Source organism: Zootoca vivipara, chromosome 12 (genome assembly GCF_963506605.1).
Source record: "Zootoca vivipara chromosome 12, rZooViv1.1, whole genome shotgun sequence".
NCBI classification, from domain to species: domain Eukaryota; kingdom Metazoa; phylum Chordata; class Lepidosauria; order Squamata; family Lacertidae; genus Zootoca; species Zootoca vivipara.
Window position 1 is genome coordinate 56,102,494 of NC_083287.1, and position 63,546 is coordinate 56,166,039.

The window sequence follows — 63,546 nt, forward strand, 5'->3', positions numbered from 1 at the left end:
GAAGAAGAAGAAGAAGAAGAAGAAGAAGAAGAAGAAGAAGAGGAGGAGGAGGAGGAGGAGGAGGAGGAGGAGGAGGAGGAGACCTCTCCGGGACACAAGCTTGGGCAGTGTCTATGGAGGTCCTGGGCTGCCCAAATGACAAGACCCCCTCCCCTTGATCTCACTGATGTTCTTGTCCTGGGGTATTTGTCCTCCTTTGCTCCCCACCCTGCACTCACCTGGGGCTCCTAAAAGCTGTCAGCATACGACAGCGGCCACAATCCCAGGAAACTGCTTCAACTGGCCAGCTAAACCAGGTGTGGGTGGCCGATGGGTCTCAAACTCACAGCAAGTTAGGGATTTCTCCTACATTTGAAGTCAGGCTCCGGCGAATGGAGCAGACAAGACTTAGAGTGGGTCGAACGGTCAAGAAGGCAATTTCTGCACGTGCTGTAGAGGGAGGTGAGGGGCAGATGGGGCTCGTCCACCTGGGAAGGAAGACCATCTAGGATAAGGAAAACTCTGTTCTTAAACCTCCGCTGCTTTGAGAAAGGCTTCGGGAGTGAACCCTGAGAAAAGATCTGTACCTTCTGCCTTGCAGGACATCTTGGAAAGAAGAAAAGCCTACGGTTGGCCACTGTGAGAACAGGATGCTGAGCTAGGTGGGCACCCTTTGGCCTGATCCAGCAGTCTCGCCTGACGTCCTGATGTTGATGCGTTGGGATCCTGAGCTGCATAAGGCTCCATAGGTCAGAACCAACCCCTTGAAATGGGCCGGTCATCTGGTGTTTTGCTCTGAAGAGCCTCATTCCTCTTTCCCTAACATGCTCACGTTCCCACTAGAGGGTGCTAAATTCATGAGAAAAGCATCGCAAATCCTGCTCTTCCTTTGCTCCTGTTCAACATGTGAGTGACAGATCAAGAAAGCAGCTCGTGCCTCTGCCGGCATAGAGGCTAGAGCTGCTGCAAGATTTAGTGCATTAATCAGATTCATTCATCAAGGCGCCCATCCTACACAAGCTTAACTGGCAGTAAGTCTGACTCAACTCAGATACGACTTGTTTGTTCTGAGCTGACATACATAGGATTGCAATGTTTAAGAAACAGTGTATTAAACAACAAAAAGTGTCCCCAGTTACTCAGGCAACAGGTTTGGGTCTTTAAACACACACACACACACACACACACACACACACACACACACACACACACACACATATATATATATATATATATATATATATATATATATATATATATATATATTGATCACCATCTTAAATGAGACACTACCTGTGTCATCTTCCAAGATTAGACTAGCCATGCTAGCTGGGAGGGACTGATGGAAATTTATCTGTTATTTATTTTTTATTGCATTTACATCCCACTTTTTTCTCCAAGGAGCTCAAGGTGGTGTACGTTGTTCATCTCCTGCTCCTCGTTTAATCTCCACAACAACCCTGCGAGGTAGGTTTATGCCAGGGGTTAGCAAACCTTTTCAGCAGGGGGCTGGTCCACTGTCCCTCATACCATGTCAGGGGCCGGACTATATTTTTGGGGGGAAATGAATGAATTCCTATGCCCCACAAATAACCCAGAGATGTCTTTTAAATAAAAGCACACATTCTACTCATGTAAAAACACCAGGCAGGCCCCACAAATAACCCAGAGATGCATTTTAAATAAAAGGACACATTCTACTCATGTAAAAACACACTGATTCCCGGACTGTCCATGGGCCAGATTTAGAAGGCGATTGGGCCGAATCCGGCCCCCGGGCCTTAGTTTGCCTACCCATGGTTTAGGCCAAGAGGCCGTGATTGGCCCAAGGTCACCTAGTGAGCTATGTGGCCAAGTGGGGATTTGACCCTGATCTCCCAGGCCCAAATCCAAGATGCTGACCATTGCAACTGCATTGGCCGTCCAGTGAAGTCCAAAAAGTTTGAATCTCTACTCAGCTGCGACTTGGGGGGAAAACCCCTCTCAGCCAAAGTTTACTATAATATTGCTGTCGAGTCTTTTGAAGGCTGTGAGGATAAAAATGCAATATAAAGCATTGTCTGGGCGTATCCTCATTCTGCCCCAAAGAGAATTCAGAACCAGAACAACTCAAGTATGTCAGTCCAGCTACTCCCAAGTAGACCCATTAAATTAATTGTTAAGTCAAGACATGTACCGTAAATTAATTTCAGTGGGGAGTAATCTGAGCATGTCTATACTTTGATACAATCCCAAATAATTTGGCTGTTTTTTAGATTTCACAAAATACCGTGTCCTTGGCTTTAAACAAGAAACATACAATTCTGCTGGGTTTGTGCTTTTTTTTAAAAAAAACATTTCTGGTTGAATAAAATAGAAAAAGGAGGGGGAATAGCTGGAGGGGTTGTGCAGAGGGGATCAGATTGCATCTATTTGCGGGAATATGGCCTTTGTTATTCGATGGCCAACAGAATCCCATTCACCAAGGAACATTTTTTTAACTTTATTTGCTGGAGGAAAAGGAGTAGGTAGGAAAAGGAGTAGGTCGGAAGCGTATTCCCATTCCTCTTTCAGATTTAATTCCTCTCTGTGTACTCCTGTTCCTCTCCTTAATGGGAGCGACATTTTTAGACTGAATGGCTGGACCCCTCAGAGAACGAGCACTGCCAAATCTTTTGTAGGGTTAGGCAGTCAAGAGGAAACTTTGAGAACAACACCCATTGTAGCCTTTTGTGGGCACCTCTGGAATGGTCTTATTTATTTGTGGGTGTGTTCAGCAAAAATGTCATTGAGGGTATTTCCAGGCAATCTGCTTATTGACTCCCCTTCCTGATTTGTTTGCACAAAGTCGTGGTGGCCTTGGCTATTTAGTGGACGTTCATCTCTGTTGGTCTGTGGGATTGACATTGCGTCGAAGGAAGGGCGACCCCACACATCCCAGCACGTTATCCCATCCCTTCCCTTCTTGCAAAAAGCTTGATCTTTTGGGGAAGTGGGTTTGTTGCACAAGAACCGCCAATCAATTGTAATTGTGGAAACCTGAATCAGACAGAATTCCACCTGACCTTCGCCAAAAACCTGAAGCCTTTCTCCTAGGTATTATAGGAGTAGATATACCAAGATTTGAGGACGTTATTTATTTATGTATCCAACCACGGCCGCCGGAATGTTATTAGCCCAATGCTGGAAAGGAGACAATATACCGACAAAAATGGAATGGCAGACAAAAATTATTCGAGGACGCGGAAATGGCTAGACTAACGGGGAAAGTTAGGAATTAGGATGACCAAAAATTTAACACAGAATAGGATAAATACAGACAATACCTAAAAGATCATTGTAAATATCTGAAATCTTTGGCAGGCCTTGAATGACTCCTGCAAGGTGACACAACTTATGGACATATTGGATAAATATGAACTAGATGTTATTCAAGTATGCAGTTAGTACAGAATTGTAGAGGACCCACGTTCAAGTGGAGGGAAGTCTTAATACTTTACAGTAGTACCTTGTTTTGAATCCGGGATCCTTTCTGGAGCCCCAGACATTCCACAAAAGGTATGCTCAACAAAGTGGCACCCTGCACACACACACGGAGCGGTTTGTGCTTCTGCACATGCGCGAAGAGCGATTTAGTGCTTCTGTGCATGCGCGAGCAGCAAACCCGGAAGTAACACATTCCAGTACTACCAGGTTTGCCACGGGCGTTTGCCGAGATGGACAGTCGATGGGGCAGACGTTTGCGGAGGTATTACTGTGTTACATAATTGTATTTCATTTTCAACATTTAAGTATTCTTTGCTTCTTATGTATATTTTTGACGGAGAATTATGATTGTGATGTATAACAAAAAAAATCAATAAATATTAAATGCAAAAAAGGAGAGGAATGCCCAAGAATTGGTTTCAATTAGAGTTAAGCACATCCTTTGATCTCCCCCATTGAGAACAATGGAACTCCCAAGTGGTCCAGACATTTTGGACAACACTGTTATCTGTAGCTCCCCAGGGTTTCAGATGAACACATTCTGAACCACGTCAGAAGAGGCTTCTACATGTAAACCAGACATTCTGCCACTGAGCCATGATTCTCAGGCTCCTCTTTAAACTCCTAGGGCCAGCTGGTCAGCCATGAACAGAATTAAGCCAGTTTAAGGCAAGTGCCTGATCTCCTCATCTGTCTCCTGAGAAATCTCTATGTGGGACAAGAAGCTACAGTTAGAACTGGATATGGAACAACTGATTGGTTCAAAATTGGGAAAGGAGTACGACAAGGTTGTATATTGTCTCCCTGCTTATTTAATTTATATGCAGAATTCATCATGCGAAAGGCTGGACTAGATGAATCCCAAGCCGGAATTAAGATTGCCAGAAGAAATATCAACAACCTCAGATATGCAGATGACACAACCTTGATGGCAGAAAGTGAGGAGGAATTAAAGAACCTTTTAATGAGGGTGAAAGAGGAGAGCGCAAAATATGGTCTGAAGCTCAACATTAAAAAAACCAAGATCATGGCCACTGGTCCCATCACCTCCTGGCAAATAGAAGGGGAAGAAATGGAGGCAGTGAGAGATTTTACTTTCTTGGGCTCCTTGATCACTGCAGATGGTGACAGCAGTCACGAAATTAAAAGACGCCTGCTTCTTGGGAGAAAAGCAATGACAAACCTAGACAGCATCTTAAAAAGCAGAGACATCACCTTGCCTACAAAGGTCCGTATAGTTAAAGCTATGGTTTTCCCAGTCGTGATGTATGGAAGTGAGAGCTGGACCATAAAGAAGGCTGATCGCCGAAGAATGGATGCTTTTGAATTATGGTGCTGGAGGAGACTCTTGAGAGTCCCATGGACTGCAAGAAGATCAAACCTATCCATTCTTAAGGAAATCAGCCCTGAGTGCTCACTGGAAGGACAGATCCTGAAGCTGAGGCTCCAATACTTTGGCCACCTCATGAGAAGAGAAGACTTCCTGGAAAAGACCCTGATGTTGGGAAAGATTGAGGGCACAAGGAGAAGGGGACGACAGAGGACGAGATGGTTGGACAGTGTTCTCGAAGCTACGAACATGAGTTTGACCAAACTGCGGGAGGCAGTGCAAGACAGGAGTGCCTGGCGTGCTATGGTCCATGGGGTCACGAAGAGTCGGACACGACTAAACGACTAAACAACAACAACAAAGGCAAATGACTACTGCAGATTACCCACAGGCAGGTTTTGCAAAAAAACCACAGCAGTTCTGTGAATCGCAACCACTGACTGTCTGCAAAATGGATGTGAAGAGAAGAAAAAAAGAAAGAGGGTCATATTTTCATTCCAAGGGACAAAACAGGTACAAAAAGGATTGAAATTGCTACATCCATCTTCCTGTTTTCTTCCAAGCAAAAGCTTTGATTGTCCTTATTATTCAGCTTCTCATCCTGGGAGGAAGATGATATCAGATTTGTCTAAGGCCTGCAGGATGTTTGCAAGATGCCATTTTCCACCCTCCCCTACGTTGGAGCCACTGAGGAAACCCACTCTTAATATTTTAAGTAGCCAAGAGTCTTTGACACCTCACTGACTGCAGTCTTGAATAAATGTGTGGCTAAAGAAAGGCCAAAGGTGCTGGATTTTCCTTGGCGGACCTCTACTTTAAATTCTGGGATAACTTCTGAGTTTTTGTCTGTGTTACTAATCTCTTGATGCTACAGTCCCTCGCTAATCAATACTCTCGCTTGGCCATATCACAGGTGTGTGTGTGTGTAACTGTAAATAGTGAGATCGTAAGGAAAGGAAACTCAGCATTATTGTTAATTTTGCAATACTAATTTTGTTAATTTTGCATTATTAACAGAGGACATTAGCAAAACCGCAGCAGCTGACAACGCACACATCCTGAAATCAAGTGGCAAGCCAATTAACACACGCAGTGCGATAAAAATCTGTTATGCTGCTTGTGCAGTCCCAAAAGCAACAGTACTGAACCTTTTGGCTGTAATGCAATTGTTTTCACTTTGGAACCGTTCAAGAAGTGCAGGGCTTTGACTTCTGGATTGAATCAACACCATGGACCTTTAACATGCTACGTGGCTAGAGAGCCAGTGTGGTGTAGTGGTTAAGAGCGGTAGACTCGTAATCTGGGGAACCGGGTTCGTGTCTCCGATCCTCCACATGCGGCTGCTGGGTGACCTTGGTCTAGTCACACTTCTCTGAAGTCTCTCAGCCCCACCCACCTCACAGGGTGTCTGTCGTGGGGGAGGAAGGGAAAGAATAATGTGATCCGCTTTGAGACTCCTTCGGGTAGTGATAAAGCGGGATATCAAATCCAAACTCTTCTTCTTCTAGTGGTAATAACGGAACTATCACCATCTGTACATTTCTACACTTTCTGCATCTTAGAAACAAAATTTAAAAAATCCTTCCAGCAGCACCTTAGAGACCAACTAAGTTTGTTATTGGTATGAGCTTGCGTGCACACTTCTTCAGATACCTGAGATTATCTATGGCTCGCCTTTCAGCATGGTTTAGATTTTGTTGTAAGCGATGGTGTTTTCTGGTCACATCCGTATGGATTCTGTGGCGGAAGCAATCGATGTACAGCTCTAGTGTGGTATTGCGTCTATCAGGAGGGGTCCACGTGGAGTCCCTTTTTGTGTAACATTTTTTCGGTGGTAGTTGGTGGTCAATGTTCTGTTCATTACTGTGTTGGGAGGGTGGTGGTTGTTCCCCAGTAGGTTGAGAGGTGTTGTGTTGTGAAGATGTTGTTTGTTCTCCTTTGTCTTGTTCTTGTGTGTGTGTTGAAAGTACTCCTTCAGGTGTAAACGGCAGAAGTGTGCATCTGAAGAAGTGTGTATACACACGTAAGCTCATACCAGTAACAAATGAAAGCTCATACCAATAACAAACTTAGATAAAGGGACCCCTGACCATTAGGTCCAGTCGTGGACAACTCTGGGACTGCAGCGCTCATCTCACTTTATTGGCCGAGGAAGCCAGCATACAGCTTCCAGGTCATGTGGCCAGCATGACTAAGCTGCTTCTGGCAAACCAGAGCAGCGCACGGAAACACCGTTTACCTTCCCGCTGGAGTGGTACCTATTTATCTACTTGCACTTTGACGTGCTTTCAAACTGCTAGGTTGGCAGGAGCTGGGACAGAGCAACGGGAGCTCACCCCGTCGTGGGGATTCGAGCCGCCGACCTTCTGATCAGCAAGCCCTAGGCTCTGTGGTTTAACCCACAGCACCACCCGCGTCCCAATAACAAACTTAGTTGGTCTCTAAGGTGCTACCGGAAGTAATTTTTTTTATTTTGTTTCGACTATGGCAGACCAACACAGCTACCTACCCATAACTGCATCTTAGAAGGAAGAAGTATGCCGATTTGAACCGTAGGGGTGTGTTTGTTTGTGTACATAATAGTTTTGAATGCTCCCCATACCCTCTGATCGATCCTCTTCCTCCAGTATATAATGAACTAACTACATATCAGAGGAAAACATTCAGCATAGCCCCACCCCTTGATAATTTATTACATAGGGGTGTGTGCCCCCCACCCCTTAACACGGGGGTTATGTCCCAGGACCCAGCACACATAAGTGAAAATGTGTAAAGTGGGGAGCACACTGTAAACACTCTTTACTCTGCCGCTCTTTACCTAAAATACTTATATCTAAAATTACCTAAAATACTTATGAAGAAGTGTGCATGCACACGAAAGCTCATATCAAAATAAAAACTTAGTTGGTCTTTAAGGTGCTACTGAAGGAATTTTTTTATTATACTTATATCCAGAAATACCCCCAGCTGGAATTGAAGCTCTGGGGCCAGAAGGATGAGCACTCTTAACAAAGTCCTGGTGAATCTCAGGTCTCTTCAGTGCTTCCCCCACCCTTACTGATGCCATAGAATAGAATAGAATCATAGAGTTGGAAGAGACCACAAGGGCCATCCAGTCCAACCCCCTGCCGAGCAGGAAACACCCATCAAAGCATTCTTGACATATGCCTGTCAAGCCTCTGCTTAAAGACCTCCAAAGAAGGAGACTCCACCACACTCCTTGGTAGCAAATTCCACTGCCGAACAGCTCTTGCTGTCAGGAAGTTCTTCCTAATGTTTAGGTGGAATCTTCTTTCTTGTAGTTTGAATCCATTGCTCCGTGTCCGCTTCTCTGAAGCAGCAGAAAACAACCTTTCTCCCTCCTCTATAATATGACACCCAAAGAGTCCTCTTTGGCCTCTGGGCAGGGTCTCCTTGCAAGCCACAAGGACTCTCCAGCTCTCTCCCACCATTTCCAGGTTTGAATTCAATTATTTATCTCCTGGCGCTATTCATATACACAGTTAGGCATACATTGGGGGACACCTGAAGAAGTGTGCAAAAGCTCATACCAATGACAAACTTAGTTGGTCTCTAAGGTGCTACTGGAAGGATTTTTATTTTATTTTGGGGGACATCTGTACAGGATCTCTTTATATGTGGGAGCCGGGATGTCGCAATAAATTAAGAGTAGGACCTCATCATGACAGCATCTGTACTGAACTCCAACCCTCAATCAGAGTACTAAAAAAGAAAATGTAGGGAGCCGTGTTGGTCCATTATATCGGCCTTCAACAACCTGGCACCCTCCAGATATTTTGGACAACAACTCCCACGTGCCTGAGCATCATGCTAGCTGGGGCTGATGGGATCTGCAGCACAGAACATCCAGAGGGTACAAGGTTGGGCTGTGAGTCCTGGATGACCTGCTCCCTGCCTCGCCTCCTTTTCCCACCTGGCCTGGGAGGGCGGGGCCTGGACTGACTCCAGCTACAAAATGGTTCTCCGAAATGTGGAGGGGAGGGGAAAAAAGGAAAACATTGTGGGATCAAATAATAAACTGGGGTGGCTTATGTAATTCCGGAACTGTCGCTGGGAAATGGGGACGCTTGGAGAGTATGCTACAAGAGGTAACATTTACATTTGTTGATTTCCCCACCTATTTTGGCCTCAGGCCCTGCCCAACAATGGAATGTGGCCCCCCTGAAGGTTTTCAGAAGGGAATGTGGCCCTCAGACTCAGTGCCGGATTTACGTATAAGCTAAACCAGTGTTTCTCAACCTTTTTTGGGCCACGGCACACTTGTTCCAGGAAAAAAGTCACGAGGCACACCACCATTAAAAAAGTTAAAAAAATTAACTCTGTGCCGCCCTATATTGACTATATAATTATGACAGTAAGAAACACTTGCCAATTGCTGTGTTGGTTGCAATCTCCTGTAATAAGGCTTCACAAGCCGCTGATTTCTCTGCCAGCACAATCCTTTGCTCAGCAAGTTTCAGGTTGAGCTCATCCAGCCAGCTTCTTTAAGTTTGTCTAAAACCACCCTCCAGTCGTTTGCACTGAGCTTTGGGAAAGAGGAGGAGAAATATTGCTTTCCGGTGGGTCAGTGTTGCTCATTGGCGGCTGGCAGGCACGTGACAATGCAAATCGCCCTTCTCGTCGCCGCACGTCGCGGCACACCAGCCAGCGTCTCGCGGCACACTAGTGTGCCGCGGAACAGCGGTTGAGAATCGCTGAGCTAAACAAGCTATAGAAAATTTAAAAGGGAAAAACTGGATGCATATTTCCAAAATATAAGATAAAAAACAAATAAAATAAAACCTACATACAGTAACCGTGTTTTGTGTTGTTTAGGCTCCTAGGGTGTAAGTCATGGGCCCTCAATCATTTTACTTTAGAGCTTAATAATGATTTCACTATTAAGATACTTCTTCTTAATTGTACTTCACTATTAATATACTTCTTCTTAATTGTATTTCAGTTCAACAATTACTTTGATAAAATACATATTTTGCTATGTGCAAATGGCTTTAGAACAGCAACAATTGGTTGTTGACAAAGGACAGCTGGACATATAAAGGGCCCCATTACCTTCGGTAGCTTAGGGCAGGCATCCCCAAACTGCGGCCCTCCAGATGTTTTGGCCTACAACTCCCATGATCCCTAGCTAACAGGACCAGTACTCAGGGATGCTGGGAATTGTAGTCCAAAACATCTGGAGGGCCGAAGTTTGGGGATGCCTGGCTTAGGGCCTCATCAAACCTAATTCTAGCCCTGCTCAGACTGAATAAAGGCTCCTCACCCCTGTTCAACCAGCTTAATGGGAGGAGCATCTCTGCAAACTTTCTGCTTCCCTGCCACATTCGCAAATGCAGAGTGAAAGAGAAAGGATCATTTTTTTGAGCCGTGGATATTGATCGCTTTGAACTAGGTATTGACAGTGCAAGCCATGTTGCTCATGTGTTGCGGATTTGACTTTTTCTCCAACCTAAGTTACCCTATTTGCTTTCCCCGCAGGCCCCGAGACCTTTTCTGGGGTGGGGCATCACGGCAGCAAACCGCTTTAGGAATGGAAATTGTCCGGTTCCCATCACGTTCAGCTTTGCACTGAATGCCTGGGCTTTGTCAGCAATTCCAGAAAGGCAGTTTTTGCTGGGAAAGAGTCAAGACGGAACAAGTTCTTCTTTTGTTACTGCCTTTGACTAGTGCTGCATAAAAGGAAAGTCCACAAAACCCTGGCAAATGAAGAGGAGAATGCTACAGTAGGTGTGGAGAGACAGTGAAACGGGCGGGGGGGGGGGGCATTTGATGCAGTTTGCATTTAAAGGAAAACCTCTCTAGTTCACACTTTCTGGAACAAAACATGAACCTGAAATTTGCAGTGTTCTGAATTTTGCAGTGTAATTCTCCAGCCAAGTATTGGGTGCAGAAATGCACTTAATAATAATAATAATAATAATAATAATAATAATAATAATAATTTATTTATACCCCGCCCATCTGGCTGGGTTTTCCCAGCCACTCTGGGCAGCTTCCAAAAGAAAATGAAATGAAATAATCGATTAAAGGTTAAAAGCCTCCCTAAACAGGGCTGCCTTCAAATGTCTTCTAAAAATCTGGTAGCTGTTTTTCTCTTTGACATCTGATGGGAGGGCGTTCCACAGGGCGGGCGCCACCACCGAGAAGGCCCTCTGCCTGGTTCCCTGCAACTTGGCTTCTCGCAACGAGGGAACCGTCAGAAGGCCCTCGGTACTGGACCTCAGTGTCCAGGTAGAACGATGGGGGTGGAGACGCTCCTTCAGGTATACTGGACTGAGGCTGTTTAGGGCTTTAAAGGTCAGCACCAACACTTTGGGTAAAGCATTACCATGCTTATATTAGTGGGGGGGGGGAAGCACACCAAAATTGTCAGTTTGCATTTCTTAGTACAGAAAGTATTGATCCGATGTAAAGAGACCCTTCCTTTTTCTAATTAATTCAAGAGGGTTCCGGAAGCTTCTCTGTGCGAAAGAAACAAGCAGAAGGCTCATGATGTTTGGGTTATTCCTTCAGAGAAGCTGAGTAAAGCTGGCGTAAACTGGTTGTGTAATCTCTTTCAGTCAAGGTCATGCTGACTATAACAGTGAGGCCAAAAGGTTTCACTTTATCTTTCAATCTCTTTTCCTTCTGGTGTGGTGTTCTGTACACAGTATGCTTAGTGTTAAGGTTTAGACTTATTGTAAGTTAATGTAAGTTTAAGTTAAGTCTGGTGCAACTGGATTTCTTATGGACAGGGCCAATACTGAATGTATTGGATGCTGATTTGCCTTCAGTAGCCGTAAAGCTCTGCTGGATGAAATATTCATTGCCTCTGGTCTACTTTTTAGGGAATCCTGCAACGTGTTTAAGTTTTTACTCTGCTAACTATACGTTGGAATCTGCTCTGGATCAATGTTGAGTAGAATTATATGGCATTATTTTTTTGTTTATTGCTAGTCCTAGTGAAACGAGATGGTGGCTGGAGCAAATAAGGGGGAGGCGTAGAAATCGCTCCAAGGGCAACCTTCCCTTTGACTGAATCACTGGCTGCCCACCTCTGATTCCATCATTTTGACTGACTCAAGGAAGCCTGGAGACCCCAAGTCTGATGCTAAAAAGAGTTAACTTTTCCTTCGGGAATGGTTGACACGTCAGCAGAACACACTTCCCTTTCCTACCATCCCATAAATTACACATCCCTGACACTCTGGCGGTATGGGGAGGGCAGGGGGTAGCAATCGAGGGACTTCCTTTGCTCCCAGTTTGGTGTCATAGAGCACAGCTCTATGGAAAAAGCGCAAAGGTCTGTGCAACTCACACTGATAGCCACTCAAATAAGCGAGGACCAGGCACTCCTTAAGAATATGTATGCATGTTTGCTCAAAAGTAAGCCACGCAGGTGGCGCTGTGGGTTAAACCACAGAGCCTAGGGCAGGGGCTCCCCTAACTAAGGCCCGGGGGCTGGATACGGCCCAGTTGCCTTCTAAATCCGGCCCGCGGATGGTCTGGGAATCAGCATGTTTTTACCTGAGTAGAATGTGTCCTTTTATTTAAAATGCATCTCTGGGTTATTTGTGGGGCATAGGAATTTGTTCATATTTTTTTCCAAAATATAGTCCGGCCCGGCACGAGGTCGGAGGGACAGTGGACCGGCCCCCTGCTGAAAAAGTTCGCTGACCCCTGGCCTAGGGCTTACCGATCAGAAGGTTGGCGGTTCGAATCCCCTCAACGGGTTGAGCTCCCATTGCTCGGTCCCAGCTCCTGCCAACCTAGCAGTTCGAAAGCACGAAGTGCAAGTAGATAAATAGGTACCACTCCAGCGGAAAGGTAAACGGCGTTTCCATGCGTTGCTCTGGTTCGCCAGAAGTGGCTTAGTCATGCTGGCCACATGACCCGGAAGCTGTACGCCGGCTCCCTCAGCCAATAAAGCGAGATGAGCGCTGCAACCCCTGAGTTATCCGCGACTAGACCTAATGGTCAGGAGTCCCTTTACCTTTACCCTTTAAGAATCTTTTGGTACCATTGGTCCATGCTTACTCCTGACAGGTCTCTCCAGTGTCTGGCTATGATGTTTCTGGCTGCTGAGAGCAGGTGGGCTTTGTGTTGTGAGTGTTATCTTGGAAGTTGTTCAGTAAGGCCGGTTGTGGGGTGACTTCTAAGACTTGCTTAGTTATTTTGCGTATTTCTTGTATGATTGATGTCTAGAAGAGTTGGATTTTAGGACCACCAAAGAAATGCAAGTGAATAGTAGAGAGAACGCACATGAGTGACCCTGACACAAAACCCCACACATACACTAAGTAGAATAGAAGAATTGCCAGCCGACCCCACCCCACCCACTGGTCCCCCCTCCACCTCTGTCCCCCTTTTCTTCCTATGGTAACACTGGTCCTCAATGGGGCAACTGTGCCCCTGAAGGACCAGGTGCGCAGCCTGGGAGTCATTCTGGACTCACAGCTGTCCATGGAGACGCAGGTCAATTCTGTGTCCAGGGCAGCTGTCTATCAGCTCTATCTGGTATGCAGGCTGAGACCTTACCTGCCTGCGGACTGACTCGCCAGAGTGGTGCATGCTCTGGTTATCTCCCGCTTGGACTACTGCAATGTGCTCTATGTGGGGCTACCTTTGAAGGTGACCCGGAAACTCCAACTAATCCAGAATGTGGCAGCTAGACTGGTGACTGGGAGCGGCCGGCGAGACCACATAACACCGGTCTTGAAAGATCTACATTGGCTCCCAGTACATTTCCGGGCACAGTTCAAAGGGTTGGTGCTGACCTTTAAAGCCCTAAACGGCCTAGATCAAGCCAGGTGTCTCCCTCTAAATCCCCGCCTCAAGGCGATTTACACGTGAGATAGATAAAAACAGCTAACAATGCAAAAATAAACAAATACCTTTAGAAAAAGACCAAAGCCCTAACAACAGGACGTTTATAGGGATGACTCATTTATCCAACCGGAAAACAGTTATGTATTGCTTGTAGAATGAGAGAAACAGCAGCAGCAGATACCCATCGTCGTCATAGAATTGTAGAGTTGGAAGGGACCACAAGGGTCATCTAGTCCAACCCTCTGTGGCTTGAACCCATCTCATGTTCTATTGACTGAGCTACCGGTATATTCACTGGATTGATTTGCATTCCACACAAGGGACAAATAAGCCCCCACATTTGTAATGCTTCATGTGGTATTGTGTTTTTAATTTTTAATATGATTAATTTTTTTTGTTTGTTTTTATCCAACGTTGGCATTCAGAGAGACATCCACACACTCCATCCTTTCAGTTTCCTTGTTGTTTTAGAGGAGGCAGTCTCTAGGCAATTTACAACCAAATTACAGTGGTACCTTGGTTCTCAAACACCTTGGTTCTCAAACAGCTTGGAATCCAAACACTGCAAACCCAGAAGTAAGTGTTCCAGTTTGCAAACTATTTTCGGAAGCCTAACGTGCTCCGTTTTGAGTGCCACACTTCCATTTTGAGTGTTATGCTGAGATCTGTCTGTTTTTGCTATTTATTTTGCGGTTTTGGTTTTTGCTGCTCTTTTGTTTTTGTGACTGTGACTGTGTGGAACCCAGTTTAGCTACTGATTGATTGATTGATTGATTGTGTGACTGTAGTACATTGTTTATTGCTTTCATTCTATGGATCAATGGTCTCGTTAGACAGAAAAATCCATGTTAAATTGCCGTTTTAGGGGTTGTTTTTTAAAGTCCGGAACGGATTAATCCGTTTTGCATTACTTTCTATGGGAATGTGTGCCTTGGTTTTGGAACATTTTAGTTTTGGAACGGACTTCCAGAATGGATTAAGTTTGAGAACCAAGGTACCACTGTAAAAGCATTACAAAAAAAGAAAAGAAAGCACAACAGACACCAGTCACTAAACATCGTAGCACAAGAAAAACATCATTCCCCTGGGTAGCTAAACAGCTAAATTTAACTCCCACTAAGATAGATAGATAGATAGATAGATAGATAGATAGATAGATAGATAGATAGATAGATAGATAGATGTGGTAGAGGATAATTGATGAGTAAGAATATTAACTATGGGGAGACTTTTTGAAAAAGCAAGTTTACTTTGGCAGGTTTGGAAGTCACAGCACAATGGAGGGATAAGGTTGGAACAGAAACAGCATTTTTTAATGTGTGTTCCCAATTTACCCATCATTAATTACTGACAATTAAAACCGGATACTCCCATGTGTGACAACCCAAGAAGCTTTCTCTTCCACCCGCACAGCTATCTGATAAGAATGCAAGAGCTATTCTTGCTGGGGTGTTAAAAATAGTTTCCCAACGCTGAAAACATTTTTTTAAAGGAAATTTGAAATGACATCATGAATTCTTCTCTTCTTTTTTGAGCAGGTTGTCATGGAAAGTATGACTCCCGTCCGATCCCATCCCGAGTGCTGTCAAGCTTCATGGGGTCTCGAGCGAGTTTTGGCTCCTTGATGAGATGCAACTATTTGCAAAAACAGGAATCTCGTTGCATCTCAACAGGAAATTCTATTTTTGCTCGGCATTTGAATTAATACGGGAGGAGGGCACATACGAAACGTGAGCTAAAATTAAGCAATTCTCTCTCCCTCCCACCCAGATTCTCAATGAGGAATCTGTGGTCAATCAAAGCCTGTGCAACTATATAGATATATATTTACTAGAACGGTTAACCAAATAAAGATTCTAACTTTCAAAAAATTGAATATCTGCCCCCCTGGGGGGATTACCTAGGGGGACCCGAAGCGCAAGTAGATAAATAGGTGTTTCTGTGCTCTCTGGCACTCATCACGGTCTCCCGTTACGCCAGAAGTGGTTTAGTCCTGAAGGTCACATGACCCAGAAAGCTGTCTGTGGACAAACACCGGCTCCCTCAGCCTGAAAGCAAGATGAGCGCCACAACCCCATAGTCGCCTTTGACTGGACTTAATCGTCCAGGGGTCCTCTACTGGGAGCCAGCATGGTGTAGTGGTTAAGAGCAGTGGACTCATAATCTGGGGAACTGGGTTCGCTTCCCCGCTCCTCCACATGCACCTGCTGAGTGACCTTGGGCTAGTCACACTTCTCTGAAGTCTCTCAGCCCCACTCACCTCACAGAGTGTTTGTTGTGGGGGAGGAAGGGAAAGGAGAATGTTAGCCGCTTTGAGACTCCTTAAGGGGAGTGAAAGGCAGGATATCAAGTCCAAACTCTTATTCTTCTACCTTTACCTTTACATGGGCAGTTATCTTTCCACAACGGCCGACATTGATGCTGAAATCCAGCATCGCCTGAGCTCTGCAAGTGCGGCTTTCTCCCGCTTGAAGTGCAGAGTGTTTGAGGACCGGGACATTCGCAGGGAAACCGAAATGCTTGTTTACAAAGGTATTGTACGGTACTACCAACCTTACTGTATGCTTGTGAAATGTGGACCACTTACAAAGGGCATCTCTAACTCCTCAAAATATTCCATCAACGGTGTCTGCGAAAATTTTTACACATCATTTGGGAAGACAGGCGAACTAATACCAGTGTACTGGAAGAAGCAAAGATCACCAGTGTTGAAGCAATGATTCTTCAACAAATTACTTAGTTCAGTGTACGAAGAACCAGGACTGAGGTGAACTTAATCTTGGTCTGAATCTGATCCGTGTCTTTAGACTTGAACTTTGCCTGAGACTCATCAAAAGCACAATGAGCCTGCCTCAGGACAAGGGGAATCTGAGGGAGAAAGGAATTCAGCGGAGCATATTTTTCTCCTTGCCTCAGAATAGTCTGGGGGGGGGGAGTAAATTATTTTTAAAAACCTCAAAACAGGAAACGCTTATCGGCGCATCAGGAAGTTCCTATTACTTGGTGGAAGTGTTACTTTAGGGTCATTGCTCCTTTTGGGAGTTGTTTGCGAGTAATTTATGGGTCCTCAGTGGGCGTAGGGCCATCCGCAGAGAGACGCTCCCAAGCAGGAACCGATAGCGGAGGAATGAGGGAAATGGAAGAGGACGGTTATCTGACATGGGCCATTCCGTACATTTGCCCCGATAATGTTCTCATTGTTTGCTGTGGCAAATTAGTATCCTGTTATTGTTCTGCGCTCTGATCAGAAAGCAGCAAACATGCCTTCTGCTAAAAAAAGAAGAAGAGTATTTTTATTTATTTGTTTTTTAAAAAAACACCTCTTCCATTTTGTTATTCATTGAGTCCCTACCGCACAATGTAGGAATCGGGCCTTCTCTGTGTTGGCCCCTGCCTGTTGGAATTCCCTATCCTTGGATAATACACAGGCGCCATTTTTGTTGTCTTTCGGGCACCAACTGAAGACCTTCCTCTTCCATCCAGCCTCTTGAGCGGAGATCTTCCCCAGCCTGCATCTGTACTGGATGTTGCTTTTCGATGTTTTGTCGTTTGTGTGTTTGAACAAAATCCAGCTGCCAGTCTGCCTGCCTTTTGGTGGGGAGCCGCCATCTTGTGCTTCACTTCAGGCAACAAAACCATACTCTCCAAGCATCCTGATCTTTTCCAGGGACAGTGGCGGAATGACAGAAGCCGTCCCGGTTTCTGATTTGATCCTGGAATGCCCCGCTTTCCCTTTTCCCTCCACATCTCGGAGAACGATTAAAAGTGGTGCGTGTAGGTGCAAAAGTGGAGTCCTGTTTCTACTGAAAACAAAATCCCTGCACCAAGTAATGGAAACGGTGAAGCTATGATAAACCAACCAATATTATTACTCAATTGGTTAGAGTGTGGTGCTGGTAACACTAAAGTTGTAGGTTCAATCCCTGTATGAGACAGATGCATATTTAAAATCATAGATTCATAGAAATGTAAAGTTGGAAAACAAGGTTAATCTAGTCCAATTCCTTGCAAATACCTGTTTGTTTCCATCAGCTTTTCCCATTTAACTATTTTTGTCTCACTTGCTGGATGAAGGGTGGAATATTTATAGAATCACAGACTTGCAGAGTTGAAAGGGACCTAAAACGCCATCTAGTCCTACAAAGCAGAAATCATGGCTAATGTTATTGTGGTATGGGAATTCTGGATCTGTCCGTGTCTCTCTCAGTCTGTGCCATTTCTGGCTTTAGAAACCATTCGTTTTCATACTTATTTTTCTAAGCCGGTATGGACAGGAGGTTTTGCCCAGGAAAGCTGTGTGTTTTTGAGGCAAATAATTAAAATAATGTTGTTTAGTCGTTTAGTCGTGTCCGGCTCTTCATGACCCCATGGACTGGAGCACGCCAGGCACTCCTGTCTTGCACTGCCTCCCGCAGTTTGGTCATCAAACTCATGTTCGTAGCTTCGAGAACACTGTCCAACCATCTTGTCCACTTAAAATAAATACCATTAAAATAATAATTTTGTATAGAACAGCATTCCCTCATGCGAGGCCACTCCACCACAATCTGAACTGATGTACCTCTGAAACAGTTTGATCACTTCAGTGAGAACTGAGGTCTCACGATCGGAAATCTGTGACCAACCTGCAGATATAAAATCGAACTACATTTCCCATCATCCCTGCCTATTGGCCATGCTGGCTGGGGATGATGGGAACTGGGGTCCAATAACACCAGGACGACCACCACAGATTCTCCATCCCTGATTTAGAGCAGCCTTCTCCAACCTGGCCCACCAGAAACTTTGGAATACAACTCGGACACCGCCCAAATCAGTCTCGCTCATGATATGAAAGACTCATTCACAAAATATCAGAATTCCCCCTCGCTGTAGGTAATAATAATAATAATAATAATAATAATAATAATAATAATAATAATTTATTTATACCCCGCCCATCTGGCTGGGTTTCCCCAGCCACTCTGGGTGGCTTCCAACAGAAAAATAAAACACAATAATCTATTAAACATTAAAAGCCTCCCTGAACAGGGCTGCCTTCAGATGTCTTCTAAAAGTCTGGTAGTTGTTTTCCTCTTTGACATCTGTTGGGAGGGCGTTCCACAGGGCAGGCACCACCACCGAGAAGGCCCTCTGCCTAGTTCCCTGCAACTTGGCTTCTCGCAACGAGGGAACAGCCAGAAGGCCCTCGGTGCTGGACCTCAGTGTCCAGGCAGAATGATGGAGGTGGAGGTTTATTTTCTGCAAAACCAATGTAAGTAAACAGGCTTGCAGGAATTGGCTTCTCTGCGTGAATTGATTTGGGGTTTGCCAAAAGGTCTTCCCAGGCTAATGTTATCAGCCTTTCTTCTCGGTGTCTGACATTTCCCCAAGTCTTTAATATCAGCCTGCTGGGTTTCCTTAGGGTCAGCAACAGCAGGACGCCAAGTTCCAACTCTTCTCTCCCAACAATGGTGCCAAGAAGAGCAAACAGGGACAGGAAGGAATTTGACATGTTGCTTCTCTGACATCCCTTCATGCCAGATGCTCTGGTTCTTTGGACCGGAGCAATAGCGGCAAAATTATCTGGTTATCTCCCACTTGGACTACTGCATTGCACTCTATATGGGGCTACCTTTGAACAGAAACTACAACTAATCCACAATGCAGCAGCTAGAATGGCGACTGGGAGCAGCCGCCGAGACCATACGACACTGGTCCTGAAAGACCTACATTGGCTCCCAGTACGTTTCTGAGCACAGTTCAAAGGGTTGGTGCTGACCTTTCATGCCCTAAACGGCCTTGGCCCAGTATACCTGAAGGAGCGTCTCCACCCCCATCATTCAGCCCGGATACTGAGGTCCAGCTCCCAGGGCCTTCTGGCAATTCCCACCTTGTGAGAAGTGAGGTTACAGGGAATCAGGCAGAGGGCCTTCTCGGTAGTGGCACCCGCCCTGTGAAACGCCCTCCCATCAGATGTCAAGGAAACAAACAACTACAGTATCTGACTTTTAGAAGACATCTGAAGGCAGCCCTGTTTAGGGAAGCGTTTATAACTTGATGAATTACTGTATTTTAATATTTTGTTGGAAGCTGCCCAGAGTGGCTGGGGAAGCCCAGCCAGATGGGCGGGGTATAAATTGTTGTTGTTAAATAAACCCTCCCAGTATCATCACCTGAAGGTAATCCTATCCATGGTTACTAGCCATCATAGCTACATCAGGCTTGCATGAGTTTCTGCAACCTCAAATATGTGCTGGGCTCATTCATTTCTTCCATGCTACTCAATCCGCGGTTAGCTCTAGACCTGGCTCTAGGTTGGGTGAATCATCGAATCGTAGAGTTGGAAGGGACTACAAGGGTCATCTAGTCCAACCCCCTGCAATGGAGGAATATTTTGCCCAAGTTGGGGCTCAAACCCACGACCCTGAGATCATGAGTCTCGTGCTCAACCAGCTGAGCTATTGTGAAGGCCTTTGTTTGATTAACAGTCTATGTCCTTTTAAATGGTTTGGTGTTTTTTTTGAAGGGGGTTTATTGTTTTGCTTTGTCCTTTTAAAATTTGTTTTTATTATTTGTGGTCCTATCCTGTATTCTACGCTGAGAACTTCGGATGAAAGGTGGTATACAAATAAATGGAAATAAGATTTTGTCCTGCACACTTCTTCCCTGCCAGTTCATGCAGCAAACACACATCCCTGGGAGTGGAGATCTGTTTATTATGTGTTTTCAAAAGCAAAACCAAGAGTCATTCCTCTTCTCAATGGCATCCTTTATTGTATGTAATCCATTAGTAGGAGAAAAGGGATTAGGGATTTGTTAACATTTCTGCTGTCTCCAGTCTGTACATGCAGGATGGCTGCAATTTTCAGGTTCCTGATCCCTTTTCAGGCTCTAGATGCTACCTCACCAGCCCGCACAGGGATAAGTACTGGCTGTGCAGCTGAGACCATTGGATTCCTGTGGCTTGCCGGTGTTGGCTTGGGGGGAAATGGGAGTTGCTCCTGCGTGGGGCAGCAGCCAAATGCTGCTCACATTTGCATAGAAAGTTGCTGCCTAGGCATGCCAGAAGACGACGGTTACCCCCACTTGAGAATTCTCAGATAAAATAAAGCCCTTCTTTGCACAATGCGTAGTTAAACTGTGGAACTCCCTGCCACAAGAGGCAGTGATGGTCACCAACCTAGATGGCTTTAAAGGAGGATTAGATGAATTCATGGAGGAGGAGAGGGCTATCGATGGCTATTAGCCATGTAAGCTATGCTCTGCCTAGACAATTGGAGGGATCATTGTTTCTGGATACAAGACCCTGGAAACCAAGGGGACAGAGCTCTCATGCTACACAAATCTGGAGTGGAGTCCCTAAGGTGGTTGAATGGTGCCTTTGGACCACATCAGCGAGACTGAGGGGGGGGCAGGTTTTGTCGTCTGGGCAGCCCACGACCTCAAAAACAACAATAATAATTTTATTATTTATACCCCGCCCATCTGGCTGGGTTTCCCCAGCCACTCTGGGTGGCTTCCAACAGAATAAAAACTCAGCAAACATCAAACATTAGGTGTCTTCTAAAAGTCAGAGTGTTGTTTATTTCCTTGACATCTGATGGGAGGGCGTTCCACAGGGCGGGTGCCACCACCGAGAAGGCCCTCTGCCCGATTCCCTGCAACTTGGCTTTTCACAATGAGGGAACCGCCAGAAGGCCCCCGGTACTGGACCTCAGTGTCCGGGCAGAACGATGGGGGTGCAGACGCTCCTTCAGGTATACTGGACTGAGGCCGTTTAGGGCTTTCAAGGTCAGCACTAACACTTTGAATTGTGCTTGGAAGCGTACTGGGAGCCAATGTAGGTCTTTCAGGACCGGTGTTTTATGTGGTCTCGGCGGCCGCTCCCAGTCACCAGTCTCGCTGCCGCACTCTGCCCAGGCTTGCACCCAGGAGAGGTCACTTTGGTGCTGCTCCCACAGCTGTTTGACTTCACCCATTGTCTCTCGAGGCAGACAGAAGACAACAACAACCGTGGGTGTGTTTGTGTGATCCCCTTCCATTTTCTTTATCAACTGGTTTTCAAGCAACATCATAGATTTGGAATGCAAATATTAGTACAAGACCAATTGCTGGCAGCTGCCCAGATTAGTTTTGGGTAAAGAATGGTTTACTTAGCCTGTAGAAACAAAAGTTCAGGTGTGGGGACGGGTTTCGAGACACTCCCAGTCCAACTCCATTGATAACAAGGCAACACCCAACGAAACAGATCAAGTCTTCATTTTTTAATGTTTTAGGATGTATGTACAACAGGGGAAGGGGAGGGAAAGGTTAACACACTTTATTTTTTAAAAAAGACATGATAAATGCACTGCAATAAGAATGTTTTTGTTTTTTTTACACACACAGAATATATATTTCTCTATATAATATTAACACAGAGATATAAAATAAGTTATACCTGTCCTGGGCTCTCTCTCTCTCCCCCCCCCCTCTTTTCTCAGGTCACAGTAGAAGTTCAACACACACAAAGCAACAAGGACATTTCATCTCACTCTTGACATCGGCAAAAATGATGGGGTCAGCGAAAGAGGCGTGATTTGGACCGAGGGAAGAGGAAGAGCAGCAGGAAAGAGTTTGGCTCAGGCTCTCCAGTCTGAATAAGGTTCAGGACATTTATTTTAGAGATGAAAATGGGAGGCGAGAGTTGGGGTGGAGGTTGTAACTGCTGGATAAAGTGACTCCTAGCAGGGGGAGGGCAGAGCCATCCTTGTGCCGTGCGCCCCCACCCTGTCTCGGAAACAGACCGGGCAAATGATGAAATGGCAGGGCATTCTACAGATTCACAATTTTTTTTATTGTGCACAAACACATTTGTGGTGAAACAGAAACACCAAGCAATATTAAGTCCAAGCACACTGGAGGAAGCACTCGGAGAAATGTGCAAACCGTCTCCTTTGTTCCAAGATTAGGAGATGCGGCAATAGGCTTGCTCCAGCCACAAATCCTTTGGTATCCCCCTACTTCTGATGCTGCCATCTTTTCCATGCAAGGGACTAAACTTGAATGATTAAAAAATAGAGAACCTAGAGCCCTCCAAGCATTGCTGGGGCAGCTGGACTCCATCTCCCATCATTCCAGTGTTCCTTCAACCGTTGGGTCCCCAGATGTTGCTGGACTACAACTCCCATCGACCTGGCCGTGGATGATGGAAGTTGTAGTCCCAGAGCATCTGGGAAGTGGGAACCCAACAGTTGAAGAACACCAGCCTACTCTAAAAGCCGGCAATACCATTCTCAGACTTGCGTCGCACGATGATCCTAGCAGTGCCTGCAAACCCGGTCCAGCGTTCACCGGAATGACGTTTGGAACCCAGAATTTCCAAAACGTCAAGAGTCTTAACGCAACGTCTTCAGCCGAGGTCTTACAAGAAAAAATGCAGGCGACCAGGGGAGGTTTCCTACGGCTAACACAGGCCCACCGTTTGCCTTTCGCAGAGTTATTCTGTGTACAGATTTGAACCACGTCTACTCAATAAAGATTAAGGAGACAGACAACAGGCAGGAAGACTGAACGTCGAAGATTGCTGAACATAAATGCTTCAGATCCAAGTGTCTCTTTGAAGCACCAATCTCATCCAGAGGTATCTGTTATCTAAGGGTGCTTCCATTCACATTCCCCACTGCTCACTGGCCATGCCCAACCATGCTCTTCTCCAGACATTTCGAAGCGGGTGTTCTCAGCGGCATTTTGGGCACCCTTGTTTTGTTACGGTTGTTGGAAGGGAAATCGCAATAATAATAATGTATATATATATATATATATATAAAGATGTAAACTGGGCATGTGGGTGTGTTTCCACTTTTCACCAAAACCGCTTGAGGTGAAATTTTGACACAGCATCACATGCGAATGTCCGAAGGCTATAGGAAAGTTTGCTAAGACAGATGTCACACCTCCGCCAGGTAAAACCCCCCAAAACCCCGTGTTTCAAAACACACCACTCAGATGGAAATGCATGCTGGGAAAAGAACCAGTTTGCCGTCCAGCGCCCTCTAGCGGTGGCTACACTGGTACTGCACCTATAAAACATTCCCTCTCAACAGGACCTCGGCTCCCGTTCACATACTAGGCCGAAGCCTTTACAGATTAGGCCGAATGGAGGTACTGACTCGCCTGGGTGGGGGTTGGGGGGAGATGGGGACGGGATGGGTCAGGACACGGTGGGACCAGTCACAGGGATGAGCCGGGGGGTGGGGGGAAAGGGGGCGTGTAGTGAAGTTATGGGATTTTCTGCAACTTTGGTTCATGAAGCAATGCATGGTGGGACCAGCCGGAGCCCAGCATTCTGGGAGATGGCCGCTGCCTGGCCCCTTGAAGGAAATATTTCCTCTTGTCCATTTAATTGCCTTGAGTGGAGTCAGGAAGGAATTGTTATCTGATTAGCTGTGCCTGTATGAAAAGTATGTATACCAAGGAGTGTTGAGAGTCAATTGTTTATCACCCCTTGCTTGATTAAAGGCCCACCTTCCTGGGAATGTGTACAAGAGAGTATCTGTTCCCCAGTAATGGAAAACAGGTGACCATCCTAATTGTTTTGATCTGTAACAGCTAAGATCTATGGGCTTTAATTCACCATTGGTTGAATATGCAATCAGAGATTTAAATTCATTGGCCCATCCGTGAAAGTTACATGTGGGCTGAAGACCTTAAGAATCTGGGGTTTTGAGATACCAGTTGCTAATTGCCTTTGTCTTGGAGAAGATGTTAAGTCATTTCGCCTGGTAGACCCTTGCCTTAGGGAAATGGGTCTCCTTTGCTTCCTAATTCTTTTGTAAGTATGCAATTGTGTTAGCTGGCTGAATTACACAATGTTTTTTTTTTATTGCTTCTTTGAGAATGTGTAACCATTTTGTATTAGTTATCCCTTTCCCCTTTAATAAACTTTGGAAAGGAGAATTTTGGTTCTGCTTTTATTTGCATCGAACTGTAAGGCTAAACCGGTGCCTGGCTACTTGCCCTCACTACCTGAATTTCTGCCTGGTGCATGGTTGTGGTGTAAATTCTTACAGATGTTTTATGTCTATGTTTTCTGATATATGGTTTCTGTTTTATGTTTTGATGTATTTTTCATTGTGTGGTCTTATAGCCACAATAAATCTGAAACTGAATCTGCCTGGTGCATGTAAGTGTGACCAGGACCCCTCAGCCTGGGATAGCGGGGAGGTTGCCTGTTTACCCCTGACTTAGGGCTATTTTGGGGTCGTATAAACGGGTGGTGGCAGCTCTCTACCATTAGCAATATGTCTGGAAAAGACTGTGTTCTGCTTATTTTGTTCTGTTTTTTGTGTGGCTCTGCCTTGGATGAGGAGAGCTGGCCGACTGGGTGTCTGAAAAGGTTTTTTTTTTGTATATCATACTCCCCACTAAGCATACCCTGTATCACTACAGGGCGTGATCATAGCTGCCAAGTCTCCCGTATTCCCCGGGAAATCCCCGTTTTTCCAGCTGTTCCTAGCTGAAAAAACGGATTTTTTTGTTTTCCCCCCGGTTTATTCTGGCGCGGCGGCCATTTTGGAACTGGGCGGAGCATGCTCAGAAGCGACTTTTGATGCTGCTCTGCCCAGTTGCAAAATGGCTGCAGTGCGACTTCTGGCGCGACGGCCATTTTAGAACTGGGCAAAGCAGCATTAAAAGTCACTTCTGAGCATGCTCCGCCCAGTTCCAAAATGGCGGCAGCGCTACTTCCGGCCTGCTACTTCCGGTCCAGTCCCTTATTTCTCCGACAGCAACTTGGCAGGTATGGGCGTGATACGTCATGGGTCGGGACAGGGTGGGGGCAGTCACAGGGATTAGCCACAGCAACGCGTGGCAGGGCCAGCTAGCAATAATAATAAAAAGAGTTCTTGGTTGTTGTTTTTTTTTAAAACACTGCCTGCATTACAGGGCAAGCAAACTGCAGCTAAACTGATTTCTGAGTGAACAACTGGGCTGGAGGTTGTAAGGATTTCGCCAGAGAATGTCTCAATTTCACAAGTAGATCTAATCAGACAACCCAGCCGGTTCCAGAATTCAGCCTGGTAAGTTTCACAACCCAGCTAGGAAACGTACCAGCTTGATCTTCCTTAGCTGCACTGCTTTACCATAGTCCAATTGCAAAAATAAAATAGTAATAATAATAATAAAATTAAGGAGTGTCTGCAGCACTGGTTTAGAGGACTACAAATTTACAGTACTTACTCAGAAGTAAGCCCTGCCACTTTCAATGCAGCCTACTAATTAGCTAAACTGAAGGTGGAAGAATCTTCAGTTCAGGAAGCGGTTATTGAAGGGGCTCAAGAGCCAGCACATCGGGGGACAAGAGTTTCGGAAATGGCTCTGGAACAAGAAATGCACAGTGGACCAATAGAAAAAGGGGGCGGGGCTCTCCAACGTCACCCACCTCCAGGGGCAACTCCTCACCCCCCTACTGTCATGAGATTCCCCCCCTGCAAAGGAGACTGCATTGCTATTCTGCTCTTAATGGATTTTCTGTGGGAAGGGGTGGAAAAACCAGACCGAAAATGAAATGGGGAATTCTAGCAGGTTTTAAATCTGTCAATGAGACGGGCAATTGCACACGAGAAGCCTTCTCTGGAAGCACCGAAAGGGCCTTGAATTGGGACCCACAGGAGATTCTGATGCTTGACTTAAAAGCATTAGGACCAAACTCAACAGGAACATCAGGCAATGAATAATGACAGACGCTCGACCCCAATCTATCCGTCACAGCCTACTAAGGATTCATTCATTCCCTCACACCATTTTGTTCTTATTAATACATTATTGTCAGGAAGCAAGGACGTCGCCAGGGAAGAGTTAATTGCATACTGTGGTGAGATCGGAGCACTGAATGTTTTACAGTGGGCATGAGAAACTTTTGGCTCTCCAGATGTTGCTCAGTGTCCAGTTCTGGGCATCAGAGTTTAAGAAGGATACTGACAAGCTGGAGCAGGGGCTGGCAAAAATTTTTAGCCACAGGCCGGTCCACTGTCTCTCACACCTTGTGGCGGGCCAGAGAAGCAGCACAGGGGTGGGGGAGAGCTGAAAGAAGAGGCGAGGGGTGCAACAAGTAGTCCTCCTGCTCACGCCCCAGCCGCTGCGCTTACCTCCCAGGGGCTGCAGCCGCCGCTTCTTCTCATGGGTAGGCAGAGCGAGCTTGTCCACTCCGCTCTCTGGCCCACAGGAGCAACAGGGTGGCGGGGGGGGGGAGGAGATGAGCGGCGCGAAAGAGCTGGCTCCGGAGAGGGACTGCTTAAAATGGCGCTCAGCCAACCCAGCCCAGACCCCTTCCTCTTCTAGGCAGGGCGGAGAGAATCCAGGAGGGAGGAGGTGCTGCCGTGTGTGTGTGTGGAAATGGAATGGCGCGGGGGGGGGGGGATGGCACAGCCCAAACAAACAAGAATCCCCATGCCGATTCACGGACAGTCCGCGGGTCGGATTCTGAAGGCAATTGGGTCTGAACCGGCCCGCGGGCCTTAGTTTGCCGACCCCTGAGCTGGAGTATGTGCAGAGGATAATCAAGAGACTGGAAGGCATGCCTGATGAGGAACGGTTGAAGGAGCTGGGGATGTTTAGCCTGGAAAAGAGGAGACTTGAGAGGAGATATGAGAGCGATCTTCAAATATCTCAAGGGCTGTCACATGGAAGATAGAACGAGGTTGTTTTCCTCAGCTCTGGAGGGTTGGACTCGAACCCATGGCTTCAAGTTACAAGGAGATTCCAATTAAATCTCAGGAAAGCTTTCTGACAGTGAAAGCTATTCCATAGTGGAATGGACCCTCTCAGAAGGTGGGGAGGCTATGAAACAGAGTTTGGACGGTCATCCGTCAGGAATGCTTTAGCTATGATTCCTGCATTGCAGGGGGTTGGATTAGATGACCCTCGGGGTCCCTTCCAACTCCACAATTCTACGATTCCAACTGCAACTCCCATCATCCCTGGCTACTGGCCATGCTTGCTGCTGGGGGGTTTCAGTTTGACAACATCTGGAAGGCCAAAGGTTTCTCACACCCGTTCCAAAATATTGCATCAGGTTCCTCACCACACCTCTGGACATTATTGGAAGCCAGAAGGCGGCTCCAGATCTCGATTAGGTATATTTGATTTACCCACCCACCCAACACCCCACCCCAATTCCTTCCTGCCACCGTCTCACTCTGTCAGTTTCCTCTTTGACGGAGGGATGAGATGAGACGGGAGCTCGTTAGGGAGCTCGTGGCCTTCCAACTTGACTTTGATGAGGTGGTTGGCCAAAGCAAACTCGTCGTCGTCAAGCATCCCGTCCTTGTCGATGTCGGACAGTTTCCAGATCTTGCCCAAGACCGTGTTGGGCAGCTTGGACCTCACCATCTCCTTCTTCGCGTTGGCGCCGGTTACCTTGCCGTCCACCGGCGAAAGCGTGTAGAAGATCTCGTCGTACATGGGCTTGTCCCTGGCTACCACCCAGTTGGCGTCGTCGATCCCTTCCCCGGCGCCCTCGCCGTAGCCGTGGCCAAAGGGGCCGTGCAGGGTGCCCTCGAAGGCGCCCCCTTTCACCATCTGCACGGGGCGCTGAGACTCCTCCTGGCGCACCAGCACCATCAGCTGGGCAATGTCGCTGGCAAGCATGTCCTCGACGGCATCCAGCAGTTTGCTCTTCAAGGGCTGGAACTTACTGAAGTCTTGGCCCTGCAGCTGTTCCTGAAAGACAGAGCGATGGGCAATTATTCAGCGTTAAGAGAGGGGAGGGCAATCAACTAAGACTCCTGAGAAGTAGCTCTCAAACGTTTTCCCTCTGGAATAAACATTCACCACACCGATTTTTTAATTGGCAAGAAATACTTTTTGGGGGTGGGGGTGGGGGGGAACAACTCCTAGCAGTGCTTGGTTTTGAAAATATACCTATCCATACCTGGCAGATTTAATGAGAGATGTGAACTGGCTTTTGCAGGGGAATCTCATTTAAATTACAGGTGAAACTCGGAAAATTAGAATGTCGTCGAAAAGTGCATTTATTTCAGTTCATAATGCAACTTAAAAAGGTGAAACCAATATATGAGATAGATGCATGACATGCAAAGCAAGTTATGTCAAGCCTTTATTGGTTGTTATTGTAATTATTTGTCATTAGGCGGGTCAATTATAAATGGAATGTAATTAACGAAATGTAATAAAGGGTAAAGGGGCCCCTGACCATCAGGTCCAGTCGTGTCCGACTCTGGGGTTGCAGCGCTCATCTCGCTCTATAGGCCGAGGGAGCCGGCGTTTGTCCGCAGACAGCTTCCGGGTCATGTGGCCAGCATGACAAAGCTGCTTCTAGCAAACCAGAGCAGCACACGGAAATGCCGTTTACCTTCCCGCCGGAGCGGTCCCTATTTATCTACTTGCACTTTGATGTGCTTTCGAACTGCTAGGTGGGCAGGAGCTGGGACCGAGCAACGGGAGCTCACCCTGTTGCAGGGATTCGAACCGCCGACCTTCTGATCAGCAAGCTCTAGACTCTGTGGTTTAACCCACATAGCGATGTTTATTTTTGTTTATTATTGTATTATTGCAACTATTTGTTTTATTACAGTGGAATTTCCAAAAGAAAGCATTTGTAAAAATTAAAAGAAAAAGAAAAAATAGGAAGTTGCATTACTGAAATAAATGCACTTTTCGATGATGTTCTAATTTTCCGAGTTTCACCTGTAGGTCTGACTTGAAACAAACTAACTCCCACCCCCTCATCAGCACAAATAAGCCTTTCTCTTTTCTGATCTTTCCTGTTTGTCGGAGTTGAAAATCCTTGTTCACGGCAATTTGTTGTGGAGAAGCACAGAACGGCCAATGCTCTTGAAGAGAGGCATGGGTACTGTTTCGTGCCACCACCGAGAAGGCCCTCTGCCTGGTTCCCTGTAACTTGGCTTCTCGCAGTGAGGGAACCGCCAGAAGGCCCTTGGGCGCTGGACCTCATGGAATTAATCAATTCTATGATTAATCTGACTCTGCAATTTGGAAGGCAGGCTGTGCTTCCCCCCGCCTCCCCAGAACGATAATCTGAACTGAAAATGAGAGTTCCCTTCTGGGCGAAAGCATTCCCTTCCAAACCGGAACGTTCTAGCCGAGGTGGGCAGCAAAGTTCATCTTTGCCTTAGACCTCCCTCTGTGCAAGTGAAACTGAGGAGTTTTCCGTCCCTGTTCTCAGATGCTCTTTGTTTTTCCTGGCACTCACTTGCATCTTCTTCAGGTTGGGAAAGTCTCCCGGTGAAATCTGGTGCTCCCGCTCGATGCGTCCGTAGATCTCGCCCAAATTGTTCACGAGCTCTTTCTTCTTGTTATCTTTCCCAAACACCGACGGCATTTCTTTCTTAAGGGAGCTAATGATGTAAGCATGGACCTAAGGACATCACAGAAGGGAGGTGTAAATACTTTGGGTTTTTTTAAGACAACAACAACAACAATGGCATCGCTACAACATTTCTAGTCTATAATGCTCACGTATTTCCAGAACCTCGACCAGAGCCAGGGCCTTTTCAACACTGGCTCCGATCTGGTGGAACGCTCTGTCTCATGAGACCAGGGCTCTGCGGGACCTGATTTCTTTCCACAGGGCCTGTAAGGCAGAGTTGTTCCACCTGGCCTTTGGCCTGGAATCAACTTGATCCCCTCCCCCTTTTTCCTTCTGTGATGGAACTCATATTTGGGGACTTCCCTGGCTTTTTCTGGCCCATGTAGGGCCAGTCTGGATAGTTGGCCTGGTGAAGATCTGACATTTTCTCCCCCAAACAGGTTTTGATATGAGTTTCTATCGAAATGAGGCTGCATTTTAATGTTGTATTTAATCTTGTTTCTAAGCTGTATTTTAATCAATTGCTTTATATCCGGTGTTAGCCACCCTGAGCCAGTCTTGGCTGGGGGGGGGCGGTCGGTAAATAAATAAATAAATAAATAAATAAATAAATAATAAACAACTATGGGCAACTCATTCTCATCCGATTCTCCATCCCTCCTGCCCAAGTATTCTCCTCCATTTCTGCAAGGAACTCAAGGTGTTCCCCTTTTAATCCCAACAGCCCTGCAAGGTGGGTTACGCTAAGAGACAACAGCTCATCCAAGGAGCTTCACAGCTGCGTCAGAATTTGTCTCTCGTCTCCCAGGTCCTAGTCTGGCTTTCTAGCCCAGTTTTTCTTGGACCTGGGTCCCTGATAACCTCAGGCATGTTGGGCATGTTCCCCAAAGCATCTTTTTATGGGGCTGATGGGATCTGCGGTCCAAAATATCTGGAAGACCTCTGGTTAGCGAATGGTGCACTAAGTCACACACTGGTTCTCAGGTAGACACAGTTCAATTTCTATTTTTATTTTGCATGTTTCTGAGCAGGACGCGTGATGAAACCGATGCCTTGCAACACTCAGTTGCAAAATACTTGTTCCGTCGTGACATTTCCTGAGAGCTTTGAACGCATCACAGTCCCTTAGATCAAGCTATCCTGAGTTTCATGACGAGGACAAATGGAAAAAAGGGGTGGAACGCAGCCCGTAACTGCAAAATTACAGCGGTACCTCGGTTTTTGAATGTCTCCATTGATGAATGTTCCGGAACTCGAACGCCGAAAACCCGGAAGTAAATGCTTCCGTTTTTTGAACGCGCCTCGGTAGTCGAACGGCTTCCACTGAGGTACCACTGAATTTTTTTCTACATTTTCTCTGTAAATCTGCAGGCCGCCCTTTGCGCCTCAGTTTTCGAACATTTCGGAAGCTGAATGGTCTTCCGGAATGGATTACGTTCGAAAACCGAGGTTCCGCTGTATAACCAGAGCCAGTGTGATGTGGCGCTTAGAGCAGCCTTTCTCCAGCTGCTGCCAGACTACAACTCCCACCATCCCTGACCACTGGTCCTGGAAGCTAGGGAAGATGGGAGTTGTAGTCCGACAGCAGCCGGGGACCCAAGTCTGAGGAATGCTGGGCTAATCTCTGGGACAGTGGGCAGAGAAAAGCTTTCCTTGTACACCTGCTTCTGAAAATCCCTTCAGGAATAGGCCACTGGGGAGAGAGAGGAAGGGAGACAGACAGACAGACATTCACCTTGGCTAGCCTTGCCCGCTTAATGAGGTCATTCAGTTTCCGGAGGGCTGCGTTTCGGGGCAGGCTTTGGATGTCTCTGAAGAGGTCCTGCTCCTCCGCCTCAAAGAGCTTGCGGTTATCAGGGATGAGCAGCGGGTGAGACCAGAAGGAGCCGATGTAGACCCTGATCACCTCGGGCGTGTTGACGATCTTCCCCAACGACCACATGAGCGCCCCGTAGACCCGCATGAGCTGCTGGGTCTCGATCTGGTCCGCCTTGTTGAGCACCACCCTCATCTTGTCCTCGTGGTTCTTCAGGGCTTTGATGACCTCGGAGAACTCGTCCGAGATGTCCAGCTTGTGGGCGTCGAAGAGGAGGATGATGCGGTCCACCCGCTCGGCAAACCACTCCAGGACGGCAGCAAAGTCGTAACCTATGGTGGGGCAGGGGAGACGAGGGGAGTCCCGTAAGAACACCAGCAATGGCTCCCTTGGTTGGAGCGTGGTGCTCAAAACGCTAAGGTCATCCTCATAATAAGGGGCAGCTGCATATTCCTGCACTACAGGGGGTTGGACTAGATGACCCCAGGGGGTCCCTTCCGGCTCTATGATTCTATGAACACAGGAGCTGCCATGGGAGCAAGGGGGTGCCTTTTCAGCTCAGGCTAGTTTGCCAGCTACGACCCCTTTGGGGCAGAAATGACTTGGCCCCTGTGCTCCATTGCTCTGTCTGGTAGCTTCCATTTTTAAAAATAATTTTAAGTTACAAATATTCACATTCATACAAATAAAAAGTGCAAAAAACATACATTGATCATCGACTTCCCTTCCCACCCCAACCCCCCCGGTTCATTCCAGTTATCCTCTGTGGCTACATATTCAAGTTGTTCCATATTCATTCTCTCTCGCTATCTTACAACTTAATTACACACTGCTGAATTTACTCTATTCCTGCTAAGGTTTTAACTTGTTTACAGTGATTCTTCAAATATTCTGCAGACATTTCCCACTCTTCCTGAAATGCTCTTTCTTCCTGATCTCTTAGTCCACCAGTTAACCTTGCCATTTCTGCATATTCCATCAATTTTGTTTGCCATTCTTCCTTCGCCGGTACTGTCAGTTTGCATTTCTAGGTGCAGAAAAGTATCGATCTGATGTGCAGAGATCTTTCCTATTCTAATTAATTCAGAAGGGTCCTGGAAGCTTCTCTGGGTGAAAGAAACAAGCAGAAGGTTCCTGGTGTTTGGGTTATTCCTTCAGAAAGTCTAGTTGGTGTAATCTGTTTCTGTTATCTCTTTCTGTCAAGGTCATGCTGACTATAATAATAAGGCCAGGAGGAGCCTGGGCGTCACTTTCTCTTTCCACCTCTTCCTCCTGGTGTGGTGGTTAAGAGCGGTAGACTCCTAATCTGGGGAACCGGGTTCGCGTCTCCGCTCCTCCACATGCAGCTGCTGGGTGACCTTGGGCTACTCACATTTCTCACAGAGTGTTTGTTGTGGGGGAGGAAGGGAAAGGAGAATGTTAGCCGCTTTGAGACTCCTTCGGGTAGTGATAAAGCGGGATATCAAATCCAAACTCTTCTTCTTCTTCTGTACATAGTGTTAAGGTTTAGACCAGGCATCCCCAAACTGCGGCCCTCCAGATGTTTTGGCCTACAACTCCCATGACCCCTAGCTAACAAGACCAGTGGTCGGGGAAGATGGGAATTGTAGTCCAAAACATCTGGAGGGCTGAAGTTTGGGGGTGCCTGGTTTAGACTTACCGGTGAAACTCGGAAAATTAGAATATCGTCGAAAAGTGCATTTATTTCAGTAATACAACTTATTATTTTTTATTTTTACAAACACTTTCTTTTGGAAATTCCACAGTAATAAAACAAATAGTTACAATAATACAAAAATAAACATTGCTATTACATTTCGTTAATTACATTCCATTTATAATTGACCTGCCTAATGACAAATAATTACGATAACAACAAATAAAGGCTTGACATATCTTGCTTTGCATGTCATGCATCTATCTCATATATTGGTTTCACCTTTTAAGTTGCGTTACTGAAATAAATGCACTTTCAGACGATATTCTAATTTTCCGAGTTTCACCTGTATTATAAGTTATTGTAAGTTTAAGTTAAGTCTGCTGCAACTGGATTTCTGATGGACAGGGCGAATTCTGAATATGTATTGGATTTGTGACCATCCTGCTCATTTGCCTTCAGTAGCAGTAAAACTCTGCTGGATAAAATAGTCATTGCCTCTGGTCTATTTTCTGGGGATCATGCAACGTGTTTAAGGTTTTTTTTTGTTTTAAACAATTTTTATTTGATTTTACAAATATAATTTTATAACAGTCCAAATTCCTATCCATCTACTGTACAGTAATACCTTGGGTTACGAACGCGATCCGTTCCGGAACGCAGTTCGTAACCCGAATAGTTCGTAAACCGAACGCAATGGGCGCCGCCATTTTGCGCATGCGCAAAGCGCAATTGTTGCGATTTTCGCGCTTTGCGCATGCGCAGATCGCGCGATCGCGCGCGCACCGCTTTTGCGCGCGGGGCGAAAACACTTCCGGGTTTGCGCAGTTCGTAACCCGAACTGTTCGCAAACCGAGGTGGTCGTAACCCGAGGTACGACTGTATAGAGATTACTCTGAATCTTGAGACTTCCCCCCCATCCCCTCCACGGGTCCTATTGTCAACATTTAAAACTGTGTATTATTCCATAGTCTATATCAGGGGTGGCCAACTTCCAAGAGACTGGAAGTTAAAAACTGGCAGTTAAACGGAGTTAAACTGGCAGTGATCTACCCCCTTTTGGGGGGTTCAGGTCAAAGTTGTTGAGCTTTTTTATGAAGGAAAGCCCTGTTTTTTTGGGTTCATGTAAAAGTTGTTGAGCTTCTTTAGTTTAGGAAGGAAGCGATACTGAGCTTTTTTTTTTAGGAAGAAAATCCCTGTTTTTGGTGGTTCAGGTCATTTTAGGGGTACAGGGCAAAGTTGTTGAGGTTTTTTTTAGGGGAGCCAAAGTATTTTAGCTTCTCGGGGGGGGGGGAGCCACTGATCTACCGGTGATCTACCACGGACATCCAGTGATCTACCGGTAGATCACGATCTACCTGTTGGACATGCCTGGTCTATATTTTATATCCCTCTGTATTTTTATCCATAACATTTGTTACATTATAAGTGAGATTAAAATCCTGCTAATGTTTTCATCTGCTTGCAATGGTCTCCTAAATAAATTATAAATTTCTCCCATTCTTTTTTTAAAGTTCCTGTCCTCTTGGTTCCTGAGTTTTCCATTCAGCTTTGCCATTTCAGCATAGGCCATCAGCTTAGCTGGCCAAACAACCCAAACCAAACAACGCGCTTAAGTTTTTGCTCTGCTAACTATATGTCGGGAGTTCTGCTCCGGATCAATATTGAATAGAATTCCACGACAGGTACTGTACTGCTCCCCTCTGGAAGCTTCCAGATTGGGTTATTGCAATGCAGTCCGCATGGGCTGGCCTTGAAGGCTACTAAGGAACTTCAGCTGGACCCAAACTGGTTAGGGTTCCCTGTACATCTCATATAACACCTGTTTTAAAACAGCCGCACCAGTCGCCGGTTCATTTCCAGGCGCAATTCAAGGTTCTCGTGCCTTTGTAACGCAGTGGTACCTTGGTTCTCAAACTTAATCCGTTCCGGAAGTCCGTTCCAAAACCAAAGCACGCTCTCCCACAGAAAGTAATGCAAAAATGGAATAATCCGTTCCAGACTTTTAAAAACAACCCCTAAAATAGCAATTTAACATGGACTTTACTATCTAACAAGACCACTGATCCGTAAAATGAAAGCAATAAACAATGTACTGCAGTGACGCAATCAATCAGTAGCTGAACTGGGTTCCCACACAGTCACAAAAACAAAATCAAAAAGAGCCGCAAATACAAAAACGCAAAATAAATAGCAAAAACAGACAGGCGGCAGCGCAACACTCCAAACGGAAGTGCGGCACTCAAATCGGAAGCGTTAACACTCAAAACGGAGCACGTTCGGCTTCTGAAGAAGTTTGCAAACCGGAACACTTACTTCCGAGTTTGCAGTGTTTGGGTTCCAAGTTGTTTGAGTACCAAGGCGTCTGAGAGCCAAGGTACCACTGTATATAAAGGTGCAAAATTGTGCATGCCCTGCCTAGCCAGGAACTGCCGCTCTGGGGTGAGAGCTGCTTCTTATTTCTCCAAAGGAAAAACTTAATAAACAGCAGAAAAGGACAGGGAACGCCTTGGCTGCAGCGAATCCCAAAGGAAAATTGCACAAGCAGTTTTCACAGCCCTGCATCTGCCCTGCTTTTCTCAGCCAAAGGGAGAAGAGCTGCCTGCATGTCAGGCTTCCAGAACTAACATTTGCATTAAGACAAAGAAGCGCAGGGCATGTCCCGGGTTCAGGTCTCGCTCAAGGGCTCGTTGTACGACCCACATTCAGATCTCTCCACGTTACTGCATAGGAGGGGATCATTTTGGCTCAATTGCAGCAGCTGGATACATATATAATAATAATAACTGTAGAGTTGGAAGGGACCCCATAAAAATCACTCCGAAAAGAAGAGGAATGATTATGCTTTGGGATTCTGAACGATTTCACCAGTATTAAGAAAGGGAACTAAGCTTCTCTCTCTCTCTCTCTCTCCAAAATATTCCAGTCTTGACCCCCAATAATTTGTTGGTTTTGCAACCATACCGAATCTGTCAACAATGACAGATTTTTCTAATTTCTTCGGACAGTGACGCTTCAAAGGCAAACTGGCTAAAAGTGCTCTCAATGTTGGCACAAGCTGCTGATCAAACAGGCCTAGGAAAGGTTTTCTGGCAAGGCTAAGTCAGTGCTAAGCAAAAGCACCACTCCCATTCTTAATTGTTCCAAGAACAGACCAGTTAAATGGTTGACATAAGGAGACGGACAACGTGTATCCTCTAGCGGGAGCAATACTAACATTAAGACTCACTAACTCAGGCCTTCGCCAACCTGGTGCCCTCTAGGTGTTTTTGACTACTACTCCTATTAGTCTGCTGATTTTCTGCTGCTAGTAGCACCGAGATCTCCTCCACGCAGTCATTTAGTGAGTGAGCACCTGAGCATATGCAGAGTGCTCAGAATTTGCTGTTGCCATAATGCCCACATGCTCTCACCTTTACTTGGCTCACAGAAGGCCTCTTTTCCAAAGGGTCCCTGGCATTTAAATCAAATTGATTTAAATCACGATTTGAATCACTAGCCAGCAAGACTTGATTTAAATCATTTTTTTTTTTACAGAAAGACTCATTCTTGCTGGTATAATCTTCATATTTACAATCAGATGAAAGTTTCAGTTTTTGGAACAATAAGTTTTCAGAGTAGTTTTTACAGTTATATCAAAAATTACTGGTTTGGTTATGCTACTAGAGCAAAAAGAACATTTGTTTAAAGAAGGTTGGAAAACGTTTATGGAATAAATGGGGGGAAATTGTGTGCACTTGAAAAGGTTGGCAGCATTAAGTTCAATTCAACAGTGTAATAAATAAGTCTTGATGGAAGTAATAACGGAATGCTGAATGGCTTAGTTTATATGAAATATACATGGATTTATGCTACGCAGAACGAACCATGGAAAGAGCAGAAGGGAAGTCATTGATATTTGAAGGTTGTCAAAATGAATATTCTAAATTGTAAAACAGAAAATTTCATTAAAATTATATATATGAGAATGAGAGATGAGTCCGGCCGGGGGAGTGTCACGGCTGTCTCCCCTCCCTTTTCCTGGTCTTTAAGAACCAGAAGAGGCATGAAAAGCGCAGAGGAAATATTGGCAATGCACAATTCTCTCCCTGGAAAGAAGGGGATTTCTTCTTCTTGGACTTCGACAAAGATGGCGTGTGTGACGCAGCCACATTTTCAGCCATTGAGAGCAGAGCAGAGAGAGAGAGAGAGAGAGAAAGTGGAAGCAGAGGTGCTGGGTTTGACTGGTTTGCAACAGGAAGAAGGAAGAAACAAATGGATAATAAACAGGAAATTTATAGAATGCAAGCTCCTCTTGCAGAAATAAAATCCATTAAATGTGCAATTACGAACGAAAGTCAAGAAATCAATGGCTGCTGAACGAAGGAGCAAGATCAGAACTGTTGTAATTGGATTAATCAAGATTATGGAAGCAGAAAGAAGTAAGAATTTGGCACCCTGAAATCCAGGCACACAGGAAGTCACCCAAAATAGTTTAATTTGGACTTTGAATAATTAGCTCTTTTAATTTTATTGTAAGTTGGTATTGTGATAATGTGGCATTTTTTGGATTATTGTAATTGAAAATTAAAAAATATATATATTAATAAAAAAAGAAGGGGACTTAGGCAGCTGGGGAAAGGCAGCGATCTTCAGTCTCTGCAACTGCCCCACAGGGGCAAGACGTACGGAAGAAGATTTGCTGTGCTCACTCGAATCATAGAGTTGGAAGAGACCACAAGGGCCATCCAGTCCAACCCCCTGCAACTGCCCCACAGGGGCAAGACGTATGGAAGAAGATTTGCTGTGCTCATTCGAATCATAGAGTTGGAAGAGACCACAAGGGCCATCCAGTCCAACCCCCTGCCAAGCAGGAAACACCATCAAAGCATTCTTGACAGACGGCTGTCAAGCCTCTGCTTAAAGACCTCCAAAGAAGGAGACTCCACCACACTCCTGCCCTGGCACTCCTGTGCAGATCCTGTGTTTCCCTCCTAATAATTTACTTTATGTGATTTACTGCCTTCTGCATGCAAAGCCAGTGAGCTCTTCTTCAAACAGACAGATGGGTTGGCTAAAAGATCTTCCCAGACTGTCCCCGCGTCCCACAGAAGGAGAAACGTTCTTGCTCCGGAGTCCGTAAGCGGTTCAGAGGCCGAAGGAGGGACAGACGACCTTCGCAAAGAGGAACCTTGATGAATTTCCAGAGTCTGCCGGTCTCTCCCACCTTCAAGGACGACTGGAAAGGTCAGGAGGACTCGCCAAAGTGGGTCAAGCCTCATTTCACACACAGGCCTGGCTCACTAATGAGCGTAGAAAAGTGACATTTGGAACGAGAAATCCAGGCCAACAGAGTGAGCAATATCAAGGGTGTCAGGGGCCGAGGCAATTATCGATAGACCCCGAGAGGGAAACCTATTTATAGCCGAACAAACACGGGCGACAGCTATTTATAGAAAACGTTTTTTCTTTTAAATACCCGAGAAGGCACCCCTGGCACCAGCTGCTATTCAACGTGGCATTGGAGTGAAACTTTGCTCAGCCAGGGGTTCAAACAGCCACAAAGGATGACTTTAAACCCTGAACAAGATTTTATTTTTTGAAGCAAGGACGTGGGATTACTTCTTTATGGATGGATGTAAAAGGATTTCCCGAGTGAAACCAAGACAAAAAGATACACGTCGCTATAAAGATGTTTGAAGCTGTGGATGCTTCAGGGAAGGTTGAGGGAGTTCGGAGAATCGTAGAGTTGGAAGGTACCCCAAAGGTCATCCAGTCCAACCCCCTGCGCTGGGAGTTGGGGATGTTTAGCTTGGAGAAGAGATGACTATTGGATTGTTGTAATATTTTTGTTTAAGTTGTCTGTTGTCGCTTCAGCTTTCTACACACCGGTTAAGGGATATTTTAAATACAGTGTTTCTCATATTATAAGACATGTCTTATATTAATTTTTTTCTCAAAAAAACACGACATGGCTTATTTTCGAGGGATGTCTTATTTTTTTAAAAAAGTGCACGCGGGCGCTGTTTGCCGGGCTTGTCAAGCCCAGCAAACAGCGCCCGCCGATCTTCGGTGACAGGCGGGGGTGGGCGGAGAGCGGAGAACGATCTCCGCTTCCCCCCCCCACCCCCGCCTGTCACACAGGACAGGTCCGAAGATCGGCGGGCGCTGTTTGCCGGGCTTGTCAAGCCCAGCAAGGAGCGCCCGCCGATCGTTGGTGACAGGCGGGGGTGGGGGGAGAGCGGAGAACGATCTCCGCTTCCCCCCCACCCCCGCCTGTCACACAGCACAGGGCCGAAGATCGGCGGGCGCTGTTTGCTGGGCTTGTCAAGCCCAGCAAGGAGCGCCCACCGATCTTTGGTGACAGGCGGGGGTGGGGGGAGAGCGGAGAACGATCTCCGCTTCCCCCCACCCCTGCCTGTCACACAGGACAGGTCCGAAGATCGGCGGGCGCTGTTTGCCGGGCTTGTCAAGCCCAGCAAACAGCGCCCGCCGATCTTCGGTGACAGGCGGGGGTGGGGGGAGAGCGGAGCACGATCTCCGCTTCCCCCCCACCCCCGCCCGTCATACAGCACAGGGCCGAAGATCGGCGGGCGCTGTTTGCCGGGCTTGTCAAGCCCAGCAAACAGCGCCCGCCGATCTTCGGTGACAGGCGGGGGTGGGGGGAGAGCGGAGCACGATCTCCGCTTCCCCCCCACCCCCGCCCGTCACACAGCACAGGGCCAAAGATCGGCGGGCGCTGTTTGCCGGGCTTGTCAAGCCCAGCAAACAGCGCCCGCCAATCTTCGGTGACAGGCGGGGGTGGGGGGAGAGCGGAGAACGATCTCCGCTTCCCCCCACCCCTGCCTGTCACACAGCACAGGTCCGAAGATCGGCGGGCGCTGTTTCCCGGGCTTGTCAAGCCCAGCAAGGAGCGCCCGCCGATCTTCGGCTCTGTCCCCCGATGCGCTACGGCTCGGGGAAGCAGGCAGGAAGCTCCTGCTGGGTCCCGCGCCTTCGCCTCTCGCTCGGTCGGGGCTTTGCGATAGTGCTTATTTTCGGGGTATGTCTTATTTTTCACCAACCCTTTGAAATCCTGTCATGGCTTATTTTTCGGGGATGCCTTAAAATATGAGAAACACGGTACATGAAGCGATGTAGAAATGGTGTGAATAAATAAAAAAACTGTATACACTGGTTTTACAGATACAATAAATAAATAAAAGATATCAAATGTATTTCTTTCTCTCTCTCTCTGTACACAGCCACCATGTTTTCAAACGGTGGCAAGTTTATAAGTTCATTAAAGAAATAAATTCCACTAAAGAGAGCAGTAAAATCCGGCATGCCATCCGGATTTCCCTGCTCTGGGATCGAACTTAATCATTAGTCCCCAAGTGCACCCCAAAGCCAATCCTGTAAAGACTGGAAATCATTAAGAGACTATGCTGAGCAATACCTACTGGGCTGGTGAGTTTATAAGGTTTGAAACCAGATTTAAGCTACGTCCCAGAGAGGAAATGGACCCTTGTCCCCGTCAGTTTGCATTTCTTAGTGCTACTTAATTCAAGTGGGTTCTGGGAGCTTCTCTGTGTGAAAGAAGCAAGCAGAAGGTTCATGGTGTTTGGGTTATTCCTTCAGAGAAGCTGAGGACAGCTGCCTTAAAGTGGTCTCTTATCTCTTTCACTCAAGGTCATGACGACTATAATAATAAGGCCAGAAGAAGCCTGGGCTTCACTTTCTCTCTATCTCTTTTCCTTTTGGTGTGGTGTTCTGCACATGTGTTAAGCTTCAGACTTATTATTTATACCCCGCCACTCTGGGCGGCTTCCAACAAATACCAAAATACATTAAAATATCACAGATTAAAAACTTCCCTAAACAGGGCTGCCTTTAGGTGTTTTCTAAATGTCAGGTAGTTGTTTATCTCCTCCAATGGGAGGGCGTTCCACAGGGCGGGCGCCACTACCAAGAAGGCCCTCTTCCTGGTTCCCTGTAGCTTTGCTTCTCGCAGTGAGGGAACCGCCAGAAGGCCCTCAGCGCTGGATCTCAGTGTCTGGGCTGAATGATGGGGGTGGAGACGCTCCTTCAGGTACACTGGACCGAGGCCATTTAGGGCTTTAAAGGTCAGCACCAACACTTTGAATTGTGCTCGGAAACGTACTGGGAGCCAATGTAGGTCTCTTAGGGCCGGTGTTATGTGGTCTCGTTATTGTAAGTTTAAGTTAAGTCTGCTGCAACTGGATTTCTTATGGACAGGGCCAATCCTAAATGTACTGGATTTGTGACCATTACAGTGATGCCTCCCATTGCAGACGGGATCCGTTCCGGAACTCCGGTCGGATCCCGAGGTTTCCACAACGGGAGGTGCCTGTTCTGCGCATGCGTGAGTGGCAAAACCCGGAAAAATATTTCCGGGTTTGCTGCTTTCGCAACCCAAAGTAAGGCGACGTTCTACTGTATGCTCATTTGCCTTCAGTAGCAGTAGCGCCCTGCTGGACGACGTATCAATTGCCTCTGGTCTATTGTTTGGGAACTCTGTAACCTGCTTAAACTTTTACTCCTCAGCAACGACAGTCCCATCCACAGAAGCTGCTCCTTTCACTTTACCTCGGCTGATTCTCTGCTTCTCCCCGGAAAGGATCCCCGGTGTGTCGATCACGCTGATGCTCTCCAGGACCGGATTTGGCAGCTGCGCACAAACGAATCTAAGGGGGGGGGGGGAAGCAGGAGAAAAAGGTCACACTGAAGTAATGCAAGTAACAGAACATGGATAATATACAGTATGGGATGAGAATTAAGTCTTGGCCCACTGGTTTTCCTCTGGCGTTCTCCACTGAAAAGCATTCCATGTGCTGAAGATTAAAGGTAAAGGGCCCCCTGACCATTAGGTCCAGTCGCGGACGACTCTGGGGTTGCGGCACCCATCTCTCTTTACAGGCCGAGGGAGCCGGCGTACAGCTTCCAGGTCATGTGGCCAGCATGACAAAGCCACTTCTGGCAAACCAGAGCAGCACACGCGGAAATGCTGTTTACCTTCCTGCCGGAGTGGTACCTATTTATCTACTTGCACGTGCTTTCAAACTGCTAGGTTGGCAGGAGCAGGGACCGAGCAACGGAAGCTCACCCTGTCACGGGGATTCGAACCGCCAACCTTCAGATCAGCAAGCCCTAGGCCTCAGTAAAAACAAGCCCAATAGTGTGGCCCAGTGGCTAGATTGTTAGACTAGGACCTAAGAGACCTGGGTTCGAATTTCCACCTGGTCATGAAGCTCCCTGGGTGACCTTGGGCCAGTCATAGTCTTTCTGCCTAGCCTACCTCACAGTGTTGTTGTTGTGGATTAACTGAGTGTATGCCACCTTGAGCTCCTTGAAAAATAGGTGGGGTGTTAACCCAGCAGATAAAAACAATGAAATCAAGACGGAAAAATTCATCCTGAAATCCAAACACGGCAACAGCTGATCATTTAATGCTCTGCATGGCAAACTTCACCAAGGCCGGCCTCGTATGTAACAGGCAGGCAGCAGAATCTCTCTTTCCCTTTAATACCAGCCTCCTGGGTTTGGCCCTGATGTTTTGAAAGGAAGTGTTCTTGATTATTTAGCTGTGCAAACAATAAATCAGATCTAGGCCCCCTGCTACGAGTTGTCTTCCACCACACTCTGTACCCTCTTCTGACACTCAAAAGGCAGCTGTGTTTTCATGTGTTCAATTTAGGGTTTCGCCACAAGGGTTTGTTTGTCCTGCTTTTAAGCCTTTGCCCCTGCAGGAGTCCGACCTGCTAGTTAGCATCTGAGAGTGCGCTGGGGCTAAGTAAATGCCAGAAAAGTCAGGAGGCAAATTTGGCCAGGGACAAAGGCACAGAAAAAAAAACATTGTTTCTTTGACGCTTGCCTCAAAACAGCGCATACACACACACACACACACACACACACACACGAAAACTGTTCAAAGCGTCGTTAGAATCAAAGATAAACTAAAAACTTGATTAAAGCACACGTCGGCATTCTACCTATCTGGATTGGCTGGCCTAAAGAAGAATGTTTGTGTTATTGAGCTATAAATCTGATCATATAGACTGCATTGTATAATTCTGACTGTGTGGCTTAGCCCCATATTTCTGGGATGCTTTTCCCCCTAAAATGCTTTTCTCATTGCCTCTATGCCTCTGTTTGCCAAAGGGGAAGCCAGACAGAATGCTAAGCTATCACGGCCGGATGAGCTGGCCCTGTCTGACGCACAGTCTTACTCAAGGCTGCTGGAAGTTGCTAGCTTGACGCGTAAACTGAAGGCTAAAGGCTTTGTTAAGCCAGCATGTGTTTACGCACAGGACCGGACACAGGAAGATCCATATATGTACTTGTGGCCCCCTTGCGTGCGCACATTTACAGGGAGGGGGAAAGGAGCCCAAAGAAGTGTATAAGAAGCTTTGCAATTTGTGTTTCTTGTCGTGAGCTGATCACCTTGAGTCTCTTATTGTTGTTGTTGTTTAGTCGTGTCCGACTCTTCGTGACCCCATGGACCATAGCATGCCAGGCACTCCTGTCTTGCACTGCCTCCCGCAGCTTGGTCAAACTCGTGTTCGTAGCTTCGAGAACACTGTCCAACCATCTTGTCCTCTGTCGTCCCCTTCTCCTAGTGCCTCTTATTAATAAGAATTAAATTCTTTCTCTGAATTCAACCCCGGTGTCTTATTGACTATCTCTGTCCTGCCTGGGTGCAACTGTCTTAAAGGACCCTTAGTAGCTGATAAGGCTACAGTAGCAGGTGCCAAAAAGAGAAAACAAGGGGAGGCACCTGCCGCCTGATGTCAATAGGCAAGGAGTTCCCTGTGTTGCATTCTAAAGCAGCTCTCGAGAGCAGAGCGCTCCTCACTGACCTGTTCAAGAAGGCGTTGCCGAAGGCATTCAGCTTCCTGAAAGGCTTCTTGGGATCCACCACCAGCGCGTTCCCGGGAATGATGCCTTCCACGTCGCCCTGCATCACAGCAATGAAGGAGTCCGTCGTGGGCTCTGGACCGATCCTCATGCCGGGGAACTCTTGCTCGAGAAGGTACCTAGGAACAGACGTAAAAGCGTAAGAGGGGGTGCCACTGGTTCCACTTAAGACGCAGCGTGCTCAGAGGGGTTGCTGCTAGTTGCAAATCTGATGCTAGGCGGTGCCAAGCTCTCCTTTAGCAGGCAGCTACTAACCCATGCAAAACGCCAAGCTGTGATTTATTTGATCAAACCCTGCTGAGTGTCTTAATTCGAAGCCCTGGTTTGCTGCCGGCCTTACAAACCCTGGTTTGTTTTAATCATGGGTAGGCAAACTAAGGCCTGGGGGCCGGATCTGGCCCAATCACCTTCTCAATCCAACCCACGTGTTTTTACATGAGTAGAAAGTGCCTACATTCTATATCAGGGGTCAGCAAACTTTTTCAGCAGGGTGCCGGTCCATTGTCCCTCAGACCTTGTGGGGTCGGGACTATATGTAGAAAAAAATATATGAATGAATTCCTATGCCCTACAAATAACCCAGAGATGCATTTTAAATAAAAGAACACATTCTATTCATGTAAAAATACCAGGCAGGCCCCACAAATAACCCAGAGATGCATTTTAAATAAAAGAACACATTCTACTCATGTAAAAACATGCTGATTTCCGAACTGTCCGTGGGCCGGATTTAGAAGGCGATTGGGCCGCATCCGGCCCCCAGGCCTTAGTTTGGGAACCCCTGTTCTATATGGACTGGTTGCAAGGCAACATGTGCAAATGGCTATGAGGTCCATAGATTACCACATAACATATATTCGACCCAAAAAACAGTGACAATTTGTTGTTGACAAAGGACAGCTGGACATATAAAGGGCCCCATGACCTTCAGTAGCACAGGGCCTCCTCAACCCTAAATCCGGCCCTGGGGCTATCCCACCAGCAATGCACTATTTTTGCATCAATGACATGCTGCCGAACGCAGCACCGAAACCCCCTCCCCCCCAAGACAAGCGGACCAGGAAATCTGAGCGAAACCTGAACTTAAGACAAAACCAAAAAAGACAAGACCTGCAGCCAGTCTGCACAGGTGCAGCGGAAAAAAACACCTGTCCAGTATCATTTCCACCCCCCACCCAAGGAGACCTGAGCAATTTGTACCCAAGATCTCAAAAGAACAAGGATTTCATTGTACTAGGCGTGATGGCTGAAAGAGGAGGGGTGCAGAAAAAGAGAGACAAGGAATTTCTTGTGAGCCACAGTCTATGCCAGGGTAAAAGGCTTAGAAAACACAGCAGTGAAAACAGGATGTACTCTCAACTGGTGGAAGAATCACATGCCGGCAAGTTAATATTCTGCGTACTGTTATAGGCAGTGGTGATGACAGGTGGTCCTTTGAATTCAGCCTGGTCAAACAAAACAGGCTACTTCCGGGTTAGGCTACTGCAATGCTCTCTGTCCAGGTCTGCCCATGAAGACTGTTTTAGGCCAGGCAGCGAGAAAACATATGCAGCAAAAGGGCCACACACTTATCTCTCCAACCAGGCAAGCAAGAGGCAGTCTCAAGATTTCAAGGAAACACATCCAGCGGAAATACGGTAGTCAGGGAAGGCGTGGCTGAGGAAGGGGGGCGGCGGCCCGGGGAGCATCTCAAGGGCCAGAAAGAGAGAACAGAAGGGCCACATTTCACCCCCACCTCACTGCAGGGTCCCCAGCTCAATTTGGAACTGATTACGAATTTTTTCTCCCAATGCATTCCTATGGGATTCGACTTACAAATGTGTGTTCGGAACGCATTAAATTCGTAAGTAGAGGTACCACTGTATATATACAAGATAGGCACTAAATGTGTTACAGTCGCCAAAACAGAATCCCTAAGTTGCCGTTTTGGGGCCAAAATAGAGCTCAAGAGTCGCATTTTTCCATGTGACTTTTTGGTTCCAGAAATTCATTTCAACTGTGCAAATAAAATATAGAATTCTACAAAATGTGTTGTTGGTGTGTGAAAACAGTCCAAGGATCCCAGGCAGGCACCTCCAGATGGCGGAGATGCCAGGCACCATCCTGGTTTGGGACAGACAGTGGGAAGAAAGCTTTCTATGTGAATCGATAGAAATACTTTTTTTTAACCTGATGGGATCGATACGCCCAGGGAAAGGAGTGTGTTTACATTGGCCAAACTGGGAAAAAAGGGTCTAGGAGATATTTGACCGCCACCACTTTGCCTCTGACAGGCTGAAAGTGCAGTGGCAAGCGCTTTCAATGCTCTAGGCCAGGGCTAGGGCAGTCTTTTGCCAATTTGGCACCCCCCAGGTGTTTGGAACTACAAATCCCATCAGCCCGAGCCAGTTCAGCCAAGGCCTCACCTTGGATGGTCAATTCCAGGTGCTGCTTCCAGGGAAGTCATCGCCAAGCTATTTCTAGGGGCTTGCCAAGGCCTGTCTCTCAACCGCAAGCAGCCTGTTTCGGCACCCCATGAGAATCTCGCAACGTTAAGAATTTGACGCCTTGAGTCTGTTTGTTTCCTCTTCCCTTGCCATCCCCTTTTCCTTTTGTGTCACGTCCTTTTTGGATTACAAGCTGGGGGCTGGGCTACCTTCAGTGGCCTGCAAACTGCTCACGGAGCCTTTCTGGCTGAAGAGCAGGATACAAAGGCTTTGAACAAATAAAATAAAGGGAGCGACTGGCCCCAGAGAGGCCTGCGCTGGCAGCCAGCACTCCTGGGGACAGCTGTGTTTATTTTATTATCAAGAGGGCTCACGGGCTCAAACCACAGCAACTCGCCGCAGCAACTCTAGCAAAGCACAGCGACAGCCAGCTGGACTGTGGCGCTATGCGTCCCTGCGCCTGGCTGTTAACCAGAGGGGGCTGGTGGTTCGAGCCCACCCAGAGACAGCTGTGGGCAGGATTCCTGCATTGCAGGGGGTTGGGCTGGATGACCCTCGGGGTCTCGCTCAGCTCTATGACTTCATGACGATCTCTTTCTGCCATCTGTGCCCCACATGAGATACAACCCCTCAGGCTGACATAGGATGATGACAGAGTCAGACCACTGGTCCATTTAGCTCAGCACTGTTTGCACGGACTGGCAGCAGCAGCCGCTCTCCCGGGCTTCAGGCAGGCAAGACTGAAGCCGGGACCCTCTGCGCGCACAGCAAATGCTTCGCCGCAGAATTACGACACCTCCCTGGACGGCAGAGTTGCACGTCGACAGAACCAGACGGGCACAAACACATCTTGCTTCACCGACCTTCAGCACAGTATGGCTCCTTCCTTCCCCGTTTCGAAAACCTCCCGGCCACCCTTCCCCGATCTAGCTTCAACTATCGGGCAATTGCATTTAAGCCTCTCAACCGTGACCCAAGTCTGACCCCCGTGGTTCTTGTTCCAGCTCTACAATTCTGCGCAGGGAATTGGGGATCTAAGCCGAGATCCAGCAGGCCCATTGTCTCGTAATGCGTGGGTCCGAGACAACAGAGAGCGCTGCTGATATCCATTACAATTTTTGTATTTTTTTTTGTTAAAAAATCTGTCAGGTCTGTGTGGGATTAAAACGCACAATGAGCCTCTTATTCTTCTCCAGCATCTCTAGTTCAGCAGGCCCTCAATAAACAGCACAGGTGGGGTCACTTTGAATTGCTGTTTCCAAAGCCATTCTTAAAAGGGCTATTTAAAAAAGACCGCCTATCTCTTTGCTATTGTATTTGGAATAAGAGGAGAAGACTGGGAGCGGCCGCCGAGACCACATAACACCAGTCTTGAAAGACCTACATTATCTCCCAGTACGTTTCCGAGCACAATTCAAAGTGTTGGTGCTGGCCTTTAAAGCCCTAAACGGCCTCGGTCCAGTATACCTGAAGGAGCGTCTCTCCACCCCCATCGTTCTGCCCGGACACTGAGGTCCAGCGCCGAGGGCCTTCTGGCGGTTCCCTCGTTGCGAGAAGCCAGGTTACAGGGAACCAGGCAGAGGGCCTTCTCGGTGGTGGCACCCGCCCTGTGGAACGCCCTCCCACCAGATGTCACTGTTTCTCTCTTCCACTCCACCCCCAAGTTTTACACACAGTCCCCCCCCCAAAAAAAATCAAGCCCTCCTTAAAAATAGCCGCCATCCTGGAAAACATGCTATAGTATTTTCTGGCTGAAAAAGATCTGCACCTGTTTTTTAAAAGAAAAAGCAGTCAGCTGAACTGCTTGGTCATTCTGTACTTGGCTCTTGCGCACAAGCGATTAGGTTTCCGAAACACCAGCACAGGTAAAAATTCCAGGACCTCTCAAGGTCAACAGTCACCAGGTACTGGAGATTTTATTACCTGCCCCTGGTTCTCCCTCTCTGTACACACAAACTTGAGTTTCTCTCCCTCCAAGTAATGAGTGACTGGCAGGAGGTTAGAGCAGGGAAGGCTCTCCCCACAATCTCACAGCAGGAACATAGGAAGCAGCCTCATACAGAATCAGGTGCACTGGTCCATCTCGCTTAGTATTGTCCGCACTGACTGGCAGCAGCTCTTCAGGGTTTTGGGCAGGGGGGCACTCCCAAGTCAAATTGTGAGAGGTTGGGGATTGAAGCTAGGTGCTCTAACCACCGAGCCACAGTCACCAGGGTCCGTCCGCTCAAATCTCCTGCATTTGCCCATTCCCAGTCTGGGGCCAGCTGGGGCCAGTACTGTAGCTCTCGTGCCATAAACAGAGCTAAGGCATGAGACTCTTCATTCCAGGGTTGTGGGTTCGAGTTCCGCTTCTACAGTTCGACTTCACTTCTACAGAGCCTGGAAAGGGAGCTGGACCCTGAAGAATCAGAATGTTAACGTTTTGACAAGGCTACTCGTCAAAAAAATAGGGAGTGTGATTCGTCAGGGACATTCAGCAGAAGACTGGGATTAATACTGTCCATCTAGATTAATACTGTCTACACTGATTGGCAGCAGCTCTCTAGTTTTTTTAGACAAGGGTCTCTCTGGGTTCTACCAGGGGTGGGTATTTATGTATGCAAATCTTCAATGCTGGGCTACATCCCTTCCCCCAATATTTTCTTTTTTTTTAAGTCCATTCCTTGATGCTAAACTCAGCAACTCTTGTGCATGCTTATATGGAGGGCAAACCCGTGCGCTAAAACAACTCCCTAAGCCAGGAGCAGCTGACCCCTAGTATCCACCCCCCCCCAGGCTGCGGGTCTGTTGCAGCTCCTCTCCCCAGCAATTCTTCCATCTCCTGCAGCCAAAAGAAGTAGCAGAAGCTTAAATCTCCCTGCCCAGCTCAGGGCCCTACGGGGATACAATTCACCTCTCCAGTTACCAGATCCCTCGTTTTGGGTGTGTTTGAGATGAACCCAATTCCTGCACAGGTCAACTGAGGGTGGGGTAGGGCAGAGTTGGGTTGTGTGTGCGTCCATCCTTTGGGGAGGGGGCGATGGGCCACACCCATGTTGCTATGAAGTCCCCCGAAGCTTGGTCAAGGACGAGTGTGGTCCTTCAGCCAATTTACTATTATTTTGTATTATTATTATTATTATTATTATTATTATTATTATTATTATTTATACCCCGCCCATCTGGCTGGGTTTTCCCCACCACTCTGGGCGGCTTCCAACAAATACCAAAATACATTAAAATATCACAGATTAAAAACTTCCCTAAACAGGGCTGCCTTTGGGTGTTTTCTAAATGTCAGGTAGTTGTTTATCTCCTTGACCTCCGATGGAAGGGCGTTCCACAGGGCGGGCGCCACCACCGAGAAGGCCCTCTGCCTGGTTCCCTGTAGCTTTGCTTCTCGCAGCGAGGGAACCGCCAGAAGGCCCTCGGTGCTGGATCTCAGTGTCTGGGCTGAAAGATGGGGGTGGAGAAGCTCCTTCAGGTATACTGGACCGAGGCCGTTTAGGGCTTTCAAAGTCAGCACCAACACTTTGAATTGTGCTCGGAAATGTACTGGGAACCAATGTAGGTCTCTTAGGACCGGTGTTATGTGGTCTCAGCGGCCGCTCCCAGTCACCAGTCCAGCTGCCGCATTCTGGATCAATTGCAGTTTCCGGGTCACCTTCAAGGGTAGCCCCACGTAGAGCGCATTGCAGTAGTCCAAGCGGGAGAGCACCAGAGCATGCACTACTCTGGTGAGACAGTCCGCGGGCAGGTAGGGTGGGTCTCAGCCTGCGTACCAGATGGAGCTGATAGACAGCTGCCCTGGACACAGAATTTAACCTGCGCCTCCATGGACAGCTGTGAGTCCAAAATGACTCCCAGGCTGTATTACTTATTAAATTGATATAGCTCCCTTCACCCAAGGATCACAGGGTGGTTTTACAAGTCAGCCACTCCTGCTGTAAAATCGCTCTTAGAAGTTAATTCAGCTGTGCTCTACTTGCACTGATCCAGAAGAAAGACACCAGTATCAGTAAAAGTCTAAAGGGTATATTACGCATACTATTATGAGGAAAATTCAGAAGGTATAGACATGCGTCACTTGAGACATTCATCGTTTTAATTATCTACAGCCTGTTTGCATGGGAGGGGTGTTTTAAATTAGTTTGGTGTTATTGTTTTTTTAAAGAGAATTGCCTTTTACATTTATTTATTATAATGCTGGTTGGTTGGTTTCTTGCTTAACGTATTGTAAGTCACTTTGAATTGCTGTGGCAAAAAGGAAGGAAAAATAACTGACTAATAAATTTGGTACCAATAACAACTGGCTATAATACCTGGAAAAATCCTGCCCATTGGAAGATGCACTGGACAAAGAAAAAGGTCAGATATATTTGCTTCCTCCCATGATCATACTGTCTTCTTCTTCTTTGGCGATCACTCGTAGCCGAGTAAGATTGTCTTCCATAAACACAGTTTTAACAATGAGTCTGTAAGTGACTGTGGAGGCCAATTCTGAATTCACACGTCCTTCCACAGTGGGGACATTGGTTTCCGGGTGGGAGTTGATCACGGTGTGGATTTGCCAAGCGTGCCTCCCTCTTAGCACACTTCTCCCTTGCGTCCTGAGTTTGAGTGTCTTCAAAGCCCATCCCGAGTTCAAGTGTCTTCAAAGCTTTACCTATCGCACTGTAGGAAGAACCCGGCCGCAGGATCAAGCCAAAGGCCAATCTAGATTCGCATTCTGTGCCCGATGCAGCTAAACAGGTACCTCTGGGGAAAACTCATAAGCCGTTTTCCAGCTGTTGCAATTTGTGTTCAGAGGCAAACCACCTCCAATACTGGGAAGAACAACTCCACTGGGAGAAGGCAGCTTCCTTTGTTCCTATGGATTCGATCTAGAACAGGGGTAGGCAACCTAAGGCCCGTGGGCCGGATCTGGCCCAATCGCCTTCTAAATCCATTCCCTGGATGGTCCGGGAATCAGCGTGTTTTTACATGAGTAGAATGTCCCTTTTATTTAAAATGCATCTCTGGGTTATTTGTGGGGCATAGGAATTCATTCATTTCCCCCCTTCAAAATATAGTCCTGCCCCCCCCCACAAGGTCATAGAATCATAGAATCGTAGAGTTGGAAGAGACCAAAAGGGCCATCCAGTCCAACCCCCTGCCAAGCAGGAAACACCATCAAAGCATTCTTGACATATGGCTGTCAAGCCTCTGCTTAAAGACCTCCAAAGAAGGAGACTCCACCACACTCCTTGGTAGCAAATTCCACTGCCGAACAGCTCTTACTGTCAGGAAGTTCTTCCTGATGTTTAGGTGGAATCTTCTTTCTTGTAGTTTGAATCCATTGCTCCGTGTCTGCTTCTCTGGAGCAGCAGAAAACAACCTTTCTCCCTCCTCTATATGACATCCTTTTATATATTTGAATATGGCTATCATATCACCCCTTAACCTTCTCTTCTCCAGGCTAAACATACCCAGCTCCCTAAGCCGTTCCTCATAAGGCATTGTTTCCAGGCCTTTGACCATTTTGGTTGCCCTCCTCTGGACACGTTCCAGCTGGTCAGTATCCTTCTTGAACTGTGGTGCCCAGAACTGGACACAGTACTCCAGGTGAGGGACCGTGGACTGGACCCCTGCTGAAAAAGTTTGCTGACCCCTGATCTAGAATCATAGAATTGTAAGGTCATCTAGTGCAACCTCCTGCAATGCTTGGAATCTGTACTAAAGCACCCGTAACTAAAGGCCATCCAAGCTCTGCTTAAAAACCTGCAAGGAAGGAGAGTCCCCAACTTCCCGAGGGAGACCGTTCCACGGTAGAACAGCTCTTACTGTCAGAAAGTTCTTCCTGACGGAATTTGCTTTCTTGTAACTTGAAGCCATGGGTTCGAGTCCTACCCTCCAGGAGCAGGAGAAAACAAGCTCGCTCTATCTTCTTGATCTAGTATCAGGAAAGGTTCCACGGTCAAACCCTGAGCCAACACCTAGTTTTCAGCAAGAGGGGAAAAGCCTATGTCTGGCCTGGCTACTTAAGTTACACGAGTCCACACCTGCGGTCTGACGTGGTATAGCCCAGACGCAGCCTTACCAACTCAGTGAGAACTAAGCCTGAACCATCTCACGGTGACACAGGTAGATAAGTCTCCTACGAGTGATCTTCCATGGGGTTTGTGGCCCTTCAGTAACTCTGTGGATGCGATGACTGCCCAGACCCTGTTTTTAGGCCTCCCCTTCTTCAAAGTGGAGCATCTTTGTTCTTCTGCACCTGCAAGTTTATGGGTACCACTTGAGAGTAGCCTGGAAAGCATTTTTCGAATCTCCAGGGGCCACTGAGCAATTGCTATGCACCCAGCTAAAGGCACCTAAAATCTCTCCCCCACCCCCTCTCTCTCCTCCAAAATATCCTCCAATTATGGAAGACGTGATCTAAGCGTACTAGCAGCCCATAATTTTCTCAGAATTTTCTCAGAATCTGTGCACTCAGCGTTCCAGAGACTCCTCTCATGTAAACACCACTTGCTGTGTGAACATGAGACACCCCCTTGCCTTGAACACCATCCGTTGCAAACTTTGCTCCCAGGGAAAACACTCTTGCTGTAGCATCTTAAGGATTATCATTAAAGTTTACGCCATAATAAAATCTGCGAGTCTTCAAGATACCACAAGTCCCTTTGCTATTTCTCCTGCAACAGACTAACCCTCCTGGATCGTCTTCTTTTTCAGGATTCCTGTAATATTTTGCCAGTTTTTTAAAAAGGTCAGCAAACTATGTTCTTGGTATGTCATACGTGCCCATTCGTGCTAATTTTCACCACAAAGACCCACATAGGTTTTCACAGGCTCCAGTGATCTCACAATTTGTCTCCGTGGGATTGTATACAAAGGCCAAGACCCACAGCTTCCCCCAGAAAAGAATCACGGCAAATTTATTCTCCGGTATCGTTGCCAATGTTCTGACAGCCGGCACAAATTAATTCATGCACTTGGTATCACACCCAGCCTTCCACAGGCAGGTCCAAAACATACATTTAAAGCACTTTCATAGCACATGGCTTGCCCCCCAAATAGTCCTGGGAATTGTAGTTTGATACGGGTGTTGAGAATTGTAGCTCTGGGGTGAGAAACTACAGTTCCCAGGATTTGTCGGCCAATGACATGTACTTTTTATGTGCTTTGAAGGTCCTTTAAATACAAGGTGTAGATCTGGCCTGTGTTTCACCAGGCGGCGGTTTAAAAAGCTGGTCCAACTGGCCGAAAAGCCAGCATTTGGGGAAAGAAATCAATAGATACAAAGCCACAAGCTGAAAGTCTCCTAACTGCAAAATCTAAATCAGAAGAAGAGAGCACAAAAAGGAACTAGAGAGATTAGGTTTCTTAAATTTTTATCTCTTCCCACTACAAAAAGTCCAGAAGCATTGAAATATGCAACCACCAGGGCAGTTTTCATGCTGGCCAATACAGGCCAGCAATAATTTATTCCCCCCCACCAGAAATCATATAAGGACTGCCTATACGAACCGACCCAGACCCTGCATGTGTCATCTGAGACTCTTCTCTGTGTCCCCTATCCCGAAGAGGTTTGGTGGGTGACAACACGAGAAAGGGCCTTTTTGGTGATGGCTCCCTGCCTGTGAAATGCTCTTCCCAGAGAGGCTCGCCCAGCGCCATCACAGCATCCCTTTCGGCACCAGGCAAAAACATTCCTCTTTACCTTCACCTTTGGCCATTAAATAATCCATAGCCTTTGGACTAGATGATGCCTGGTGGTCTCTTTGAACTCCATGATTCTATGCAATGGGGGGGGGGGCTGTCATTATGATTTTTTTGGTGACTTGTTTCATGGTCTTCTATTATGCTATGCACATTATGTTTCTATGGGTTTTTTTTTATAATGCTATGTAAATTCTGTTTCTCATGTTGTACACTGCCGTGGGATCTTCAGATAAAAGGCCAGTATATAAATTGAATTAGTACAATGATGGTCTATACAGAATTGGCCAAGCTAACAGCAAAAATAAACAGAACCTAATGAAGTTTTGTGGAAGAACAGAAGGCTTTTTTTTGGAACATTTAAAGAAATGTTATGGCGTGATGAATTTGTGAGCAGAATTTGAACGAAGGCCTTGGATATGATTGTAGAGTTGTTAAGATATAAGAGGGCAAAGACAGGGTGTGGCAAGGGGGAGAAATTAAAAACACCATGAGGTGTCTTTATGTTTGGGAGTGTATAAGTGATTTTATAAAAAAAATAAAATAAAACGTTTAGAAATCGAATAAATAAGAAGAATAACAAAGACCCCGTGGTTTTTACCTTATGAAGGTGGTTTTGCCGGTGGAATATTGTCCCACGAGGAGCACCATGGGCTTGTTGTCAAAGTCCGCATCTTCCAAGGCGGGCGAATGAAACTCGTGGAATTTGTAGTATTCTTCCAGAGGGAGAAGCTTGGTTTTGTAGAGTTTCTTCAGCCCCTCGCTCACCGTCTGGAACACCTCGGGGTCTTTCCTCCTCCGGTCGTCGTTGCCCAGCCAGCTGAACATCTTGCAAACGGAGGCGCGGTGGGGGGAAGGAAACGGGGCCGAGGAGGCGCTCCTTGGCTCCGGGAGGAAATCTGCTCGCCGATGAATGGAAGGAAAGACGAGGAGCTGCAGACGGAGCCGCCGGGGAAACGGAGCCGCTCGCTTGCAAAATAAAAAATCGGGCCCTGGGTGGGGAGAAGGCAGCAGGAGGGGATGGCAAGCTCTCCAGATCCCTTGCAGGAAAAGAAGTGTCCACGCTGTCCTGCTACCGGCTGCAGGGTGGGCTATTGCAAAAAAAAAAAATGCAACCCCCCCCCTAAAGCTTTTAAAGGGCTAATGCAAAATATAAAAAATGAAATGAAGTAAAATGTAATGCAAAAAATATACGTTTTTTGCTCTTGCAAAAATAAATAACTGCTTGCAAAAAATAAAAATGGCTGTTGCAGCGCGCCAAGAGAGGAAAACTCTCTTTGCATTCGATTTCCTAAGGCAATTTCTTATCAAGGAGCTTCACTTTGACGAAGCAGGCGAGGCTTGGCAAGGGAAGGGCGAAGGCTGCCTCCACAAATGCGACTCCTTCAGCCACAGGGGACGACGCGCAGCTGAATCACAGCAGAGCAGCCTCCCTGCACGGGCAGCGGGGCTTTAAATGCCAACCTTTCAGGAAGTCGGGCCGGAAGCGGAAGCGGGGCCAACTACTGGCGACGCCCTGAGGCGGGAGGGCGGCGCCAGAGACAAACATGGCCGCGGGCAGCTGGCCGGAAGTCCGGCCTGAGAGGCGGTGCCCGCCTCGCTTTCTCTCTATGGCAATGTCTGGCCCCGCCCACGGAGCTGGCAGGGGCTGATGGGAGTTGGAGTCCCAAACCCCTGGAGGCTGGATGTACATTTCGAAAATATAAGATAAAAAAACAAATAAAATAAAACCTACATACAGCGACAGTGATTTGTGTTGTGTAGGCTCCTATTTGTTATATGCAAGTGGCTTTAGATACCTATGAGGTTAATAAATTACCATATAGCATATATTCAACACAAAAAACAGTCACAATTTGTTGTTGACAAAGGACAGCTGGACATAGAAAGGGCCCCATGACCTTCAGTAGCTGAGGGCCTCATCAAACCTAAATCCGGCCCTGTCCCCAGGGCTCCAAATGTTTTGGGGCTGGTGAGGGTCAGGGTCCAGCAAACATCTGGAGGGCCAGAGGGTCCCCATTCCTGGAGTCCACTGTGAAGGCAGAGATCCTAAGAGGGAAGCACTGTTTTGGACATGGCACCCAACAGCAGGCAGCTCTACCATTTGGAGGGCACAATTGGGAATACTGAGGATATTTTGAGGCGTCCCAAACTTGAAAATATACGCCTGTCGCGGTCACGTCAACCTCAATAGAAGCTGCGATTGTTCACAGCTGCCGAGGACCTGAGGCGTCTAGGGAAAAAATGTGGTACAAAAATTGTTGTTGTTGTTGTTTAGTCGTTTAGTCGTGTCCGACTCTTCGTGACTCCATGGACCAGAGCACGCCAGGCACTCCTGTCTTGCACTGCCTGCCGCAGTTTGGTCAAACTCATGTTGGTAGCTTCGAGAACACTGTCCAACCATCTCGTCCTCTGTCGTCCCCTTCTCCTTGTGCCCTCCATCTTTCCCAACATCAGGGTCTTTTCCAGGGAGTCTTCTCTTCTCATGAGGTGGCCAAAGTATTGGAGCCTCAGCTTCACGATCTGTCCTCCCAGTGAGCACTCAGGGCTGATTTCCTTAAGAATGGATAGGTTTGATCTTCTTACAGTCCATAGGACTCTCAAGAGTCTCCTCCAGCACCATAATTCAAAAGCATCCATTCTTCGGCGATCAGCCTTCTTTATGGTCCAGCTCTCACTTCCATACATCACTACTGGGAAAACCATAGCTTTAACTATACGGACCTTTGTCGGCAAGGTGATGTCTCTGCTTTTTAAGATGCTGTCTAGGTTTGTCATTGCTTTTCTCCCAAGAAGCAGGCGTCTTTTAATTTCGTGACTGCTGTCACCATCTGCAGTGATCAAGGAGCCCAAGAAAGTAAAATCTCTCACTGCCTCCATTTCTTCCCCTTCTATTTGCCAGGAGGTGATGGGACCAGTGGCCATGATCTTGGTTTTTCTGATGTTGAGCTTCAGACCATATTTTGCGCTCTCCTCTTTCACCCTCATTAAAAGGTTCTTTACAAAAATAGTAGAAAGAAAAATACAAAAGCCATAGCAGCCCCTAATAGCCATCCAGGACAGATAGAAAGAAACACTTCTTCACATATAAGGAAACGATGGAATTTTCAGCCACCACTTTACATAGATGTGAAATGGGTTTAAACAAACTAATAATTGCTAGATTTCCTCCGAAGGGACCTCACAGATCATAAAGTCCTAATTCCTGCCAAAGCAAGAAGTGTGTCAGCATTCCTGACCAGTGGGAATCCAGCCTCTGCTGGAAAAAACTCTGACAAAGGAGAACCCTCCCCTTTCCACAGCAATATTGTCTTATTTCTTATTTCTTGTAACTTGATCCAGTTGGGTGCTTCATGTTGTGCTGGTGCCCCTTGGAGCAGAACTCATGGACAGCCTGCTATCTGGCTGGCGCTGATGGGATTTGTAGTCCAAAACACCTGAAGTATACCCAGTTGCCAAAGGCTGCTCAAAACGCATTCCACTTAATTGATATCCTTCTTAAACTGCACTGCCCAGAACTAGGCACTGTATTCCAGATCTGACCAAAACATTCATCATCTGGACACTATGCTTCTGTTAATACAGCCCAGAATTATATCTCCTATCTTCCCCTTACTGTGAGTTTCCAGAAAGAAAAGTGAATGAGGGCCATTAAGTCTGCTTATTGTCTTTCTTCATATTTACATCGCCACCAAAGACCTAGGGGGGGAAAGGCAACCTTGTGTATAAGATATATTTATTCACAGAAAGTATGCCTCTCAATTGCCATTAAATAAGTGCTTAGAAATACAACACTCTGCAGCACATAAATGTCCCCCCACCAGTTTCTCCTTCACCCAAATATGTCATTTTAACAGTATTGGGAGCCCTTTAAAAATCTATACAGCGTCCTTTGCGTTCCCAGTCTCCATAGCGAGTTGGTTCAGGGCCTTTGGGTCCACCTCTCTCCTTTGTAACAGGATTGATGCCATCTGGAAATTCTGAAGAAGAAAGCACAGCAAAATGCAAATAAATAGGAAGTTCGGCTCAAACCACCAGAGGGTTACTCTGTGTCACATTCCTGGATGGAGTCCTTTAAAGAGTTTTTACCTTATGCAGGGGCTACAAGAAAAGCCAAGACGTAATAGAGTTAGTTTCTCCAACTCCCCACCATGCACTGTGGCTCCTAGAAGCTGTAAGTATGTGACAGCGGCCTCACCCTGGGAAACAGCTTCGGCTGGCCGGCTAAACCAGGTGAGGGTTGCCAATGGGTCTTAATCCCTTGGAAAGTCAGGGAACCTACAAAGACAGGGATTGAGCGAATGAGACCAGCAGTAGGGCCAACAGTTAAGAAGGCAGTTTCTGCATGTGTTATCTTAGAGGGAAGTGAGGGGCAGGTGGGGATCGTCCACTTGGGGAAGTAGCCCATCTAGGAGAAGGAAAACTCCAATCCTAAACCTCCACTGCCTTGCGGGATATCTTCGGGAGAAGAAAAGCCTCAGTAATAATAATAATAATAATAATAATAATAATAATAATAATAATAATAATATATTTATTTATTTATACCCCGCCCATCTGGCCGGGTTCCCCCAGCCACTCTGGGTGGCTTCCAACAAAATATTAAAATTCAGAAATCCATCAAACATTAAAAGCTTCCCTAAACACATAGCTGCCAAGTTATCCCTTATTTTAAGGGATTTTCCCTTATGCTGAATAGGCTTCCTCGCGAGAAAAGGGAAAACTTGGCAGCTATGCTAAACAGGGTTGCCTTTAGATGCCTTCTAAAGGTCTGGTAATTGTTGTTCTCTTTGACCTCTGGTGGGAGGGCATTCCACAGGGTGGGTGCCACTACCGAGAAGGCCCTCTGCCTAGTTCCCTGTAACTTGGCTTCTCGCAACGAGGGAACCGTCAGAAGGCCCTCGGCGCTGGACCTCAGCAGAACGATGGGGGTGGAGACGCTCCTTCAGGTCTACTGGACCGAGGCCATTTAGGGCTTTCAAAGTCAGCACCAACACTTTGAATTGTGCTCGGAAACGTACTGGGAGCCAATGTAGGTCTTTCAGGACCGGTGTTATGTGGTCTCGGCGGCCGCTCCCAGTCACCAGTCTAGCTGCTCAGGACTAAACACTACACAAATCCAGCATGGAGTCCCTAAGGCAGTTGGAAGGGGTCTCCTTCCGGCAACTCCTGCAGCCAAGCTGGTGCCAAACGTCTTGCTCTGCTTTCCTTTGGACCACATCAGGGAGGCCAAGAGGGGGGTCTGGTTGCCTGGGCAGGCCAGGACCTCCAAACACACCACCCAGGCATGTGTTGCAGGGAGATCACTTTGGTGCAGCTATTGCAGCGGTTTCACTTCACCCCCGGCGGTGCGCTCCATTGTCTCTTGAGACAGTTGCTCCAACTACTGTACCAGTGGGACTAAATCCCCTGTTAAGTGTGCCAGTGAAAACAGCTATATGGGGAACTTGTGGTTCTCCAGATACAGTTGGACAACATCTCCAAACACCCTTGATAATTCACCGTGTTGACTATGCAGGCATGTCCAACAGGTAGATCGTGATCTACCGGTAGATCACTGGATGTCTGTGGTAGATCACCGGTAGATCAGTGGCTCCCTCCCCCAAAGAAGCTAAAAAACGTTGGCTCCCCTTAAAAAAAGCTCAATTTTGCCCTGCACCCCTAAAATGACCTGAACCACCAAAAACAGGGCTTTTCTTCCTAAAGAAAAAGCTCAGTATCGCTTCCTTCCTAAACTAAAAAAGCTCAACAACTTTTACATGAACCCAAAAAAACAGGGCTTTCCTTCATAAAAAAAGCTCAACATATTTGACCTGAACCCCCCAAAAGGGGGTAGATCACTGACAGTTTTTAACTCTGTGAGTAGATCACAGTCTCTTGGAAGTTGGCCACCCCTGGACTAAGAGTTATGGGAGTTGGAGTCCAAAAACATTTGGAGGGTCACAGGTTCCTTACCCTCCAGACTTACAGGGTTAAAGAGCAGTAGGAACTGCTTAACTGGGGAACTGCCCACTTCCATATTCTACCCACCCAGCTTGCCTAAGGAGCCGAATGTACATTTTGCAGAAACTAGGCTGAGGGATCAAGACATTAAAGTGGCGAGAGATTAGAATCAGAACACACCAGTTTACTTATCTAAAATATAGGCTTAATAGCACACACAGAGAATGCAGTGAAGGAAACACGGCAGAGAAACATAAATCATTTCATACAACGGGGTGAAAAAGCTAAATGGAGAATCTCGCTTCTAAACAAGCTCATCTCAGCAGCAAAAACAATGCAATTGTTGAACACTAGCAATCTGAAACTCAACTGAAGGAGCGTTCTGCCCGGACACTGAGGTCCAGTGCCGAGGGCCTTCTGACGGTTCCCTCGTTGCGAGAAGCCAAGTTGCAGGGAACCAGGCAGAGGGCCTTCTCGGTGGTGGCGCCTGCCCTGTGGAACGCTCTCCCATCAGATGTCAAAGAGAAAAACAGCTACCAGATTTTTAGAAGACATCTGAAGGCAGCCCTGTTTAGGGAGGCTTTTAATGTTTAATTGTTTTATTTCATTTTTCTGTTGGAAGCCGCCCAGAGTGGCTGGGGAAACCCAGCCAGATGGGTGGGGTATAAATAATAAATTATTATTATTATTATTATTATTATTATTATTATTATTATTACTATTACACAAAGGATACCAGTCAGGAATTTAGTGTCTGCACTCACCTCTGAACCCTGATACAGACACAGGAAGCAAAGAATCCTATACAGTGGTACCTTTACTTACGAATTTAATGCGTTCTGAACGCACATTTGTAAGTCGAAAAAAATTGTAAGTCGAATCCCATAGGAATGCATTGGGAGAAAAAATTCATAAGTCGAAGCAACCCTATCTAAAAATTTGTAAGTAGAAAAAATCCTATCTAAACCGCATCCAAGATGGCGGATGGAGCTCCATTTGTAAGTAGAAAAATTCGTAAGTAGAGTTATTTGTAAGTAGAGGTACCATTGTATTTAAATGTTTGCAAATCCTGGATGGTAAGGAAATACGAATAACCATTAAAAATGGCTGGAAGGAGGTCCAAATAAATTCTGCTAAAGATCTTCATGCCCTGGGAAGCTGCCAATACTACCCAATTTGAGAGGCATGGCATGTCAGAACTGGGTCTACCATTTCCCAAATGTTTGCATTTATATTTTATACCCACACATAAAATACCTACTTTCTAGTGGCTCCCTCTCTGCACTGGACTCTTCTGCCTCATCGAAACGACCCACAGGCAACTTTGCTTTCTTGAGGGGTTGCTTGGGAGGGATCTCAGGATTTCCTTCTGTGCTGAAGTGGGCACCCCCCAAAGCTCTGTGCAGCAACGCAAACCCTATGATATACAAATAGGAAGTGATGGTTCAGAAGGGCGTTCTTAGCATACCTGCACTTTCCATTTGCTTAAATCAGCCTGGATAAACAAGTGACCGCCCAACAGTTTGACTTCGGCCCCAAAGGCACACTCATCCATTGTCTCCCGAGACAGACAGATGCCAGTCAACTGAGTGATGTACTAAGAAACCCCTGAACAAACCTAGAAAGGACAGGGAGAGAGCACTGAAGCCTAAAATGACATTAAACAATAATAACACCCATATGAAAGCTTGCCAGTGTGTTAACCTAGACCAGCTGTCTCTAACAGGATGTCCGAAATATGTTTCAGACTACAACTCCCATCAGCCCCAGCCAGTTGTCATCCAAAACATCTGGAGAACACCAGGTTGGAGAAAGGCTGGCCTAGACAGCTATGAGCAAGTCAGTCTACAGCAGGCACCCCCAAACTTCGGCCCTCCAGATGTTTTGGACTACAATTCCCATCTTCCCCGACCACTGGTCCTGTTAGCTAGGGATCATGGGAGTTGCAGGCCAAAACATCTGGAGGGCCGCAGTTTGGGGATGCTTGGTCTACAGTGTGTGGATAAAGCATTCAGGAACAAAACCCTGAATAAGTTAAGTTCCCCGACAAACACAGGCAAACAAATTGTATGTGCTCGTCTTTGCAAAGGAAACACGTATGGGCATTCTGTTGCGCTTTTCAGGGGGCAGAAGGCAGAAATCCTTTGCCTTGTATTCATGTTGAGGAGCAAGCTATTTTGTGGTGGTGCCCACACCACTTCCTCTAATTTCCAAATGTGGGCCCTATTCAGTTGTTTAAACATAATACGGCTTATGAAAACCATTTAGGGAAGCTTTTAATGTTTGATGGATTTCTGTATTTTAATGTTTTGTTGGCTGGGGGAACCCGGCCAGATGGGCGGGGTATAAATAATAAATTATTATTATTATTATTATTATTATTATTATTATTATTATTATTATTATTAACAGACATTGTGTCAAAGCAAAAATCAGATTCCCCCCCCCCGCCTGAATACTGAGAGCATAGGGAGCTGAACATTGGGTCCACCTTTCCCAGGATGATCTGTTCCAGCCTTTGCCAACCTGGTGCCCTCCAGGAGATGCTGCCCTGCCCATCAGCCCCAGCCAGCACAACTCATCTATTCCAACTGGGAGCAGATATCCAAGGTCTCAGGGAGTGTCTTTATCAATCTTACCTACTTAGAGCACTTAAAAAAGAGATGTCTGAGATTGAGTCGAGGCCCAGCTTTACCCCATGAGTCCTTTTATCATGAATGAATGAACGTGGAAATTAATAATAATAATGATGATGATGAATAAAGCAGCTACTGCACAGTCACCAACCTGAGTAGACCATCAGCACTCCAGTCCTAAGAGTGCACAGAAAGAATGGGGAAACACCACTGTTTCACATTTTATGACCCAGCTGGGTTTAGCAACAAGAGCGTATAAAGGAGAGCATATCTACAGTCGGTGACCATAGATATGCAATTACAGGAAATTACAAAAAGAGCCACTCGCACAGCCAAACTTACGCAATGCAAAACAAAAATAGCCAAGTACTTTCTTGAGAACAGAGGCGTTGCCACTATAAGCACAGCTTGCTAAAGAGGGGCAGCTATTCTGAATTTCCTCAGAATTCCTGTGAATTTGGATGCTGTTGGTCAAAACGCTGCTGCAGGTCTGGGTTTAAAATTTACATGACTCTGACACGTCACAGATCTCCCGAGCTGAGCTGTCACCATTTGGCTCCTGTCTGTTGTCTTGTGC

General features: G+C 46.7%; 2 protein-coding genes and 1 long non-coding RNA gene across 3 annotated transcripts in view; 1 reads left to right on the forward strand and 2 right to left on the reverse strand.

Annotated features, from left to right (window-relative positions):
* The first annotated feature begins 1,258 nt into the window (after positions 1-1,258).
* Positions 1,259-23,788, forward strand: LOC132592873 (uncharacterized). The gene is made up of 3 exons (XR_009558432.1): positions 1,259-10,518; positions 14,029-16,135; positions 22,069-23,788. It is a non-coding gene; the product is annotated as an uncharacterized LOC132592873 (long non-coding RNA).
* Positions 23,789-27,734: 3,946 nt separating this feature from the next.
* LOC118091640 (EH domain-containing protein 3) lies at positions 27,735-55,221 on the reverse strand. Its single transcript, XM_035128747.2, has 6 exons — positions 54,992-55,221; positions 44,227-44,403; positions 41,957-42,054; positions 31,651-32,063; positions 29,799-29,963; positions 27,735-28,285 (listed from the first exon to the last, which is right to left on the reverse strand). The coding sequence occupies exons 1-6, from the start codon at positions 55,216-55,218 to the stop codon at positions 27,758-27,760; spliced, it is 1,608 nt and encodes a 535-aa protein (XP_034984638.1). The 5' UTR covers positions 55,219-55,221; the 3' UTR covers positions 27,735-27,757.
* A 3,009-nt stretch (positions 55,222-58,230) lies between these two features.
* Positions 58,231-63,546, reverse strand: part of SDHAF4 (succinate dehydrogenase complex assembly factor 4) — a 5,970-nt gene continuing 654 nt past the window's right edge. Inside the window, exons 2-3 of the mRNA XM_035128746.2 lie at positions 61,595-61,750; positions 58,231-58,370 (exon numbers count right to left, since the gene is read on the reverse strand). Of these exons, the coding sequence (XP_034984637.1) occupies positions 58,261-58,370; positions 61,595-61,750 (266 nt within the window). The 3' untranslated portion in view covers positions 58,231-58,260. The remainder of the gene's footprint in view (positions 58,371-61,594; positions 61,751-63,546) is intronic.

Bases quoted from the DNA above. Each gene is read 5' to 3' on its own strand.
- LOC118091640 (XM_035128747.2), bottom strand. From the start codon at position 55,218: ATGTTCAGCTGGCTGGGCAACGACGACCGGAGGAGGAAAGACCCCGAG. The intron at 29,964-31,650 runs GTGAATGTCTGT...TGATGTCCTTAG, and splicing joins AGCGGGCAAGGCTAGCCAAG to GTCCATGCTTACATCATTAG. The intron at 28,286-29,798 runs GTGAGTGCCAGG...TCTGTCTTTCAG, and splicing joins CCAACCTGAAGAAGATGCAA to GAACAGCTGCAGGGCCAAGA.